This window comes from Medicago sativa, chromosome 5, assembly GCF_051527215.1.
Source record: "Medicago sativa cultivar Bolivia chromosome 5, Bolivia_mono, whole genome shotgun sequence".
NCBI lineage: Eukaryota > Viridiplantae > Streptophyta > Magnoliopsida > Fabales > Fabaceae > Medicago > Medicago sativa.
Window position 1 is genome coordinate 79,876,227 of NC_140753.1, and position 72,089 is coordinate 79,948,315.

Sequence of the window (72,089 nt, forward strand, 5' to 3'; positions counted from 1 at the left end):
ACAACATACAACAAACAGAACAATTCAATGACGGTATCTCAACCGTCAACGACACTACTCGACTCATCTATTTGGCCGGATGGACCGACCTGCTCTGATACCAATTGTAACACCCCGTTTTCCCAACTTAAAAATTTCATTAAAATTATCAGAGTTCATCAACATAACGGAGCATCACATACATCAATACATCATTTAACAACAATATAATAATGGGAAAATACTATTTATTTAAGCAACCTGTCTTTATAAAATTCAATAATCAAATGCAACGGAAATTTAGTTCGCAACGTCACATAAAATCTTGGCATAAAAGGCCACAACTTAACATCTCAAATAGTCTTCATAAAATGTTCAACATTTATTAAACAAAATACGTAACAAGGAAAACAATCATCAGACACCCCCATCCCGTTACGTATCAGAGCATCCTAGACGACACGAAGTGAGGAGTCTACTCACGAACACAGCTAGTCTTTATTACCTGCACATTACCCACGGTCGAGGCAACATATACGCAGAAGGGGTGAGATTTCACATTCATTAAAAACAAATAATAATTCATAAAAGATAACCAACAGCATATATCTAACATTAATATCATCATTTAGCCATCATTTAACGAGGTTAAGTAATCCACAACTTCATAGTTATTCGAAGGTAACATATTCATCTTAATTCACTCCATTTACATCATTATAAATAATGGGACAGCAACAACAGCATCAAAATGGCAACATCATCACAATATTCATCATTCATTTTTAGTTATGATGACTCTACAATGCAACAACAACATCAACAACAACTTAGACAACAACAACATGCATGTGGTACCACCAGGGCATTAAGCCCCCATCGCTAAGGTCATATTTGGACCGTCGGGCATTAAGCCCCCATCGCTAAGGTCATAAAAACCTGTCAGGCATTAAGCCCCCATCGCCGACTATGCAACAACTCGACTCTAAATGCAACAATCTCATTTTTAATGTTAATTTAATTAGCAATTGATCCACATCAGTTCATTACATCAAAACAGCATCACTGGAACATCGTGTTTAGCAACATCATCTATAATATAAACATCAGGAACTAATTCATCAAAGATACGGGCGAAAGGACACAATTTCGCACAACATCAGGTCTGTACTGCACTAACTCGCAGTCGCGAGCTAAACAACTCGCAGTGGCGAGTTCAACGGGGCAACTCGCAGTTGCGTACAACATTGCTCGCAGTGGCGAGCTAAAAGGGTTACTCGCAGGTGCGAGTAGGAACGCTCGCAGTTGCGAGCGATGACAGAACAGGGTTCTGTCGGAGCTCTGCAACACATCTCAGCACTCGAATTCTCACTACCCAGCCCTCTAATTCATCACCAATCAGCATCTAAACGTGTTCTATGACTAATTAACATCTGTCTACACAAAATTCACCTAATTCTTCCACTTTTAATGATTTTTGACCTAATCCCAATCCCTTAAACCTACAACAATTGATCACTTCTATGAATTAAAACTTGTTAATAATGAGAGTTAGTCTCACCCTTACCTTAGATTATGATTCTGAAATCCAACAGCCGCGTTCTTCGTTCTTTAGGGTTCTCTCTGGTTTTCTCTTCTTTCTCTCTTCTTTCCTCTGTTGTACGCGTTCTAATTTTCTCTCCCAATTACAGACTTTTATTCTTTCCCTAATTGCTCTTCTCACCACAACTTACTCTTTCCCCTAGTAATTTAATTATTTCTACTAATAACAATATTTCTCCCCCACTTAAGAAAATACTTATATTATTAACATATCTTCTACCAATATATATATATACATATATATAATAATTCACATAATATTCTAATAAAAAAAGCCATAAATCGCTTAAATATTAATTATGAAAAAGTGGGCGTTACAATATACACTTCCCAATTATTTAAACCACTCTCCTACATTTTTTAAATATCCATACCACTCATCTAAAACTTTAAAGCGGGTCCTACAAAACCCCACAATATACCTCACAATTGTATTTTATATTAATATATAACACCTTTTCAAATGATAAGTTAATTTTATAATGGTTTATAATCCAACAATCTGTAAAACCACGGTAGCAATGCATTGCCACATTGTTGAGTTTTGCTACTCTCTTACCTTGCCAAATATCCATCCCTTTCTGACACATTGCCTTTTGGTTCAGTAAAGACACGGTAAAATTGTATCGATAATCATGCTCTAAGTTCTAATTTTATTTTTCCTCAAAAAGAAAAGTTCTAATTTTATTTATAGGGGTTTGCTACAATAGACCCACTCATTTTCATGAAGGTCTATTTTAGCATTGTGCACCTTTTACTTTAGACATAAATACCCATGTTTTTGTTTTTTGAGAAAGACAAAAGGAAGGGAGAAAGTTGTAATTCCGTTTTAATCATTAATGGTTTTTCTTTCTTTTCTTCTCTCTCTTTCATCAATGGTTTTTCTTTGGGGAAATAGTCACTTTGGTCCTTGAATGAGTGACGAGTAGTCACAATAGTCCTTCAATGTATCGAAATAGCAAAATAGTCCCTGATTGTGCACTTTGTTAGTCAAAATAGTCCTTGATATTAAAATATTTCGTTAATATTGTCATATTAGTCCATCAATAAACTTACTTATTGTCATATTAGTCCTTATACGTACTTACTTATTGTCATTTTAGTCCATATATCAAAAGAGTTATTGTGAGTATTAAGGGGCTATTTAAGCTTTAGGGACTATTTTGACTAACAAAGTGGACAATCAGGGACTATTTTGGAATTTTGATACATTGAAGGACTATTGTGACTACTTGCTACACATTCAGAGAACAAAGTGACTATTACCCCGTTTTTCTTTCCTTGCTTCTCTCTCTCTTTCGGATCCCTTTTGTTATTGGCTTAAATCAACTTTTCACCCCCTATGTTTCAAAAAGTTGCGATTTTGACCCCCTATAAAAAAAAATGGATATTTTGACCCCCTAACTTTTGCTCATCTTTTGAATGGCTGATTTTGACCAAGTCAAAGCCCAGGTGGCATGCCAACTGTGTAATTTTCATTTAAAAATAAAAAGAAAAGCCACGTGTGTATTTTTCATAATTAAAAAAATAAAAAAATAAAAAAATTGGAAGGATTAAAGAGAGGAGCACGTGAGCTGCTTCTTCTTTTTTTTTTTTCACCACCAATTTTCATCTACAACTCCAATTTTTTCAAGAATCTCCCATTTCTATTATTTCTAAGAAAACCCAGAATCACTTTCAATGATAAACAAATTCAAGGTAGATAGCAAACAACTCAGATCTCATGAAAAAGTTACCATCTCCTCCAAAGCGTGTTCAAAGCCTTCCCTGGAGCTTCCAAAGCGTGTTCAAAGTTGCAACATACTCATCCATATCTGTTTTGGTGGTGTTTATGTGACTAACTTGATTAAAGATGAAATGGATCTTGAAGAAACTAAGGTTATTTGATTTTCTCTATCTAAATGTTTGTTTTGTTCTCTCTGTAAAACTAAACAATTGTTTTGTTTGGATTATTCCCAAATTTCATGTCCTTGAATGCTCGCCTTGACAATAAAGGTGCAGGTGGATAAAGGCTCGCCTTGAATTTGGGATTCTACCCCTGCAGACTTCTATTACCTCGGCACGTACACAATCTTGCCAATTTTTGTTTGAGGCCAACAACATTAGACACCATAAAGCTGAAGGTGAGAAAAACACAAGAAGGGGGGGGGGGGGTTGAATTGTGTTTTGAAAAATTCTTCGTTTCTCCTAAACAACTGAATACACTGATCAGAAGCTAAGTGAGACAGCTTCTGAAGTGATGATCAGAATCTAAATGCAGCGGAAAAAACAGAGAGAGAGAAGAAGAACGACACAAAGCAATTATACTGGTTCCTTCCACAATCCGGAAGTAGTCCAGTCCCCCTTGCACTTCCAAGGAGATTTCACTAATAGTAATATCTGATTACAATTGCTCAAGCACACAAGCAAGAGACTTCCTTTGCTCAAGCACACAAGCAAGAGACTTCCTTTGCTCAAGCACACAAGCAAGAGACTTCCTAACTAAACAAAATTACGCAGAAAATTGTTTAAGGTTGAACACTTGATATACAATCAGAGGTGCTCACAATACAAATCAGATACAGACTCAATGGACTTAAGAATTTCTAAGATATGACTATAAGACAAAGAAATTCTAAGTGAATGCAGAACAATTTCAGCAGAGGTTTGGTACTTGTAAAAATTATATGAGTCTTTCGTTCAGCGTTCATGCATTACCAAATCTCTAGGTCTTCACTCCTTTATATAGAGGTGTGAAAGAGACGTTGTGAAATTGCCAGCACACCAAAGAGTCGTTGTTGAAGCTTGATCTTTCACCAATGATCTTTTGCCTGATTTGGTTGTTGTCCTATGAAGAACAAATTTGAAAACCATTCCTTATCCAAAGGAACATCTATGCAGGCGTAACCGTATTCTGGAGCTGTTTTCTTGTCTTGTAGCGTGGACACAAAACAGAGTGGTGGAGAACGTGGTTGTACAATTCGTACAAAGTACAATGTCAACGCTTTCGTCCAAATTGCAAGCACAAGCCTTCAAACACCTTTGAAATGACCGTTGCAAAATTCCACTAATCCTTTGTTTGTGTTTTCGAATCCAATAGACAGCTTTTGCATTGATAATTCTTCAATTCTTGAATCTTTTGCAAATCCAGTTGAGATTCAGCTTCTGGTGAAATAGCTTCTGATGAGGCAGCTTCTGATGATGCAGTTTCTGATGATATGACTTCTGGACTTCTTGTCTTCAGGAGCACTATCCTTACTTCAGAAGCGACTTAACTTCAGGAGCGCTTTTTCTCTTCAGTAACAAGTTGCCTTCAGGAGCGTCCAAGCTTCAAATTTTTGTTGTTTCCTTTGCTCTTTATTTGCTCATTCAGAACCAATGATGATGTAACTTTATAATTATGGTCCTGTACACTTGAACAAATATTAGCTAGTCCAATTTACAATTTTTAATACCTTGTTATCATCAAAACTCTTTAAGGTTCATTGTTAAACACATTTTGTTCCAACAATATCCCCCTTTTTGATGATGACAAACAAAAGTATTTAAAATTGATCAATTGTTGTTAATCTAATTAACAAGTTGACTTTGGGGTTCTGAGGTTTGTAAGCTCAGAGTCTGAGGTTTGTAAGCTCAAACTCCCCCTGAGTCTGATAGTCTTTAAGGTGAGGTTTGTAAGCTCCCCCTAAGTTCTATCCAGGTTAATTAAATTCATTTTTCGCACAAAAAAAAATTATCAGAGCTTTTAAAAAAAAATGAATCATTGAAAGAATTAACTTATAGATAAGAAGAATGGTTCAATTAATTTTACTTGAATTTTGATACTTCTTCGTTCGTTCATAGCTTATACCAATAAGGTAAAAAAAATGATAGAAGTTTTTCAAAAATTTCAAATGCCATTAATGGGGCTCAGAGCCTTTAAATACTTGTCACATATACTCCCCCTTTTGTCATTATCAAAAAAAGATAAAAAAAAACATAAAAGACAAAAAGATTTGAGAAAAACTCAAACAAAAGAGAGTATACAAGAAATTAATTAAATAAAACAGACCAAAATATATGAACATGAATATCCAATTATCAGAAGCAGCTAAGCAGTCAGAAGCAGTAAGCATTCAGAAGCATAAAAATAAAACAAGATGGTTTCAGAAGCAAGGACTAAGAATTTGAAAACAAAAAACAAACAAAAATAACACAAAGGTGTGCAACTAAGGGTTGGTTTGTTGTTGTTTCTTCATCTCCTCCATTTCTTCAATTTTCTTTTGCAACAGTTCTTCAAGCTGTTGTTGCCTCTGGAGAAGAGCTTGTTCCCTTTCTCTAGCTTCTTGCTGCTGCTGTGCCATCTGTTTCTTCAGAAGCTTACACAACCTTGCTTCTCTGGTTAAGTAATCCGTTTCTAAGAAGAAAGGCTGGTTTGCCAGGAGCAGTGTAGAACTTCTTACTCTGAGACTCTGATTCAAATGCTCCATTAGCCTTCTGACTGAAGCCTGCTTGACTCTGATGCATTTAGCCTTGATATCTTCAATAAGCTCAGCTGCCCGGTTCTGAAGAGATGCCCAGGAGTCTTCATATGCACTTGCGAGATCAATTGACCTTCTTTGATCCACCAGATTATGCAATTGACTAAGGATTGTCAGAAGCTCAGAATTAATATATCCAGATTCCAGGATGTTTGTGGGTGGTTGTTCAAGGGTTTCAAGATCAGAATCACTGATTTCCAAATCTTGAACAGGGTTAGGAACTGGAATGGTAAAGTGTGTTTGTATGTTTGAAGATGAAGGCTGGTCAGAAGCAATGTGTGTGGTAGAGGTTGAGGCTTGAACATTGACTTGAGAGATGTCAACATCCATAGGAGTTGGTTCTGGGGAGTGTTTAATTTCAGTTGGTGGTTGTTGTGGTGAAGTTGATGTTTGAGTGTTGAGTTGGGGGTCAATGGTAGCTATTGGTGATTGTGGGGGTGTTGTGGGTTTATGTGGTTCAGGTGTGTGTTGATGGGGGTTTTCTGAAATAACATTTTCAGAAGCAGCTGCTTCTGGAGTTGTTTCAGAGGCTTTTTCTGAGGTAGATTTGTCTATAGGTAACTCACCTGAGTAGTGGAGAGCAAGATTGTCTAAGACAGAAGTGTCTTCTTCTTGCTCAGTTGCTTGTGGTGAAAGGGGTGAAATGGGGGTAGAGGTGACTGGAATCTGGATTACCTCAACTGCAGGGCCAGCTTCAGAAGTGATCTTCTGTGGACCAGCAGCTTGAGGAACTACTTCTGAAGTTCCATCTTCTGGAGCATCCTCCATCATAATCATCATTTCTTCTTCCTCGTTGTCTTCAGTAGACTTACTAGCAATGGCTCTTACTTCAGCCAATTTCTCTTTGAAGTACCTATCACAATCTTCCATACCCAGAGCCTTGAGCTTTTCATCTCTTTGATGAATGTATTGTGCTTTTAGTTCCTTTTTATCTCATATAAGATCAGAAGCACATTCATCTGCCATCCTTTTCCTTATTGGAGTCATCTCAACCATAGGACTCACAAGTTGAAGGGGAGCCTTCTTCTTCTTTAGCTTGGGATCAGCCTCTTCTTTCTCTATTTCTTCAAGAGCTTCCTGCAGCTGCTCTTCAGTGATTACTAAATCTGCCTTACCTTTTCTTCTTTTATGAGGAATAGAAGCAGCACCAACCTTCTGCATCTTTCCTTTATCCTTGATAGAAACAGGTTTAGCTTCAGACTTAGCAACTTTTTGCTTTTCAGATTTAGCAATAGCAGCTTCTGACTCAGTACTAGTTCTGGCCCTCTTTCCTTTAGTAGGAGCAGCATCAGATTCTGAACTAGTTCTGGCCCTCTTCCCTTTAGGTGCATCAGAAACAGCAGCTTCTGACACAGCAACTGCCTTGGCCTTCTTGCCTTTCCCTTTAGCAAGAGCAGCTTCCTCCTGAGAACTTGCATCATCCTCCAAGACGTACTCAGCTACTAATCTAGCTAAGTGTTCAGGATTACTTTCCTTAACTAAGGAAGGAAAGTCCCTGATAATCTCAGATTCTTCTGTGGTCATCTCCAACCACTTCTCATCTTTAGGAGCTGTCTTGAAAAAGTGCATTGAATGCAAAGTCTTGCTACTGATAGTCTTTTCTGCAGTAGAAACATCGAAGCATTTATCAGAAGCATCCCTTGTTCTTCTCAATAAATCCAGCACTCTCCCTTGATAAAAGATCTCAGAGAGCAATCTTCCATAGGGCACTTGTTTCCTTTCTTTGACTGTGCCTTCATTAATAGCCCAGCAGAGATGATCCAGTACATATCTTGGGAAGTTTATCTTTTCCAGATTGGTCATGAAATAGATTGCTAGCTTCTGTTGGTTGTTGGGTTGATCAGACCCACCTGCTCTTTGAAAGAAGCAATCGTTACTGAATTTCACCAACATTCTGTTGTGAATCTCCATTTCAGAAGACTTAGCATCTTTGTTACCACCCAGAAGAGTGTTGTAGTAGTTTTGCAGCAGGACATCATCCTTTTTAACTATTTCTTGAAATCTTCCTTCTGCATCCATTCTACAAGCTTTAGCAATTATCTCCTCTGTGATGATTACGGGAATACCCATCACTTCAGACCTTATCTCAAGGCTACTGAAGGAAGTGGGATTCAACTCAATCTCCTTCTTTCCTTTCTTCGACCCAGCTGGTTTATCTGCTGCCTTCACAGGCTTTTTATTGACGATTTTAGCCCTTAACCAGAAATCTTTGACCAAGTTCACATACGTTGGCCCATTTAGCATGTTGAAGTATCCAGACAGTTTCTGAGTTTCTACAAAGCCTTCCATGTCCACTTCGTACTTCTTGAGTGAAGTGAAGTCCACTGGCGATTCTACTTGGACGATTAAGGATTTCCATGGAATATCCATAGTCTTTTCTTTGTAGATGGACCCAGATTCTGATACACTTTGCTTGTTTGATGTAGATTCTGAAACTTTTGAGCTTGATGATGCCATTTGATAATTGACGAAGATTTGAAGAAGATGAAGATTTTAGGGTTCTAAGGTTGAGAGAATGCGCTTACTTCGCAAGAGGTTTGAGAGCAAATGTGTTTGTTGTGAGTGAGTAGTGTGTGAATTGTCAAAGTGTTAAAAGTAAAACGATTGCAATTCAAAAGAGACAAACAAACATAACATTAATGACAAAATTGGGGGCGCGTGAAAAGTACTTTCAAAGCTATTAAATCATCATTGCCCTTTTAGTTATACACCAACACATACAGGCCACGTAAGAAGTTCATAGAGTAACTACCAAGTTAGTGGGCCAGAAGTTACTTTTTAAAAGGTAACTTCCAACGTTTCCACTAATTCAACTATTCAGAAGCAACAAATCCAGCTTCTGGACTTCAGATGCTGACGTCATCATCAGAAGCGAGTTTTCCTCAGAACCTCAATAAAGAGCTTCTGATGGACTACCGCTTCTGAACTAACTTCAGAACCTAAAACCCTATTCAGGAGCAAGCAAGCATTTAATCAGATACAAAGTGCATGTTCAAATTTTTCTTTATAAAATCAAATCTTTCAACAGTTAAAGGCTTAGTAAATATATCAGCCCATTGATTTTCAGTATCAATGAATTGTATATCTAAAATTCCTTTTTGAACATAATCTCTGATAAAATGGTGTTTGATTTCAATGTGCTTAGCTCTTGAATGCAAAATTGGATTTTTAGACAAACAAATAGCAGCAGTATTATCACAATAAATGGGAATACTGTTAGCAGTTATCTGATAATCTTCCAACTGATGTTTCATCCAAAGTAGTTGTGTACAACAACTTGCAGCTGAAATGTATTCTGCTTCTGCTGTAGACATAGCAATAGTTGTTTGTCTTTTGCTAGCCCAGGATATAAGATTATCACCCAGAAATTGACAGTTGCCACTGGTTGACTTTCTTTCAATCCTATCACCAGCATAATCAGCATCACAGAATCCAATTAGCTTATAATCTAAGGATTTCCTATAAAGGAGTCCAAGATTAGTTGTTCCCTTCAAATACCTGAAGATTCTCTTGACACCAGTCATATGAGATTCTCTAGGATCTGATTGGAATCTTGCACACAAGAATACACTGAATAAAATATCTGGCCTAGATGCAGTGAGGTATAACAAAGAACCAATCATACCTCTATACAGCTTCTGATCTACTTTAGCTCCTTCATCTTCTTTGCTTAAGTTGCACGTAGGGTGCATTGGAGTGTTCATCACTTTACAATCTTCAAGTTTGAACTTCTTCAGAAGCTCCTTTGTGTACTTTGATTGATGAACATAGACTCCATCTTTGCATTGATTGATTTGAATGCCCAGGAAGAACTTCAGCTCTCCCATCATGCTCATTTCAAATTCATCCTGCATTAACTCAGAAAATTCCTTGCAAAGAGATGCATTAGTAGAACCAAATATTATATCATCAACATATATTTGCACAACAAGAATATCTTTCTCAAGGGTCCTTCTGAAGAGTGTAGTATCAACCCGTCCTCTTTTAAAATCATTTTTGATTAAGAAATTACTTAGTCTATCATACCAAGCTCTGGGAGCTTGTTTCAAGCCATATAGTGATTTCTTCAGTTTAAAAACATGGTCAGGATATTTAATATCCTCAAATCCAGGAGGTTGTTTGACATACACTTCTTCTTCTATGACACCATTTAGAAATGCACTCTTGACATCCATTTGATATAATATTATGCCATGATTAACTGCATAGGAAAGAAGTAACCTGATTGCTTCCAATCTTGCAACTGGAGCAAACGTTTCAGTGTAATCAATGCCTTCATGTTGACTATACCCTTGTGCAACAAGCCTGGCTTTGTTTCTTGTTACTTCACCTTGCTCATTCAGCTTGTTTCTGAATACCCATTTTGTTCCAATAATGTTCTTGTGCTGAGGTTTGGGTACCAGATCGCACACATCATTTCTTTGAAATTGATTCAACTCTTCTTGCATAGCTAGGATCCATCCATCATCTGAAAGTGCTTCATCAACTGTTGTAGGTTCAATCATTGAGATTAGTCCAATCATTGACTCTTCTTGTCTGAAATGTGATCTTGTTCTTCTTGGACTATCTTTGTTTCCAATGATTAGCTCCTCAGGATGTGAAGACTTGTGTTTGAAAGTGTTTCTGGGAGGATCTTCTTGATGTGAGCCATCTTGTGCTTCATCAGAAGCTGTTTCATCTTGCGCTTCTGATGTGGGTTCAGCTTCTGGACTATCTTCAGATTCAGCTATCTGATCAGGTTCTGGAGTAGCTTCAGGAACCTGTATCTCTGCAGAACTTTCACCTTGCTTTGAAGTTTTAACTTCAAGCTCCTTGTCATCAAATTTAACGTGCATAGATTCTTTAACACAAAGTGTTTCTGAATTATACACTCTGTATGCCTTTGACCTTTCAGAGTAACCTAAAAAGATTCCTCTTTGGGCCTTGGCATCAAATTTCTTTAGGTAGAGCTTGTTGTTCAGAATGTAACATGTACATCCAAATTGATGAAAGTAAGAGATATTGGGTTTTCTTCCTTTAAAGAGTTCATATGCTGTTTTCTCCAAAATAGGTCTAATATAGATCCTGTTTTGAACATAGCATGCTGTATTCACTGCTTCTGCCCAAAAATGTTTTGGTAAATTGTTTTCATGAATCATGGTTCTGGCCATTTCTTGTAAAGTTCTATTCTTTCTCTCTACAACCCCATTTTGTTGTGGTGTTCTAGGAGAAGAGAATTCATGGAAAATTCCATGTTTTTCACAAAAAGCTTCAAATGGCTCATTTTCAAATTCTCCACCATGATCACTTCTGATTTTCAAAATTTTTGATTCTTTTTCAGATTGAATTTGAGTGCAGAAGCTACTGAATACATCACACGAAACATCTTTACTCTTTATGAATTTCACCCAAGTCCATCTGCTGTAATCATCAACAATGACTAATCCATATCTACTTCCATATAAGGATGCAGTACTCACTGGTCCAAATAAATCAATATGGAGTAATTCTAAAGGTCTTGAGGTTGAAACAATGTCTTTGGTTTTAAAAGATGATTTCACAATTTTCCCTCTCTGACATGCACCACAGAGTGCATCTGAATGATAGTCAATGTCTGGTAGCCCTTTCACAAGTTGTAACTTACTAAGCTTAGAGATTAACCTCCAGTTAGCATGTCCCAACCTTCTGTGCCACATCCATTTCTTATCATTCACTGATAGTAGGCAAATCACCTTCTGATCAGCCAGTTCAGAAAAATTAATTTTATAGACATTGTCAACTCTCTTTCCCTTGAACACAATGGATTTGTCTTCCTTGTTGATTACTGTACAGTTGGGTTTTTCAAAAAGCACATCATAACCATTATCACAAAATTGACTAATGCTCAAAAGGTTATGTTCAAGACCATCTACCAACCATACATTATTAATTGAGGTAGAGGAATTACCAATAGTTCCTGTACCTATGATCTTGCCTGACTGGTTGCCTCCAAATTTCACATTTCCTCCCTCTTTCATTGTTAGGCTGAGGAACATGGACTTGTCTCCTGTCATGTGTCTTGAGCAACCGCTGTCTAGGTACCATGATCTTTTCTTTGGCACTGCTCTTAGACATACCTGCATCATTGACATTTTTAGTTTTAGGTACCCATTGTTCTATGGGTCCTGGAAGGTTAGTACTTAAGGCTTTACTCTTCACTTCTTGTACCTTGTGCTGTGAGTTAGGTTGCTTCTGATTAACCATCACCTTAGGTTTTGGTACTTCAGAAGCAGTAACTGTCTTCTTCTGAAACTTAGACTTCAGAACCCCAGATTTTGGTTTCACCAGACTCTGAGGAATAGGTTCTGATCTTTTGAGGATCCTAACCTTTGAAGTCTTGGAATCAGATTTGACCATAGCCTTTGACTTAGAGTTCTTTGGCTTTGAAATAGCCTTAGCCTTAGAACTAGAAGCTTCAGGTTCTGATTGAACAACAGTTTCCAACTCAGCCCCTTCTGGTACAAAGAATGTTTTCAGACCTTCCTTGATGCATTCACAACAAGACTTTAGATTGGTTTTCTCAAGTTTCACCTCTGGAAAACCAATTCCTCTGCCATTGTTCTTGTAAATGCTATAAATCATAGAAGCTACTCTGCTTCTGTCAATGCCAGATATAATGAAATCTTCAAGAGCAATTTCATGATTACTTAAAGGTTTTTCATTACACTTTTCTTGTAGCTTCTGACATAAGAACCTGAGCTGATCTTCATATGTTTTACACATGAAGTCAAAACCCCTAAGTCCTTGTTCAGAAGCTTTCAGATCCAATAGAGTTGATTTTTGCTGTTGTACCAAATCAGCATATTTTTCTTTTAAATCCTTCAACTCATTGGTTCTTACTTCAAAATGTGTAAGAAATTCTTTAAGTGACTCAACAAGTTCATCTCTGGGAATTTTGGAATATACCTCGTTTTCATCTTCTGAGTCTGAATCTGATCCAGCTTCTGAAGTTGCTGTTGCTACCAACCCAACAGCTACCTTTGCATCTTCATCAGCTTCCTCTTTATCAGATCCAGATTCACTACCCAAATCATCCCAGGTTGCCATTAAACTCTGCTTAATCTGCTTCTTGAATTTGCTTGGTTTGAATGTAGACCTCTTTGATTTGTCCTTTGACTTTTCTCTTTGAAGATCAGGGCATTCAGCAATGAAGTGTCCAGGCTTCTTACAGTTGAAGCATCCCTTCTGATCTTCTTTCCTTGAGCTTCTGGAGTTACCCCTTTTCGCGAGAAACTTTCTGTTCTTCTTGGCCAGATATTGAAGTCTGTTTGAGAGCATGGCCATTTCAGCAGCATCTGGTTCAGAATCTGAACTTGACTGTTCTTACTCTTCAGATTCAACCACTCTGAGAGCTTTTGATGACTTGCCTTTGGATGGAAGAGCTATTGATTTACTCTTCTTAGTAGACTCATGTTCATTAAGACTTAACTCATGAACTTTGAGAGAACTAACAAGATCTTCGACACTTAAAGTGTTTAAATCTTTAGCTTCCTCAATGGCAGTCACCTTCGGTCTCCATCTGGCAGGTAAGCTTCTGAGAATCTTGCTTACATGATCAGAAGCAACATAGCTCTTCTTTAGAATCTGTAGCCCAGAAACTAAGGTTTGAAACCTTGAGTACATCTCCTCAATAGTTTCATCATCCTTCATCTTGAATAACTCATACTGATGTACAAGCAGAAGAGCCTTTGCTTCTTTGACCTTCTTGCTCCCTTCATAATTTGAACAGAGAGAAGCAAACATAGCTTTAGCAGTGGATTTGTCACTCATTTTCATGTACTCCGCTTTGGGTATGGCAGTGACAAGAGCTCCTCTGATAATATGATGCTTCTTGTAGAGTTTCCTCAGTTCTGGAGTATGTTTCTTTCTATCCACAACAGCTCCTTCTTCATCAAGGACTAAATCACCAACACCATCTTCCAGAATATCCCATAATTCTTCATCTAGGCTCATGATGTAACTGTAAAAATTGGTCTTCCACCAAGAGAACTCTTCAGCATCTCCATTGAACTTTGGAACTTTTCCAACACTGGTTTTCTTACTATCACTATAATCATGTGAGACATTTTTATAGCTAGTATCACTAGAACCAGAACCATTAGGAGGAGGAGTAGTCATGTTTTTCTCAGATCTTTGACTGTTGCACGGTTAAGTGTTACACAACAGACCAAGGCTCTAGATACCAATTGAAGGTGAGAAAAACACAAGAAGGGGGGGGGGGGGGGGTTGAATTGTGTTTTGAAAAATTCTTCGTTTCTCCTAAACAACTGAATACACTGATCAGAAGCTAAGTGAGACAGCTTCTGAAGTGATGATCAGAATCTAAATGCAGCGGAAAAAACAGAGAGAGAGAAGAAGAACGACACAAAGCAATTATACTGGTTCCTTCCACAATCCGGAAGTAGTCCAGTCCCCCTTGCACTTCCAAGGAGATTTCACTAAGAGTAATATCTGATTACAATTGCTCAAGCACACAAGCAAGAGACTTCCTTTGCTCAAGCACACAAGCAAGAAACTTCCTTTGCTCAAGCACACAAGCAAGAGACTTCCTAACTAAACAAAATTACACAGAAAATTGTTTAAGGTTGAACACTTGATATACAATCAGAGGTGCTCACAATACAAATCAGATACAGACTCAATGGACTTAAGAATTTCTAAGATATGACTATAAGACAAAGAAATTCTAAGTGAATGCAGAACAATTTCAGCAGAGGTTTGGTACTTGTAAAAATGTTATGAGTCTTTCGTTCAGCGTTCATGCATTACCAAATCTCTAGGTCTTCACTCCTTTATATAGAGGTGTGAAAGAGACGTTGTGAAATTGCCAGCACACCAAAGAGTCGTTGTTGAAGCTTGATCTTTCACCAATGATCTTTTGCCTGATTTGGTTGTTGTCCTATGAAGAACAAATTTGAAAACCATTCCTTATCCAAAGGAACATCTATGCAGGCGTAACCGTATTCTGGAGCTGTTTTCTTGTCTTGTAGCGTGGACACAAAACAGAGTGGTGGAGAACGTGGTTGTACAATTCGTACAAAGTACAATGTCAACGCTTTCGTCCAAATTGCAAGCACAAGCCTTCAAACACCTTTGAAATGACCGTTGCAAAATTCCACTAATCCTTTGTTTGTGTTTTCGAATCCAATAGACAGCTTTTGCATTGATAATTCTTCAATTCTTGAATCTTTTGCAAATCCAGTTGAGATTCAGCTTCTGGTGAAATAGCTTCTGATGAGGCAGCTTCTGATGATATGACTTCTGCAGCTTCTGATGATGCAGCTTCTGATGATATGACTTCTGGACTTCTTGTCTTCAGGAGCACTATCCTTACTTCAGAAGCGACTTAACTTCAGGAGCGCTTTTTCTCTTCAGTAACAAGTTGCCTTCAGGAGCGTCCAAGCTTCAAATTTTTGTTGTTTCCTTTGCTCTTTATTTGCTCATTCAGAACCAATGATGATGTAACTTTATAATTATGGTCCTGTACACTTGAACAAATATTAGCTAGTCCAATTTACAATTTTTAATACCTTGTTATCATCAAAACTCTTTAAGGTTCATTGTTAAACACATTTTGTTCCAACAAAAGCAACAACTGCAGTTGTTTCAAAGCCTACCAAGTATATATTCTTGCAATTATCAATAATAAAACGGTCGCTAGCTTCTTCTGTGAGATTACTTTTCTTGGCACTTTCAATAACCATTTGCAGCAGGTTTTTTTTAAATAATAATATAGGTTTCAATTAAGGATTGAGATTTGGATGTGAGGGTTTTGATTGTGATTATGGGTTTCTCTGTAAAACTAAATGTTGAATTCAGATTCAGATTGAGGTGGATTGAGATTATGTTAGCTTTATAGGTTTTTTTCTTTTTCTTTTTCTGGGTTGTTTGTTGAAGGTTTATGGAGACGAATGATGAAGATGGAGATGAAGATGGGAAAGAAGGAAGAAGATGAAGAAAGAGAACAAAAAAATAAAAGAAAGAAAAAGCCGCTCACGTGCTCCTCTCTTTAATCCTTCCAATTTTTTTATTTTTTTAATTATGAAAATACACACGTGGCTTTTCTTTTTATTTTTAAATGAAAATTACACAGTTGGCATGCCACCTGGGCTTTGACTTGCTCAAAATCAGCCATTCAAAAGATGAGCAAAAGTTAGGGGGTCAAAATATCCATTTTTTTTATAGGGGGCCAAAATCGCAACTTTTTGAAACATAGGGGGTGAAAAGTGCATTTAAGCCTTTGTTATTCAACAATTCAACCCTTTTTCCATTCTTTCACTAATGATAACAAATCAAGCATAGAAAAAAAATGAAGAACCTTACACTATCTATGTTTCATAGCTTCTTTGTTAAAGGCATTGATCTTTGTTTAGCTCCAAAAAATTGGTAAAACGAAGAAGCTATTCATTCATTCTTCAATCACCATTATACACTTAGATCCATTGATAATGCTCTCCCAACAATAATCCGAAATCGCCGTCAACCCCAATAATCCGAAATCTGGAATTGTATCTCTTCTCTTCAGTTATTGGTTATTCTTTTCTATATATTTTGTTAATGTTTTGAAAATCTTGTTATGGATTCAATTGGTTTCAATGAATTTTGTCTCTGGTGTGAACGTTGTGGCAAGGAATGTTGTTATGAAAAGTACAGTCCATGGAACTTGTACGAAGAACGGAAAAAGGTTGGCTAGAGAGAGAGGGAGAATGAAAGAGGAAGAAGAAAAGAAAGAAAAACCATTAATGATTAAAACGGAATTACAACTTTGGAATTTTTTTTCTTCTGCCCCTATCACTAAAAAAATTGATATGTTTGCCCCTAGTTGAAAATTATTGATACAATTGCCCCTGTTCTTCTTTTTAGTTGGCGAGCATATGACCTTTTTTTCAACAATTCTCTGCCAACTTGCAGGTTCTCTCTGAATTAAATTGGCGAGCATGTTCTTTTTTATGTTTTCTTCCTGTTCCTTATTTGAATTGGCGAGCAATCCATTTTTTACTTTTTTTTATTTGTGTTCTATTTACAAAATGGCGAGCATGACATTATTTTTTTTTTGAAACATGCCATTTCTAATTTAAAATGGCGAACATATGTTTGATGTTTCCAAAAAAAAATTCAATTTTTTTTTTGTCTAACTTTTGTTTTTTTTTTGTTTTACAATTTATTAAAAAAACCACTTTTCTTGAATTTAAAAAAACAACCTAAAATAATTTTTTTTATTAAGCATTTAAGAAAAATACATTAAAATGAAACATTGTTAATGTTATGGACCACTCACACGGCTACATGTGTACAATATTACGCTGCCTCAAGGCTTCGCATTCTAAGGAGCACGCCAACTCGCCTGTGTCGTGCCACACTGGAGCACGTCTCCCTGCATGCACCTTTCGTTCCACCGTAAAAGACGCTTTGTCGCTGCACCGGAAGCCGTTAGCAATCATCGAAGCATTCTCCACAATTGTTGCGACTCAACCGTTATGCCAGCTGTGTTTACAAATGAGAGTGCATACGCAATCTACAACACGACAAGAGTTATTGGCCCTCGCATGAAGGTCCACGATCCAACCACGCGAAGATTAAAGAAAGGTCGTCCAAACAGTACTCGCATCTTGACTGAAATGGATGTTGTGGAAAAAGCACCAAGTAAATGTGGAATGTGTTTCAATACTGGTCATATTCGCAGAAATTGTCGAACTGTTAATCATCGGTAGTTAATTTCCTTCGTAACGTATTTTATTTTCAATTTAATTACCTTAATATAATTATTATTATTATCATTTCGGTTGTCTATTTATTAATAATTTTATTTTTAATTAAAAATATTTACGGTAGGATAAATGATGAGATTGCAATTTCATTAAAAAATAATAATACAACGTTTACATTTAAACCTAAAAACATAGAAACAAAAAAAAAAGTAAAAAAAAATAAAAACCTAAAATTGTAGAACAATGGCATGCTCGTCATCGTAAACATAGAACACAAAAAAAATATATAAACAAAATAAAAAATAAAATGGCTTGCTCGCCATTTCAAACCAAGAACAGGATAAAAAAATTAAAAGAAATTTGCTTGCCATTCCATATCTGACAAAGCCTGCAAGTATGCAGAGATTGTTGAAAAAATGGGTTATGCTCGCCAACTTAAATGTAAAACAGGGGCATTTCTATCATTAATTTTGGACTAGGGGCAGACATATCAATTTTTTTGGTGATAGGGGCAGAAAAAATAAATTCTCTACAACTTTGTCCCTTCCTTTTGTCTTTCTCAAAAAACAAAAACATGGGTATTTATGTCTAAAGTAAAAGGTGTACAATGCTAAAATAGACCTTCATGAAAATGAGTGAGTCTATTATAGCAAACCCCTTATTTATATATATCAGTGTTATTTATCCTGATCAAAACTTCATCAATTTTCTGTCGCTGTCCTGTCGTGAATTTTGTTTCGCTATATATATTTGTAAGACACATATATATTTGTTTCGCTATATATATTCGCTATATAAATTTTTTCTTGATATATAGCATTGCTCGACTTAAAAATAGATACGCGTGTATATGAATGATAAACAAATTTGCTCATTGAAGTTAATCTGGGTGCAATTAAAATACAATAAATATCTAATTTATCAGTTTGATTTCATCAAACAACAGACAAACATACATAAAAGCACACCTCAACAAAAACATTCATAAAATTCCCAAAAAAAAACCCTAAAACAATTATTCATAAAATCAAACAACAAAAACAAAATATACTAAATATGATATCAAACAGCCTTTTCCTGGTTCTTTTTACCTTCAGGTTTTTCAAGGCAAATATACATTGACGTGCTTACTAGAAACGTAAGCATCGTACAAAGACTCAATATATTAAAAAAGTGTTCCTTTCTAGGATCTGTAGCTTCAGGGTAATATTTAACGAAAACACTCCTTAGAAGATTTAGCGTTGCTATGACGAGAAGAGACAAGATAATCTTCCTCCTCAATTTGTTGATTTCCATTATTAGCTGCAACCTAAAATCAACAAATGTAGTAACATCATTTATACACAAGGTAGAGCGATTAACAAAATTCAATTAAGTTGTTATAGATTAACAAACCCACCCACATACAATATTCAACCAAAAATTATACTAACACAACATCATAAAACAATATATGATCTATGATGTTATCTTAAAATATTAATTAGCATACCCTTTTGTAACAAAGAAAATCAAGAATACTAACATATATATATATATATATATATATATATATATATATATATATATATATAAGTTGTTACTAGAAATATAATCTGTTATTAAGGAATATTTATATTCAACAAAGGTTGGCATAATATGTTCCAATTAATATGCTATTATTAAAGAATATTAATAAGATTCTTACTTATGATTAATCTATCAAGGTTACTTTTCTTCTTCTTGACTTCTCCCTTTCTTTCCAGGTCCTCTCTATTCTTATTTTTTCATATGTATAAAATTATTGTGAGAGGGATAAAATGAGATTGCATGGTTACTTATAATCCCATCAACAAAGTGGGTCTAAAAATAGTGGAGAACAATACGGAAAGAATTGAGAATTTGGGTTGTTGCAAACGTGGATGCCAATTTAGTATTTGACAGATTGGTAGAAAATGAATTTGACTCCCTAAAACCCCCTAATAACCAAAGATTGATGTGTTTGTACATTCTTGTGAATAAAATGATAAAAATATATATTCCTTTATTTCTAATAAATATGTTTCTTGCTATAAAATGATTTTCGGGAATGTATAAATATCCACCGAACATGTTTATGCATGCAAAGAAACCACACATTTTCCGTGCATTTGAACGTTAAACTCATAGTCTTGTGTTGTCTTTCACTTATATTTATATCTATATATAAAGGGAATACATATATAGCCAATAACACTTTCATGAAATGCTAAAAGATTCCCTAAAAAAAATGAATTGATAAAGGATAATCCAACACTAATGTAGCAATTAAATCTAAATCTGTTGAGGAAGAATTTTGCCATTAATTATGGTTCTACCCTACTCGACACTACTACAGAAATCAGTTTTCACATCAGTTGGAAACTACTTTTCACATCAGGTGGCAACTGATGTAAAGTGATATGATGTAGAATGTGCACGTCATTTTACATCAGGTACGGACTGATGTAATAGCAATATTTCCACATCAGGCTTTTTTCCCACTGATGTGATACGTTCTTTTTAAAATTTAAGATAAGGGTTTTCACATCAGTTTTATGATAGACACTGAAGTAAAATAATTATATTTATCATCAGTCTTCTATCCCACCGATGTGAAATCTACACTTTTTTAAAAAAAAATTATGCTTTATTAATACTGCTTACAAAATCAGCTTGAGACCATGTTCTTTTCTTTTATTTATATTAGAAATATGAAAAAAAAATGATATTTTAATGCCAAAAAGGAAGCTAAAAAGCTAAGAGATACAAAATTTAATTTATAACCCTCACAAGTATTCATTTCAAAGACATACAATTATCACTTCAAAATTGAAAAACTCCTATAAGCTAGAAGATCATCCCAACCAGGCCATAGTCTGCCACTTCAAAATCATCACTCAATAACAAAGAGGATGGAGGTGAATGTTAGATTTGTCTTGGCTTGTTCAAATATATAAAATGAGAAACTTACAGTAGGATGATAATAAGCATATATCATTCCAATTATCCATATGTATCGATCAAGCCCTGAGCGAAAATGCCATTCATGCAAGCGGGTAAAATGTGATTTAGATGGATCAGGATCAGTATAACCTGCAAGTTCAAAGAAATATTCATGTCAGCATGATCTATTGTAAATGGAGTTATTGCTGAAACTATGATGAGGAGAAAATAGAGGAAGAGGAATAGATCCCTATTGTAACTCTACAAAAACAGATGAATAACAATAGGAATAGATCCCTATTGTAACTTTGTGACATCTTGCATGTAAGGCGTATTATATCTACAAGAATAACAATTGAATTTTGATAGCGAGAATTGCTCCATAATATCCATATCCATATATAAGATAAACAAAAACACATACGGCAAGAAACAACTAAAGTTTTTAAAACAAATCAAGTGTTCTCATCCACTTTACCGTCGTATCAAAGATTTATCTCTTGTAGGCGTATCAAGTATGGGATTGGCATAGAAAGATCCTTTTAATAAATCTGCACTTAGAAGAAAAAAAGTCGATAAATGAAACTGGCCTCACTTAAAAATGTAAATAACTAACTGATTTAGCAAAATGCATCCATGCAGCAAAGTATTAGAATTTACAAAATAACATATACAAATTAAATGTAATATATACTCTGTCAGAAAGTCATTTCGAGAACACCACTTGAGCATCTCAGATTACACTTCTTTTTTCTCCTATACCAATGATAAGCATAATATACTTGTGGAATAATCAAATAATCTTCAATGACCCAATGTACTCAATACAGAAAGTTATTATAAAATGTTTCTCTTTCCCATGACTCCAACCAATATTATATCTACAAATTCATCGTGAATAGAAGAATCAGAAGTTATTTGTTGTTATAATATGAAACAAGTGAGGTTCCTTAGACTGATGGAAAACAAAAAAATTTAAACTGTATAATTGAATGGCGGAATTAAGTGGAAATGAAAATTTAATAGTAAGAAGTTTTAGAAAAAGATAGATTACCTGCTGTTAGGATCTTCAAGATCATCTTTCACTTCTTTAGGAAGATTTGCCAACCTGACATAAAGAAAGAAAAAATGTTATCATCAATAACAACTTACCTTGATAAGAGAGGCAAAAGATTTCTACTGTTAGGATCATCAATCACTGCCAGGACTAAAAGCAGAAATAGCATATCAAAACACTTACCTTGGTGCGAGCTGCAAAAGATTTCTGCGCAACGAAGAGTATCCTGGGACCTATAATTAATTACAATTAAGTTATCATAAAATACAAATTGTAATACATACAGCGAGAAAATAAACACATGAATTTCTAGTTCTAAAGCTTTATAACATATCTACAATCATCACTTTTAGGGTAAGATAGAGCTAATGACAAGAAATGGGCATCACCTAACTCTGCTGTCATTTTTCAGTGCAGAAACCATTATACAAACTAGCACAAGATGTAAGTTCAAACTGAGAAACTTCCCATAAGTTTGATAGTTCTGAAATTGTTAAAAAAAAAAAAACCTAGCCATATGTTTGACTCTTTTCTTCGTAGTTTAATTTAGGGGTGAACATTGGTTACAGTCGGATTCAGTCCAAAATCATCCACCCATAGCAAACCAAAGAACACAAACATGAACCCATCTCCGTCCGATAAAGCGACAGTTAGAGAATATAACATTTAGGTTATTGATGGGACAATTCGGAGCAGGCATAATACTGAACAATGTAAGGGAACTTAAACTCTCTAAATACTTGGATCGGGCGAGTTTGGGCACTACTGGATTTATTAAGAAGCGATCATCTCTATGAAGCGCCAAAGCATGACCAATGAAATCCACAGTGTTATCATCAAGGCCAAATTTTCTGTCATGGGTCAACAAGAAAGGCAAAAGGATCTTAAACTATTCTTTCTAACCATTCACTCAAAGTTATACTTTCGTTCTTAGTATAGGAACGAAGATACCTACCCTACAAATACATATGGTAATATATAAATATCATGACGTGCAAGATGAATTTGACAAGCAATTACATGTGTCAACAAACATAAATGCCAATTTATCGTAAATCACCACACGCTTGGAATTTGAATTCATGAACGCATATTTACTCTATATATAAAACTGATAGAAGTGTTCGTACAATTACATGTCACTATTGACTCTGACTGAAAAGTTAATGAAGATACCATATTAAGGTCGAAAGACATGGTACTTAGTTCAAAACAAATTTCCAAAGGACTATACAGAGTACTAAGGCAATACAAAGGGTGGATCATTGAATTGAATCTATAAATGGAAATATAATGGAGGAAACATGAAAAAAAAAAGTGTATATTGTATACGTATGCTATCAGCTCCTTAGTAGTGACTCTTGTCAAGTCCATCCCATCATGAGTTTTAGGATCACTCGTTATAATCTTGAACTTATATGAAAAACTTGCATGCACGGCGTTTTTCAAATATTCCCATAAGTGGGGACTTCAAAGCCTCCATGTCATTTGAAGGTACCTTGTGAACCTATAAAAGTGGAATTTCCCATCAATAACGCAATCAATACATTGTCATAAATCTAAAACCCAAAACAGATTTCCCAATGCAATCAATGTGTAAAGCAATAAAAAATTGAAACGTACCTTTGCTTTGTTAAAGACAAAGCTTCCATCCACAACTTTGAAATAGAGATACTTTGTAACATCAGTATGAATGAGAACCCTCACTAATGTGCCATTGGCCATAATGAACTAAACACCCAAAAAAATAAAAAAAATAAAATATTAGATGAATGTCATGAAAATATCATATGTATCATAATAGACTGAGCTTATGTTTGATTCAGCTAACAATTGATTTTGGAGGACTAAGATTGATTTTGAGTTTTGACATGTTTGAAGCTAGGATTTGTAGCTTTTGAGTCCTAACTTGATTTTTAAACTGAAATTTTTTGTTTAACTTTTTTATTCAAACATAAGCCACTTTACATTCAACTCTCACTTTTAAGTAAAATCAATTTTTGTCAATGCATAACTAAAAGATGCACCGAAATAATTAAAAACAAGAAAAGCGGAAAATAAATGAATAACCTTAGGGTTCATATCGATATTATAGTCTTTGCTAGAACCCAAATGAGGAGGAGGCTTGTCATCTCCTCTGACTTCAATTGCGTCCCCCCTAATGGATAGTGAGATTGGTTCTCTAGATTAGCTGGTCTTTAAGTTGAATACCGACTTTTCGAAAGGAAAATAAATCAAAACCAACTCCTCTCGAGTATTATTCTCAGATATACTTACATATTTGTTATGCAATCCCTCCCAAATTTTAGTAACCATAGCTCTTTTTCTAATTGCATATATGTTTTACTTCTAGCCTTCTAGTTATTTGTATCTTAGTTTCTCTCTTAACTTAGCTCACTTGCAATTGCAAACAGGAAATGATAGTATTAAATAAAACAGAAGTGCAATAAAGGTAGGAATTAATAACATCAAGTGTCTGTGTGAGTTCAAACGAGGTTTATAGGATTTCTTTCCACATAAACAAATATCCTATATGTGTTCATTGAAATATTAGACTGGTTTGCATTCTGGTTTCTATTAGCAGGATAGAAAGAAATGTATTCTGTAGCTGCTAGGCCAACAATGCCACTCTCTTCACCTTTGGACAAGGTGATTAATTTGTTGGAATCAAAATCAGTCCTTTAAAATTCATAATCAATCATGCTAAGCACCAACAATACTATGGAAGCATACTAGAATTAATGATGACTAATTAGTTCTGCAATTTGGTCTTCTAGATTAACATGTACTTTTACTATCTCCATGTCTCCTTCTAATAAAACTAGTCCGTTACAAAAATAGAACTACCATTTAGTCTTCACACATTTAAGTACTTTATATCACTTTTTATTAGCTCAACCTTCAGCAACAATCCACAAATATATAATTATTGAACATAATTTGCATGTCATTGACACCCAAAAAAGGTGAATAATATATGCATTGTTGGCCCCTATGTAAGCAATCAGAAAAACATATATGCAATTAGAAACAAGTGCTGTATATAATGTACCTAATTACCAACAACTTATTTCAAGCATCAGAATTCAGAAATATACACAATCATCATCAATAATTTTACAATTGAGAATAGACCAGCAACCATAATAAAACAACTAAGGATGTAAAAATACAAGGAAACAAGGACAAAGCAGAGAAGTGAGCCATCTAATAAAAACAGCTCCTCCACTTACTCGAGACACTTGAAAGTTGATCATTGTATCTTGAAGGACATGACATGAAAATCTATCTGGCATCATCAAGGTTCAACTGAGAGAAAACAGAATGCGTTGACATGAAAATCTATCTTGAAGGACTTAATCGAATGTAAAGCTGAATCATACAAATAAATCAAATATCATTCATTAGTTTCAGATTTCAAAAATAATAAAAATAAAATAAAAAAAATCAGAGAAAGTTTTTTTTACCTGAATAAGATTAAGGGAAGTGGATTCTCCTCCGTAATAATCATTTCTATCCATGTGAAGAACCTAAGCAAAAAATTAATAAAAAATCAAACATGATTTGATTGGATCTATATATGAATCGAAGAATGAAATCAGTGTTGAAGTGTTCGTTACTTTGAGGCCATCGACAGAGAGAAGACCACTGAGATTGCATTCTTTGAGACCAGTTCCCAGAACGATTACATCGTATTCTTCATCCATCTTCGATCGGAGATCGCAAACGAAAGGGGGTTTAGGGTTTCTTCGATCTTGATTTGAATGGTGTGGTGAGTTGTTGATGCTTCGATGCGAACCGATTTGAAGAGGTATTGTGATTGAGCTTGGACGGTGTGGATGGGAGAGACGGTGGTGGGTTGGGATAGGTTTTTGACTGGTTTGATTGAATGAAAAAGTGAGGAAGGTAAAGTGTACGTGTTTCACGATAGAGAAAAGGGGGATAAGGTAAAAGTTTTTACTCAAATTACGAAAATGCCACCGCGTTTTTTTCCCATCATTCCAATTATCCACTGATGTAAATGGTACATGCTATTAAGAATTCCCCTCATGTGCATATGTCAACTGATGTAAAAACTCACAGTCTGTATGTTTCCCTTCAGTTATTTTGCGACTGATGTGAAAACTAAAACCCCCATGATGTAAAATATATATTTTGTAGTAGTGCGAGCTCCAATTGTGCATAGAAGATACCTACATTGTTCACACAAAAATACATACATACATACATACATACATACATATACATATACATATATATATATATATATATAAAGAGGAATACTTAATATATCTTTCATGTATATTATTGTGTTTATACTTCTATCCTTTTTATAATACTATTTAAATATTTAATTAATAAATAAGTTAAATTTCATTGCAATAAGAAAAATATTGAAAGGACTTATTTATCAAAATTATTAAGGACTAATTGCGTGCATGGAACGCAAGAAAAATGCTAATGAAGATTAACTTATTAAGGACTAATTGCGTGCATGGAACACAAGAAATATGAAAAATTAAATTGCTAGAACACACTATAAAGCTGGCAGTTTGCTACCCCATCTATAGATGAACTCCTACATCTAGAGAATGAATTCCGACTTAAATGATCCACTATCAAAGAGAGAATATATTACACACTTGAAAAATCATGCACATTTGCAATGGTATATACTATTATGGTACACAAGTGTCATCCCTATAAAAAGTGCGTCAAAACCAGCACATTGGTCTCTAACAATCGATAAAATCCATACATATTTCAGTTCTAGACAATTTTACTTCCATTTATACCCTTTGCGCAAACCGTAAAATTGGAAAACTTTCATCAAACATTAAAATTTACTTTTTAATTCAAAAATAGAAACCTCTTTCTTTTTTACCATTCCAATGCTTCCCAGAGAACGATTCTTTGAAGGTCGAGCAAAGATGGGTTATATCAGAACAACGAAACTACTTGATTACAATGGATAAATGATGCAGGAAAAAGATAGTGCATTTAACGACACTGATGCCTACACCAGCAAATACTTTATTCTATACGGTTCAGGTTTTGAAAGATGAAGAGTAATCTAGACAATGTCCAATACTCCTCTAACCCTTGACCTAAAGTTCAATTTAGATTCCTATTAACTTCCAGTGTAATGAGATAGGCATTTAGCATTTTCAGTTTTACATATACTCTCTTGGTTACCTTTTCTTCATATTGGAGAATACCACACGGCTCAGCAATTAATAACATGCCCCTTCCTTACATTGCTTCCCATTCTAATCATATAGAAATTTCAGTGTAATGAGATTGGCATCTTGACATTTACATGAGGTGGTGTGAGATGGATGAAGCGAAGAAGTGTTTGTTTCTGAGGTGGGGATGAATGAAGTTTGAAGGTTCTTAAATCTGATTTTCTGCTTTGGTTTCTTTAGCATATGCTTAGTGTCACGGTGGTATGCATGAATCACCGTAATATTTTTGTCCCCTATACTTTTTACATAGATTTATATTTTCCTAAAATTGTAAAAATAATAATAATTATAAAGCCATATTGGTAGCAAAAGGGTATAACCAAATAGAGGATTTGGATTACTTTGATACATATTCACCCGTAGCTAAGCTTACCAGTCAAGAGTTTTATTGCTTTGGCTTCTATGCATCATTGACATTTACATCAACTTGATGTAAATAATTCTTTTTTGCATGGAGAGTTACAGGAAGATGTCTATATGCTCATTCCACCTGGTGTTCCACATTCTCATCCAAATCAAGTATATAAACTATCCAAACCCCTCTATGGAATCATACAAGGCCCCAAAAAATGTTATGAGAAGTTAATTTCTCTATTGCTCCAAAATGGTCACAAACAAGCTGCTTCTGATCATTCCTTATTCATCAAGAGTACTTCTTCATCATTCAATTTGCTTCTAGTGTATGTTGATGATGTTATACTAGCTGGTAATTCATTGGTGGAGTTTCAATCTATCAAGCATATCCTTCATAATGCTTTTAGAATAAAAGATTTAGGCACTCTGAACTAATTTCTAGGTCTTGAGGTTGCTCATTCTACTACTGGCATCTCTCTTTGCCAAATAAAATATTGCTTAGACTTGATAGAAGATTCAGATTCCATAAACTCCAAACCTGTTTCCACACCTTCTGATCCCAACATCAAATTACACCATGATGGTATTGAACCCTATCTAGATGTTCCAGTTTATACCACGACATGGAGAACCTTTGAGATATCTAAGAACTCTTATGGCATCATTTTGACGAGTTTGTTAATTTTTTTTTTTTAGTGGATTTGTTAATTATTATTGGTAACTATTATTAAGCTGCACATATTTTACCCGTGAATTACACGGTGGACGACTAGTTATGTCAAAAAAATGTGTCTCATACGATACCATTCTGAGGAAAGAAATCATTATCGAGAAAATTTTGCATTGGTCTGGATTGCTTTCCAACAGTTATTACATTTCTATACTTAGATTTTACTTTGTAATTGAAGATCTTATATGCTAGCACTACAACATTTTTCGCTTTAGGCAACGAACGAAAATCGAGGCTAGAAGCCTAATAACCGTTGGCTAAACGTTTAGGCCACGATTTTGCAGGCATGGTATATACGGCCGTTGCCTATTCAATATGTCACGGTTTTTTGTACTTGAGGCAACGGCCCGACCAATCCATTGCATAATTCCTGAAAATACAACGGTTTAAGAGCTTCTTTTAGGTCACGGTTTTGACTTAGCAATGAATGAAAAACATGGCAACAACATGAACACGCCACGGTTTAAGAGCTTCTTTTAGGTCACGGTTTTGACTTAGCAATGCATGAAAAGCGTGGCAAAAACATGAAACACCATTGTTTAAAAGCTTCTTTTAAGTCACGGTTTTGGACAGAGGAGACATATATGACTTAGCCTGTAGTTTAAAAAATTGTTGCCTATAGTGTAAAAAACCGTACCATATTGTTTCAATCCACTATAATTATATTTACAACTAGAGTCATACATCTTTGTCCTTTTTTTTTTCATTTATAGAGTGTTATGATATTATACTTTATGCAATATTATTAATTAGATAATTCTCATAAATTTTTCATATACCTTCAAGTACTTAATGATGATATCTCCATACATTTATAAATTCAAAAGGTTATAATCTAAAAGATTAATAACAAGACTTGTACCAAACATTAATGTAGACTTTCAAAATATATCAAAGTTTTATAACTAATTATAGTTAACGCTATTTCATTACAAAAATCAAAACATAATCTTCCATCTTTTCATGCTTGAATCAAGGTTGGTCTTCATCAAATTCTTCAAGTTGGTCAATATCATTAAAATCATCATCTTGGGGCTCATTTTGAGGGTCTTGATCATCTTGAGGATCAACATCTTGATCATTATCTTTGTTTCTAACCTAAAAATATGAAAATAGTAATAACAAAGTAAAATAATCATCAACCACCTATAAAAGAAGCTCCTTTCACAACTACACAACAAAAAAAATGACACTTTAAACTTTCCTTTATAATTTAATAAAAAGGATAAACTAGGTTCATATTTAATCTCACTTTGATCCTTAACTAATGAACAAAATCTAACACATATACTTCAAATATAGTTGAATATTCTAACACCACATTCATGATATAAATATATCATCATTCAATTAAAACTTAAAAAGTTGAAACAATAAAAGCACAATGTTATTAATTTATACCTTTATTTGATGAGTAGGCGCGTAGGTTGATGTCGATGAATGTGGTGTTGGACTATCACCATTGTGTAAAACATATCTCAACATATTATCTACATCTTCTTCACTTAAATGCGGATTCTGTTGCATGTAAATGTTTTTCAAAAGTGATTGTATTGCTCCCATCTTCTGTGATATTTCAGCAATTTGACCATCATATTGTCTTTTCATTAAAGAAATTTCAGCATTTCACTTTAACATTGATGGTGTGGCAGTTCTTCCAAAACACCGCACTCTACCAGGCCTTTCTTTCCCAAGCAATGATTCAAATGTTTGTTCTCCAGCTTCAGTTGAAATTTTAATCGATTCTTGAAGTTTATCCCAATATCAAACATACATAGATTAAATTGTTGGTAGTTGGTGGCTGAACATAACTTTTTTTTTAAACAACAAATATTATTCATGACGAACGACTTTTGAATCGGAAAATAAAAACCAGCACAAACAGTAGCCTAGGTAACAAACCAAGCTTATCCACCTAAACATGGCCTACTCACGCATACACCTGCATAACAGCCAGCATAAAAAAAGACAACTATATGGGACTCACCAGAACCGAAGGGAGCTAAAATAGGAGAGAAGCAACACTGACAGTAAAACAAAAAATGGCACCATGAAACAAGTACTGAAGCTACTGCAGAAAAACATAGCAGCCATCAGCACCCACCCAAACCACCAAACACGCCATCCCCTCATCGAATCTCAACCCAACACGCATATAGAAAAACGATCTAAGAGAACATATCATATGAAATTCTGTAAAACACTTGTAACAATCACAAATTAAAACCCAAAATCTAAAACAACAACAAGCAAAATTAAACTTACAATTGCAACTTGTGTTTCTCCATCCAATTGTTTTCCTTTTCGGCCTTTTCGAGTTTCAATGAACATCTCAGCTTTGGTTACTTCTTCTCCATCTTTCTTTTCCCGCTACATTAGTAATCATATATTGAAAAGAAAAATACTAGTTAATAAGATATAGAAGAAATGATAAAACAAGCAAAATTAATCATACATCTCAACTTTGGTTACTTCTTCTCCATCTTTCTTCTCCCTTCTTCTTCTATCACATTTCTGAATCTGTCATATAGTAAGCCACTGATGTCATCATGTGAATCATCTTGATCATTTGTGTCCTCATCAGTTTCCATAGGCGATGGCATATCCTCTCCATGGTTTACCCAAACATCGTATCCTTTTACAAAACTTGCAGCAATTAAATGATCGCTAACAACGTTCCTTCTTGCCCATCTACCATTTGCACAGTCAACACAAGGACAAGAAATTTCACGCCCTTGAGGTCTTCCTTTGGTATACGCAAAATCCAAGAATGACTTAACACCTTTCCTATACTTCTTCCAATGTCTTGGGAGTTTAGTCCACTCTTTGTCCATTCTTTATCTAATCTAATTCATAAAAATTGAAACAATAATATACTATACGAAAATATATGTCTAAATACATGCACCTTAAAAGTAAAATAAATACTATGAATTATAATTATAATATATTTTTTGAGAGTATATGTTTAGATACATAGTCTCTTATAAAGAAGGCTCTTGAAACATGTCCAATTAATTTGTGGGTTCAAGGAGTAGGATAACAAAAGTAATGCACACATCAGATAACAAATCTAAATCAACTGCAATTTCGGTGTTCTTCATAAAGTATAAGAAAAAAGAAAGATAATCTACAAAAGAGATTCATTTTATATATTTATACGAAAGAGAAATGTTAAAGGATAAGCACATATGGATAACTTTATTCAAGAATAGAATAGTAGTCACCGCTTACCTTAGAAGAAAAGCGGGCGTTGAGAAGAACGAAAAATAGCAGCAGGTAAGAGACGCAAGCACCCGAGAAGAATGGCGTCACCAAAACGAAAATTGCGGACTTGACAGTGAAAACCAACCTGTAAAAATTTAATGTTAGAAGGGGGTATCAATAGATCCATTTTCATCCCTCATTAATAACATATTTATATAGTATTTTTCTTTCCAAAGGAAACTTATATGTATAGTAGTATGCACAGTACTAGTAAAAAATGAATGACCAAGCCACATTAAAGACAAAAAAAAAAATGAATCGTCTCTCTAATTAATTAATCAATGATATAATTAGTTATATGAGTTAATATATTTTTATTAAAATCTCTCTTATCTTTTGTAACAAGAAGATAATGCCTTAATGATTTTGCTCAAATTATGTTTTTCCATATCATGCTATATAATAATGTTGCTTTCTACCAAACAACCATAGCAGCCACATGAATTGAATCTACATAAGCACCTACACTCCCTAAATTGAAACTACATCACTAAGTTGCATCAATTGAGGCTGCTACTGCTGTCATATATACTATAACAGCTATGTCAATGCAGTGAACCCCACACATAAAACTGATCCATTACTAAACACACATCAAAACAAACAAAACTTGACAACAACTCACTAGAATACACGCAACAGAAATGGAAAGGACCCAAACACAAAACAAAGCAAAGGCTCCAAAACTACTAACATTTATTTGTCTATAAAAACGAGTTAAATTGTAATTGTATCTATAGCATGTCTCCCCACCATTGTCTCTACAACACATTGAGGACCAAGTCAACGACAATAGAGAGCACAAAAGTGAATTTTAGACATTAATATACTATAAAACAAATTAATAATTATCAATTGTACATTAGAAAAACAATAAAAAAATTGTTTGTGGAAGCTATAAAACCCACATAAATTTAGAGATACAAAATAAACTAGTGAAGTAGTGTTGTTTGGATACTGGGCTAGATCTTAATGCCCGAAAGTAGAACCAACCCTTAAACTGAAGGCATTATCGTACAAGTATGTAGAGGACAATTTGAGAAACAAAGGAAATCACTTTTTTTTTTTTTTTTGAATCGGGAATATTTATTAAGGAAGCTCACCCTATAAGAAGTAAAGGCTGCTGCAAAGAAAATACAAAATGAAATGGGTTAGACTAAAATATGTCCTCCCCGATAGAACCCTACTGAAAGAACACAGACAGAACCAACACACCATCACAGAGTTAGCAGAAAAGTCCCTGGCCAGCATTAGTGCGTGAACAGTACATAGAACTGCCTCCAGGGACATAACTGCAGCACACCCAATAGAAACAAAAACAACAACAGCATAAGCAACTAGCACTGTAAAACATGTCATGATAAAAATCCACCCATTCCAACTTTACAGCGACATTCCAAAACACCAATCAAAACCATAGGTTCAAATTCAAAGCACTAAAGCCACTACACCACCAAATGAATGGATACCAACTCCACTCTTTAAACTAACATGTAAACCCTTTTAATCAACACACATGTGCTACCAATTTGAGATTCAAAAAATCAATTTTAATTTTTACCAAATTTAACAAATTAGGGTTTATGTCAAAATTGGGAATTTGGAATATATATACATGTAACCATAAAATTGATGCAATAAACATCAAATACAACTAAAAAGTAGTTAGAGTACACATCAATTTCATAGATTGAAAGAAAACACTAGAATCTAAGTGTTGGTACTCTAATGAAGAAGAAGAGGAGATGAGAGGGAACTTACTATTCTGATGAGAGGGGATCTCAAAAAAAGAAGTGAGGATGAAGAAAGCACAGGTGGTCGAAATGAACAAAGCTTCTTCGGCGGAGGGAACTATGTTGGTCGAAATGAAGAAATGACCATGAAATGAAGAGAACTTATGCTTCTGAGTGTTTTAACGTTAAATTCATATTTTTTATTTATTTTAATAATTATTATATTATTATAATTATGTTATAATGAAAATTGAGAGGGAATCTCAAAAAAAGAAGTGGGAGAAATTGGCGGGGTCTAAAATATTTTAGGTCACGGTTTGTAATTATTAAACACAACGGTTATTAATGAATGGCCGAAAATATTTTCAAACTGTGGGAAGAAGCAGTATAGGCCATGCCTTTTACCATGTTGACTATTATTTGAGGAAAGGCTGCAGTTATTAATTAAGGTTTAAATACCAACGATCGTAAACCCTTGCTTATAAGGAATAGGCAACGGCTAGGCAATTTCCACGCATAAAGAACCGTGACATAAGATTGATATACAACGGTTTTCAACAAGGTATATAGAAACTTGTCGACGTATTATAATCTGTGGCTTATAACCCGTTAGGCGACGCTTTTTCACCCGTGGCCTAAATTTTTGTTGCCTAAAGTCAAAAATGTTGTAGTGTAGATTATCAAATACTATTTGATATACTATTTGTATATATTGTATATATACAAATAGTATATGATAATCTAGCATATTAAGTTGTTTTTTTAACTTGTTTAATAAGCTCTCTGTGTGTGGATGAACATATGGAAAATTATGATTCATTGCATTTGATCCATTATATTTCATTCATTGTATAGGGTCTGTGTGGCAAAGAAATTTGCGTTAGTGGTGTTATATTTTTGGTGGAAAATTTTACCTACATGGTTTTATTATTAAGAAAACTGAAACATCCTAATCATTTGGAGTATTGTTTTTTTATTCTTCATGGAATAAGTTTTATGAGAAGATTTCAAAACAATTTTCATTGATTATTTTTTTTTTAACAAGAAGAAACTTATTGCATTTCATTCATAATAATAGTAGAGATACAAGATGGAATTCTAATATGAATATGGAAACTAGCATGACGCAAAGCCACTCTAGCAAAGCTATGAGCGACTTCGTTGGCTTGTCTCCGAATGAACCTAACATCAGAGGTTACTAAATCAGAAGCTAACAGACGTCTACAATCATTAATTACTGCACTAAAATTAGAGACGCCACTTTTACTACTATAAATATTGTCTACCACGGTTTTGGAGTCAAGCTCAAAGTCCACAATACCCAGTTGCAGATCGCGAACCTAGTACATTGCTGATAATAAACCCAAAGCCTCACCCAAATTCACATCAAGGACCGGAGTCATCCATTCAGTCTTGGCTAACACAAAGCAACCTTCATCATCTCGAATGCAAACACCAATACCGACCCGATTCCGAGCTTGAGAGAAGGATGCATCAACATTACAAGTAAACCTGCCGGGACTTGGTTTGATCCACTTCAAATCATTCGGGGTATCAGGATTCTGAGGAGTAGGATGTCGAATATTCTGAGCATTCCTCCAACTAGTAAGAAGATAACTTGCACGAGCACAAATAGCTTCAGCTGTTTCAGTAATGTTGTTCCATACGTTATTGTTTCGATGCTTCCAAATACTCCATAGGGTCACACTGAAAATTTGCTTTTGCTGCTGATCCAGGTGTTGTAGGATAGCAAACACATTGGTTGGAAAACTGACACTAATATCAAAAACAGCCATCAAAGGGCTCCATAAGCCAATACGTTGCCAGCAAAGCATGCTCTTACTACACATAAAGAACAAATGAGTAATATCCTCGCCAAAATCATCACACACTGCACACCTATCAGTACACTGAACTCCTTTAGATTGCAAACGGATTCTCGTGGGCAAGCAATTACGGCAAGCTCGCCAAAGGAAATTCTTAACTTTCGGGGGTAATTTTAAACTCCAGATGCAATTCCAGTTACCCGGCACACGGTGTTGAACAACTGCAACATCATGATTTAGAATATCCTTATAAGCACTTTTAACTGAATAACTACCATCCCTCTCGAACTTCCAAACAGGCACATCATGAGTTACCGAAGGAAGCAACGGAGTGTTAAAAATATTTCTAGCAGTAACATTGTCAAAAAAAGTATTAATTAGCTCCATATTCCACTGTTTCTGGGATGAAATCAACAAGTTAGAAACTGTGATAGATGGCCACTCCAAGTGATGATGAGTTGATGGTAAAATTCGTGCAGCATTACTGATCCAAGGGTGATCCCAAACTGGTATGCGTTCGCCTGTACCTATACTCCACTGAAAACCACGCCGAATCACATCTTTAGCACTCCAAATACTACGCCAAACATAACTAGGATTATGGCCTATACTAGCTCCAAAATAATCACTTCGAGGAAAATATTTAGCTTTGAGTAAACGAGTGATTAGAGACTCTGGAGAAGAAACCAACTTCCAAGCCTGCTTACCAACCATAGCCATATTAAATGCCTTAAGGCCCTTAACTCCCATACCTCCAAACACCTTTGGAACTAAAGACGCTCCCAAGATAACCAGTGCAATCCTCGAGAGTTTGCTGAATTATGACCCCACCAGAAGGAATTTAACATTTTTTCTATCTCATTTATTAGAGTTCCCGGAAGAAGGAAAATACTCATCACATAGGAAGGAATAGATTGCAAAACAGACTTAATGAGAACCTCCCTACCAGCCTGCGAGAGACATCTACCACTCCAGGAGTTTATTTTATTCCAGATACGATCCTTAATAAACTTAAAAGTTGCATGCTTGCTGCGGCCAATCATAGATGGTAGTCCAAGATATTTACCTGTACCCAACAATTGACGAACACGGAGAGTAGTAGCAATGAGATTCTTTAAATCATCTGAAGTATTGCGACTACAAAATAATTCTGACTTCTGGAGATTAATGGCTTGCCCCGAAGCTTCTGGATAAGTGGAGTTATATTTGAATCCAAGAGAGTACACAATCGATCACGAGGAACCATTAGATGATAAGTTATTGAAGTATAATGCCAGCGCAGCTCACTTTATATTTTCAAACCATTATTTACAATTTCTTCAATAAATATCTATTTTCAACATGATTTAGAATTTTTCCAAATTTAAAAATGATCTAAATTAAGTGTGGTCTATTTGATTCGATGATAAAGAGAGGAATTATGTATCCACTCACATAATGATAAGTGTTGTGCCGGTTATTCAAAAATAATTGTATCGAATTACAAAGAAAAGTTTTTTTTTGAGGGAATTACAAAGAAAAAGAAAAGTTGTTTGTTGAAAATAGTTTTCTAATTAGAACAAATTTAATTCAACAAAACATAAGTTTTGAACAACACAAACCAATCTCAATCCCCTAGCTTTGGTTTCTTAGTTTTTATTTCATTTAGAAGAAAATGTTGAAGGAAATTGTTGACTATACATCTCAATCAATCAAAATTTAGTTGGCTAACACCGGGGTCATTTAAGTTTGAGGTTTGTAACAAATTGATCCTTTAAGTTATTTTGGTTACACATAAGTCCTTTAAGTTTGAGGTTTGTAACAGATTGGTCTTTTAAGTTATTTTGGTCACACATAAGTCCTTTAAGTTTGTAAACGTTTTTGATTTAGTCCTTCTGCCACATCATATGTTTGGTTAACATAAGGACTAAATCGAAAACGTTTACAAACTTAAAGAACCTATGTGTGACCAAAATAACTTAAAGGACCAATATGTTACAAACCACAAACTTAAAGGACTTATGTGAGAAGAAAGTAACTTAAAGGACCAATTTGTTACAAACCCCAAACTTAAAGGATCCTTGGTGTAATTTACCCAATTTAGTTCTATTGCGAGTTTAATTAATATTAACTTTCCATTAGCTAGTGTGGGTTTGACGAATCCGCACCTCATCTGTTTCTACATTGCGACATCTTTGGTTCTTTATGGCAGCATATCAGGACTTGAATTGACATTTCAGGAGTTGATCCTTATAATCTTCGTGATCATTTTATTCAGTTTACTCACTCCTTAGGTCATTCGAAGACTTGTCGTTCTTTTATGCAGCTTCTTTGGCTTCTGTGAGTTTGGATTGTTTGAAATGAACGCAATAACAGGCTCTTCAATAACATCCAAACGTCCATAATTCATTTTGGTGGTTGAAAGCTAACAATGTCACTTGTGTTTTTGGCTCTCAGAGATGGTGGCAGACTCTCTACTTTGTTTGGGTATCGACTGACCTTTGTTTTTTGTAAATTCAACTCTGACTGATTGTATCTTGAGGTGGCCTTTTTAGTACACCTTGTGCTAAATAGGATTCACCGCCGTTGTTAATATATTCCATTTTTTATTCTTAAAAAAAAAAACTTTCCATTAGCTATGTCTTTCCTTATTGTTTTTTTATATTAACCAATGTCTTTCTTTTTTGTCAAAAATCAAAAAAAGAAAGTCAATAACTTTTTTCGTTATTCCCTAAAAAAAAATAACTTTTTTCGTTAAAAAAGTTTATCTTTACTTTATTTATTTCTTAAAACATTAGTTATATGGTTTTTTTGACAGGACTCGGTTATAGTTGCAGGCAAGATATCAATTAATTATTGGAAAATGCTACTTCTCAAGAAAAATAGCTTCAAGAATTTTTGAAATTGTTGTTCTAAGTTCTAATTTTATTTATATACAGCAATACAATTTATCGCGATAAAAACATCATGAATTTTCCCTCGCTATCATTTTAAGATACATATATGATAAAGAAAGATACATATATGGTATAAAGATAAATAAATTTACTGATTATTAGATCATGCACTAGTAGGAATTAATTTGGGTGTAATTAAAATACAATAAATAGTTCATTATCATTAAGGAAAAGGAATAAGCTAGATTTTCAATCTCATTTCATCAAAGAATCTACAAACATACATAAATGCAAACCTTAACAAAAACATTCATAAAATTCCCTAAAAAATTATTCTTAAAATCAAACCTTAACAACAACAAAATATAATAAATGTCATCAAACAGTCTAATCCTCCTTGCTCTCTTTAGTTTGTGTAGTTTGTGGAGGAATGGGTCTATCAAGGAAACGGTTGACCAAGAGACTAACAAAGAACATAATGTGTAAAAGAAGCTTCAATTTCTCCAATCTCTGTGCAAGACAGCAATCGATAGGGTAATACATGTTGTAAAAATCCATTACCAAGAATAAAAACGACATGAGAACAAAAAAAATGCTCATGTGCATGCTCCAATCGGCCCATCTGGTCCTAGCCATTGAACCTAAAATGACATTGTAATAAATTAGATATGATATTTACACTGAAGATCAAATAAAAACAGTTAAAGCGATATCAAACCATTCTGGTGCGATGGTGGACGAACAACCATCATTAATACACATGCTGAGAGCGATTAACAAAACTATATTAAATCAATATAGAGCCATTAACATGGCTCGGCTGACTATATGACATAAAAACAATACGGTACTTACTGATTAAATAATGTTACTTTAATATTTCTTTTACATGAAGAGGACTAATAAGCCCACATACAATATTGGACAAAAATTTATAGCTCTCTCTTTGAAAGCTTTCCCAACCGTATTCCTTCCAGGATAAATTTAGCTAGGCAAAAGATTATTGATCCCCGAAGCTCTAAAATTTGTGTTCTTTGTGACTGCTTCGAGGAATCCTCAAATCATATTTTCTGCGTTGCGATGTTGCCCATAATATTTGGTTAAAAGTGTTCTGATAGCTTTGAGTTAATTTCATGATGCCACAAAATATTTATATCCACTCGTTGTGTATCGTTGAAGAAGAAAAAAAATAGGAAATATCGAAAGGGGTTTCTTCTTATTTGGCACACAATGATTTGGGTGCTTTGGAAGGTGAGAAATGATAGGGTTTTCTACAATAGAATTGTGACCATCGATGAGATTTTTGAGGATATCAAGGTTATGTCATGGAAGTAGAGTTTGTGTAGATTGAAATGGTCACCTTGTCTCTTTTATGAGTGATGTTGGGATCCGGCGATTGCTTTAGCCGGTAATAGCTTGTTTGTTTTTTTGCATCCTTAAGGGCTATGGAGAGGGGGCAGCTGGGTGATTTCTGTACAGGTGTTAGATGTGCTTTTTTGGTGCCCTTTTGTTGTTTGGTTCCTTGGGCTGTTTGTGTCTCTGCTAGTTCTTGCAGTCATGATTACATGTTGTTCTCGGCTGTTCTTTCCAGATAATGACTATATTAACAATTTCAAAATAAACCATTACTAGAGACGAGATATAAGAAAGAGTTGTATAATATCACATAGAGCGGGAAAAAAAGAGCACAGTATGAGTGAAAAAAATCTGCACTATAGCATGAATATCCAAACACACATACCTTGAACAAGCTTAATACCTCAAAGCAATGCAGCAACCAATCAACACACAATCGATTTTCTGTAACAATTTATTAAGATGCTAATGTAAGGAAGATGAGTTACCACATGAGTTAAAGAAATATAAGAATGAATATGCAGTTTTTAATTAAGAGAATAGGTAAAGGATTTGGGAGAGTGGAGGAGAATAAAGTGCGGCAACAATGCTATATGTGTCCTATTTTAATGGAAATGAAATCAACTTGTTGACCGGTTAACAAGAACCATTCGTTCGACGTTCATGAAATGACAAATTCTATGGTACACTCAAAAATTTGAGTGTATCGATACACCAAATTGTTAAATTAATTATTAAATAAGTTGTTTTTTGAAGAAAAATAATTGTTTTTCTATCATTGACAATTATAATTATTAAATCTTATTTACCAAAAAACGTCGACGAAATAAAATTTACTTTTTTTGAATTTTTATTACTCATAACAAAGAATATTGATTATTTTTCATGAGAAAATGTTAAAAATTTAATATGATTCTTATAAACAATGAAATGATGTTTTTTCTTATAAAATGATGTTTTCTAAAATATAAGTATTGATAAATAACTCTTTATTTTATAAAATGATCGTTAAATTATGAATTTTTTAAGCAGGAGTACCGATACACCTCAATTTGTGAGGTGTATTGTAGAAGTTTCCGAAATGAAATAGCTTTAACTGTTTATCGTTGCCAAAGTGCGGAAAAACGAAGTGAGGTGTAACATCCAATTTTCATGACCAAATATATATTTTATTAATTATTATTATTACTATTATTATTATTATTATTATTATTATTATTATTTTAGTTATTAATATTGTTTTTTTAGTTTTCTTTTATAGAATTTTATTATTATTCTTTTTTATTAAAATTGTTACTACCGATTATTATGGTTTATAGTATGATTATTTTTGTTTGACAAAGTCATATACGTTTTAAATATTATGAGTTTGTGTTGGGAGATTATTATGTCAAATAGAATATTAACATAAACCAAATTCAACTTCCAATTGGCCTTACAACATAAGAGAGGATACGTAGTTTAGGGAAATCCACACAAATGAAGGAAAAGAAGCAAAAAAATAAATAAATAATAGAGACCAAAATTGGAAATTAATTTCCCCATCACTTGGTCTCATGAAACAAATGACCTAAACTCTAAAACCTCTTTAGGGTGTACTTAGGTCGTTAAATTCATGTGGCTCGGTAGAGGTTTAATATATAAAGTAGCATTTGATTGTCTATTACATTTACCTCAAAAATAATGGTAGCAGATGACCTAATGCTTAGTTTTATTTATTTATTTCAAAAGCATTGACAAATGTTGAGTTGCATACTCACAAATATGATTCATTTTTCAATCAAACTATACACTAAATTTTTGTCAAGAATTCATTTTAATTTTCACTATATTGAAAAGTTGATTAAATTGCAACATAATTTAGGCTTGTTGCAATTTTGAACACAAAAGACTCAAAAGATTAGAAACGGTTAAAGATGCAAGTGTAACCTGAAGTAAAGCAAACACACAAAGATGCCGAATATTTCTAGTTCTTGTACATGTCATTTCTCATACGGCCACGTCATGAAACAAGTTCACAGGATGCTAAGACAAGTTACTGAAGAAAAGGTGGTTAAGTTTTTTTGGTAATACACTTATTCAATGGAACTTGACTGATCAGGATGTTGTTGTTGACAGGGTCAGCCAAATGATCCAAGAGGTTTTTGGTATGGTCCAATTCCTGTATCTCTCGAATCCTAATTTCCAGAATTTATCCCGAGAGCAGTTTAACCAATCAAAAGTCATGCTTTTCCACAATACAAGGAAGCTAGTAATGGAGTGGGTAGTTCCATCTCAATTTCACACAATTCACGGAACCCTCTTTTAATATATAATAATAATACAACAGGGAATATTTGTGAAAAAAAGAAACAAAACAGCATAAAAAGGCAACTAATCCTTCAGAACACTTTTGGGAAATAATTTCTCGGGAGATCTAGCATTTTTCTAGTTAGAATCATAGAGGGCTATAAATAAGCCACTCTATTGTATCTCAAATCATCTTTTATCAATCTATACTTTTTACTATGTTTTATGGACTTTTACCTCATGAATAGAACTATGCGTGTTGATAGATATTTAGCAAGTGTATTAATTCTATCGAAGTAATAAATATAAGTTTGTATCCACGAGGAATGCGTTAATCTCAATTTAGCAATATTATATCATCTCGGATGTATAAATTCTATAGGTTGCCCTAGGCAGTTGGTTTGATTGCATAAACAGTAAATGAGTTGAATATAAAAGTTGTTTAAAAGTATAAGGAGAGATAAGACTAGGTCATTCAAATCCTCTGACTTATTCGGTTTGGTATATTGCACCTATTTCCTGTAAATATTTCTCTAGTTTCACAATGGTTAACTAAAATAGTCATAATCAATCCCTTGACTTAGGACCCTCTTCTCAGATTATAGTCTCTAATTTCTTAGGTGATCTAATAATATTTGAAAGATGTAAGAGTGTTAACATAATATCATAAATAAAAACGATTATCCATTCCTAGACTAACCTTGTTTATTTGAACAAATCAATTAGGTTTAAGTTAAAAGTTAGGGTCAGTAATCATTCATTCTCACGAATTCATGTTATATATTATAAGTATATAAAAACATTAAGAACAATTGAATTAGGTGCATTTTAGTCAATTACTTATCAAGCATGAGTCAAATAAATAAAAGAACTCAACAAAGAAATAATGTTTCTCTTTTCCTAATTCTCTCTCTCGTCTGAGTTCTAAGGAACCCATTATTTTTGCTTGCACCGTAGATGCCACAAATCTTATCATGTTCATTCAAGCTATCCAATACAAAAAATTTACCTTCCTCTTCCCTCTTCTCCAATTTTCGGCCATTTCTTCTTATAATCAATTTTGCATGTGATGGATTCTACAAGTTTCTTTGATTGGGTTAGAAAGGAACAAAGGTCAGGTAAGAAAACTTCCGCTCATCTCTTCCATAATTCCGTTTTAACATTGTTGTGAATTTGAGCTGTTGCATGTAGAAACTTGGTATTCAGAGGTGCTGTTTTGAATTGTTATGGGCCGAATTCTTGATTAGGTATAATGGGTATGTGAATTCTGCAAGAAAGTTAGAATTTTTATGATAACTCTCATGTTAGAGTAGCTTGGTTCATGAAATGAGATAAATTAGATAATGTTAAATATAGTTTTATGCTCTAAATGAGAAATTGTTGTTAATGATCATTGTTGATGTAAGTAAGGTGAGTTGCTAATCAAAATGGATTATTATTGTTAAAAGTGATTGTACTTGAACTTTATGAAATTTGGGTAGAATTTCGTGTGGGTATACATGTGGTATTTGCGTTATAAGTTTCGCATTGTAACCCAGAGTTGAGTTGTTGTTGGACTTTCAAAATCTTGACTCAATTCTTTTGATTTGGATACCAATTTCATATGGTTTCTATTAATAGTGAGTTCAGAAATAACTACCAGGAATAGATAAAGTTGAAATTGATTTTATGAAACTATCATGTATGAGACAAGTTGTCATTAATAAAACCTCAGAAATAATTTCTTCAATAAAAAATATACTTGTCTTTCAAAAAAAAAAAAAAAAAATATACTTGTAATTGATATATATAAAAAAAAAAAAAACATCATTACAACAACATTCCTACTACTTAGACAATTATACTGTTTCAATTATACAATGATATTGAACCCTCATCAATTATCACATTGCATCAATTATATGAGTTGATGTCACAATACACGCCACGGGACAAGTTGTCCTTGAATAAATTTTAAAAATTATTATTACACACCGGAAAAGAGAAGGTAATCTCAACATAAAGCACAGTAAAAAATAGGATGATTTACAATTACTTTATTATTATTATTTGTATCTTATATGCAGCTACCGGTTGATTAATCCAAAGGCTTAGAATTTGGTAGAAGAGGCTGACGCAGCGATTCCTCCAGCTGTTGAGGATCCAAATCCATCTTTTTTTCCTTAATTTCTGAAGGGACGGGTTGAGGGACGCGTTGTCGTGGACCGAAAGTCTCTATTAAAGCACAAACATAAAACAGAAAGAAGAAAATAAGACTAATACCATCAAGTTTCCTTCCAGTTTCAGGAGAGACTTCATAAACCATTGGATAAAAATCCAAAACTGTCTTAATGGCAAAAAAAGAAAGCATTAATGTCCACAGCAGACCCATATGGATAGATCGTCACTACCTGAAATCAATTAGTAGTAAAATTAGACCCAAATACATTAATCGAAAAACACAAAATGAAGATATAATTATAAAGGGCATATTAAATATGTTTATAATATGTTACTGAAATTGTCAATAAAAAATAAAAGGTTACAACACCAAAGAAGCAAGCAGTTAACATATCGAAAATCCAAAAGGGAAAAATTTGCAAAGCAAAATCCAAACAAACATACCTTCAACAAGCCTAAGACCACAAAACAGTACAAGCCTTTAAAAAGCAAGCAACGACACCACAGAATGAATTAAATAAGCAGCTTTTGATTCAGATAAGGTAAAAGATTTGATCAATTGAAACGTGTGTTGAAGAGAATAAAGTGGACTATAATTAGCCAAAAAACAATTCATGATCCTGAGGTGTCTCTTCATTAAGCAGAGAGAATGATTTAGAGCCTCTATTTTAGTGGAAAACAACCCGTTGACCAGCTAGTAAATAGGAAAACACATGTAAGATTATAGATAGATATAAAATAAGGAAAATGCTATATCAAGCGAATTATTTTGCCACGAAACCATACCAAATGATGTGTAAGGCAGTTTTTGTTGCTTCTTTTCTTCTTTCATTTTTCTTCTGTGTCATTATTATTGTGGTTACAAACTGCAGTGTATTGTGTGAAAAGAAAAACAACAGGAACTTTCCACTACTGTTCAAGGTGTTTTATGCAAAACTATGCTTTGATTGGTGGGACTATTTCGTGAAACGCTCGCGATACTGTAATTTGCTCTAAATAGCATTGCTCATAAAAAAACACACCATGACTTGCATTAATTTTTCTAATTCAAATAAAAGACATGCTATGTAAAATGGAGTTTTATAGCTAAATTCATGTGGATCGATGGAGGTTTACTATATAAAGGTTGCATTTGATGATCTATTACCTTTACCTCGAAAAAAAAAGGTAGCAGATAACCAAATTACAAGTTTTATTTATTGATTTCGAAAGCATTGATAAATGTTGAGTTGCATACTCACAAATATGATTCATTTTCCAATCAAACTATACACTAAATATTTTTTAAGAATTCATTTTAATTTTCACTACACTTTGTTTTTTGAAGTATTAATTTTCACTACATTAAAAGTAGATTAAATTGCACAATATTCTAGGCTTGTTGCAATTTTGAAGGCAGAAGACTAAAAAAACGTTTAAAGATGCAAGTGTAACCTAAAACAAAGAAGTTAACACACAAAGATTCAGATTATTTCTAGTTCTAAGAGGTGTGGGTATGGTCCAACTCCTGTAACAAGAGTTTGAACATAGTAACCCAATATTGCTAACATGGCTAATCTTCCATTCTTAACTTCCTTCAGCTTTAAATCCTTCAATGATTTTTCATCTTTACCAAAACCAAGAGGGTTAAATATAGGTCCAACAGGGTATGTTGGTTCACTAGAACATCCAAGACCTTTCACAAGTTCTAAAAAAACTGTTTTCCCATGGATCCTGGATTGTACCCATCTCTAAATCTTCTTTTTTCTGCGAATCCCATGAATGCTATTTCCATCACAAAGAGCATGTAGTTGTCTGCCTAGAATAAGTTGTATGTTCCTTTGTTTCCGCGGGAATTAATCCGGCTTTTCCGAGAATTTCTGATGCTATAGCTCCGGCTGCTCCCAACATTGCGAAGCGGCCATTGATTATCTCATCGTATGCTAACCATCTTGGCTCAATGAATCCACCGGTTCCTTCGGGAATCTGAAAGTCCTACAGGGTCAAATCCAAAGTCACCTGCAAGGCTGCAAGTGATCATGATGCCAAATAAACTGTTTACTTAGACGCACTCTAGGTTCTTAAATGTCCACAATTAAGCTGTCTTTAGATTATTTTGATAGGTTTTGTAGATTAATTTATTAAAGTAAATGGTTTAATAATTTCAGATACAATTATAAAATTAGATTAAGCATAATCATAAACAAAAAATTGTAATAAGTGCTTAACCAAAAAGATTTCTCAAAAGCCCTCTATGGTCTTTGACTCCCAAAACATCGACCTTACAACATTTTACTCAAATTCACAACTATATGCCCCAATCCTTTCAAAGTTACCACACAAGTAATATAAAAAAAAAAATGGTACTCAAAAACAATAGTGTTATCAAACAAAGTTGCATATCTACATGGTGTAATGTTGTGTTTAGGGTACTTAGTCATATCTTATTTGACATTAAATAAAAAACTATAAGTTTAAAGTCACATTATGAGAGGAGAGGAATGTGAAATATTGCTTATATGAAAAATAAGAGGTAAGTCGGCTGACATGTTTTGCTAACATTTTACACTAAATCTTTTCTATCAACCTATTTCCTCATTCCCACATTCATTCTATAGTAAAAGATGAGTTATTTGATACCCAAAAAATGAGTTATTTTGGTGCGAAAAGAAAGTCTAATCAACTAATTCTCTCAAAACTTTCAAGATGCAAATGTATAATTAAAAATTAGCAAATTTATTTATGTTGACTTCTGTAATGAAGAATCATTCTATCTTTTGTGATAAAGTAAAAGGAAAATGCTTAAGTGTGCGAAACACAACTCGCGTGTAACGCACGAATAACTTTAGGCACAATACACTCCTATATTCCATTCTCTCTTGTCTTTTTTAAGTTTGTTTTATCCAAGAGTGCTTAATACTAGACTCTGAAAGATAATCTCAAAAAAAAAAGTGACAGTAGCACCTGCTGAAGCGGTGTGGTGATGTAGCAACCCAAAGTGCAGTCTTAAAAAAAGATAAGATGTCGAGTGGAAATCTTGGATGTGGGATATTATATTTTTGTTTGATATTTTGATTTTAATATAAGAAATACACAGGCTAAACACAATTCATAAACCTGCACCAATTCTTTTTTTAGAAACCACATGTTTTAACTGTTCGTGCTCACTTCGTGCATATATATGTCGCACCATTTAGCATAACTCAAAGTAAAATAGTATATTTACAAATAACAAAAAATAATTCTAAGAGAAGAATGTTACCTAATTGGATAAGAACACAAAATAATGTCCTAATTAACAACTAATCTATAAAGGAAAAGAGATATAAGATCCAAAAGATATGCGGTATATTGAATACAAATGGTAGGGGCGATATTATAACATATAAAATGAGTGTAATTACCAAAATTTTAGTGTAACATGATTGTAAGAGATGGCACTTAACTTCAACTTGTTCAAGTTGTCATTGATGCACACCGCAAAAAAAAAAAATATAACGAAGAAAGTGAAACCCTCTTACCAAAAAATGGTGCAGTGTTGATCTCCCATTCTACTATTGGAAGAATGTTATGGTGGTAAAGCATTGAGAAGTGAATAATAAGTGGGGAATAATGGAATGTGTGCTTGCAAAAAATTGTCAATGTGTTGTCAAAAATAAAAAAGAGCGACATATTAACAAAATAAAAATGGATGACTATTCATTAAAAGGAAACATGAAAATTGGTTAGGCAACATTTATGATGGTCAAGTATAATACATATAACGTATGTATTGTAATAACATATTCATCAATAGAGTAATAATGCATCCAAACAGAACCGGGGAAGTTTGGTGTTGGTTGATTAAATTAAAATTAAAATTATTGATTAAGAGAAAATGGATGGATGAGTAAGTGCTTAAAACGGATGATGTGTCGAAGTCGAAGTATTGTTTTGAAGGTCTAATCTAATAAATTAAATAGATGATAGATTTAACATGTACCAATAATACAAACACATTATTTCAGTGTTAAATTGGTACAAATACAAACACAGTTTGACTATAGTGCTGCAATTTAACATGTACTAATTTCCCCAGCAATTTAAGAAGAAATAGTTACATGTTAAATCACCACGTTATGCTGCAATTTAACATGAGATGACTATAGTGTTTAAAATGGATAATGTTAAATTGGTACAAAACACAAACCACTATAGTTAGCTGGTTCTGAAGGTCTAAGAATGTTAAATTGCAAAACTCAAGACAAGAAATTGAGTTGATTAATCATAAAAGAATCATCATATCATATATCTACACAAAAATCTATAAGAAACAAATAAAGGAAATTAATAACGGTTAAAATTTATATGACAAAATAAATTGAAGTTAATCATATTTTTACATATCAATACCTTAAATTGATTGTGTAGATTAGAGAAAATCCTGAGAAGTAGCGAAGATTGGAGAAAATACGGCGAAGTAGCAAAATCGAGCGCAAATATGAGAACCGGTGAGTTAGTGATTCACATTTGAGAGCAAGAGTTAGCAATTAGAGAGGGACAGTGTGAACCTGAATAGACACTAGGGAACAAGAATGAAGAATCAAAGATAGTATGATTTAGCAAATTTTGACAATGCAAATCGGAGAATCAATGAGTTGCGATTTTGAGTTGGTGCAATTTAGCTATGAAGAACACTGATTTAGTGATTCAATGTTAGGGAATTGCAATGAGGAATGAAGAGCACTCATATTTGATTGAATATGATTCAGTTATTAAATATTTGACGAAGAAATGAAGAATTTTTTATTTCGTGTTGGGGCCGGTTTAAAAATGAGATTTTGAGATTGTGATGAAGAAATTATATTTTGCATTGTGATTGAGATTCTGAGAGTATTGGAGCTTGTTTGAAAATAAAGCATTTGTTAATGAGTAATTTATAATAAGCAATATTGATTTACTGTTTCGATATTAGGGATTTGCAATGAGGAATGAAGAACACTGATATTAGAGACTGAGCTCCTAGACACCGATTTTGAGACCGTTTTCTATGCTGATATCAGCCAACTTAATTGAGTTATTTTGTGCTTGGGTTTGATGCTGAATTAGCCACCAAATTTAGAGACCGAATTTGTAACAGGAACTTTTTTGTGTTGTTAATTTTGGTCTCTTTCTGAATTTTTTTGTAACACCCAAGGCTGACGAGGGCGGGGAATGGTCGCCGGTGCACAAGGCACGACAATGAGTGGCTCCTGACATCTTCTAGAAGAACTGAATCACACCGAAATGAGAGGGATCTTGAGGTCGTGCAAGTATGGGACTGCATGGTTGAAGGAAGGCTTATAAGAATTGTTTGATACTACCTATATCAACAAGATGCATCTTCATTTCGGTAGCTCATTCCATAAGAACTCCACTGTTAAGCGTGCTTGACTTGGAGCAATTTTGGGATGGGTGACCTACTGGGAAGTTTCTCGGTAAGTGTGCGAGTTAGGACAAAACACGCTGAAAAGACTCGTGTTGGTTTGTGGGGTCAGTCGGCAATCCTGAAAGCAGTATGTGATGTTACATTTTTCTACATAATTTGTTAAATACTGTACTTGATCATTGTTTTGGACTTGGAGCAATTTTGGGATGGGTGACCTACTGGGAAGTTTCTCGGTAAGCGTGCGAGTGAGGACAAAACACGCTGAAAAGACTCGTGTTGGTTTGTGGGGTCAGTCGGTAATCCTGAAAGCAATATGTGATGTTACATTTTTCTACATAATTTGTTAAATACTGTACTTGATCACTGTTTTGTGAATAAAAGAAATACAATATTTTTTAAAATATTGTAATTTTTTAAATCACATTTTTATCAAATTCAAAATATCAAAATAATCCAATGTAACATGACGAAAGGAATAACATTTACCGTTCACTCTACCTATATAAACTAGTCAAAATATTGGCCAAAAGAGAGTTGCACTTGGTAGTCTTTAACAAAATACATCATACTAAACCAAAAGAAAGACGCAAGTGGAAGCATTAACAAAATACTAATCCACAGTTTGTGTCTTAATAAAACATATCAAATTATCTATTGATGAACATTTTGTGTTTCCAAATCTAGCTCCTCATCAACCTCATCATCATTAACTTGGTCTTCTTCTATTGAATGTTGCGTGGGTAGGAATTCAAGGTTTCCAATATTTGGTTTATCAATTGATATTGGTGTTCAATGGCCTTATTTGATTTAGCAAACTCTTCCCAAAGTTGGTCTCTTTCATTTTTCATTTCTTCAAGCTTGTGCATAAGCACCCACACGGTTCCAAGACCGTATATTTGTCCTTTCTCAACATCTGACCACACCTCTGACTGATTTGGTGGAGGGATTCCTTGCAAAGATTCTTCTTGTGGCAAAGCATCCCACTTGCTTGTGAATTCTTCCTATGAAGAAAAAGACAAGACTAATTGATATGTCAAACTAACTAGAAACATAATGAAACCAACATAATAAGCACTATAGAAATTAGAGTTGAGAAAGTTGTTTCCGTCTCCGACTGTGATTGATTTATCTCTTCTTTTGTTTAACAATCAGCGACGGATATTAAAAATAGGCGACGAATTTCAAAAATAGGAATTATGTCTCTGAAGGCTTTAGTGACAATGGAAATAACTACGCACCTAGTTCCGTCTCTGATTCCATCCCATGCAATTTTAGAGACGGATTTTGGTTTTTTAGAGACGGGTTTTGCCCATCACAATTCCCAATTTTGTTAGTTGGTGCCTATAATCTTTCAAAAATGAAAGATCTTTGTGAGAATGTAATGGACTATTGCAAGAGTATCTCATATAAAAAAAACTTCAAATTTCTAAAACTAAATTTATATTTTACTGCAACTATAGGTGTCAACAGAATATGAAGAAATATTCTTTCATAAAAAAAATATTAAGAAATATCATTACCAGTAATATTATATATTAATTACATTGATACACTAATAAAATTCTCTTTTCATCATTATAATTCATTCTAATCTGAAATTTATTTTAAATTAACCGGTTACTATCATTGACTTCTCAGTTTAAACTACTCTTTTAAACCTTCGGCTGTCAAATTTCATTCAAGTAATTAAAGTAGAGTCACACTATCACCGGGAGTGTTTGATGAAGCACCATGTCAGTTGATATAATTTTTTGTTCTATTCTATTCAAACCATGAATTTTATAACTTTTTTTATAAAAAAAAAAAAAAAAAAACCATGAATTTTATATGCTATGTAAACACAATAATATATTTATAACACAAAAGTTTTATTCTATATTTATCACTAAAACAGTGATCTATCATATAGGCTTCCAAGCATTATATAACTATTAAATATGTCACAAAGACTTTGAAGTTGGAGTTCATATGTTACAAGATTTTTTATTTTAACACTCAATGGAATCATCTAAGAAATTGTTAGAAGCATATATATAACTATTAAATATGTTAATACCAAATATTTTCTAAAACTGAGCAATTATTGTGTTAATTAGAATTATAGTTATATTATCCCCGTGAGCTTAGCTCAGTTGGTAGGGATATCGCATTTTATATGCAGGCGTCGGGGTTCGAACCCCGAAAACTCCATTTCTCCACAATTAAATTGTGTGAGCTCTAACCACTAGGCTAGTTAACCAAAAAAAAAAAGAATTATAGTTATATTATTCATAGAGTAATTATCAAATAAAATATTATAAACCAATTATAATCAAACTGATAAACCAATTATAATCAAACTGATGGAACGGGTAAAACGGTAGTTATGTACAATTACATCAAATCAAACCTTAACAAAATATACTAAATGCCAACATAAATCCAGACCTTTTTCTCCTTAATTTGGAAATGAACGGGTTCTTCGAAGACAAAAATTGCGAGGTGGAAACAAACTAAACACAGAAAGAAGAAAAAAAGACCAATTAAATCAAATTTCCGTTTAATTTCCGGAGCGTCAGGGTATAACATCGGAGAGAAATCCGCTATCATCTTCAATCCAAAAAAGAAAAAACCTAAGTTCTTCAGCCGTTGTTCGTTATTGGCCATTGATAGCCACAAAGCCCACAACCTAAAATGGAGAAAATGTAGTAAAATTAGAATCCATGTATTTAAACTAAAAAACACAAAATGCAAATTTAGTTCTCAAGAGAGAACTAATGTTTTTAATATATTGTTAATGATATTGTTAATTAAAAAAACATGCTTATTAGGAGTTTAATTATATTAAATGGGCAAAAAAAATTATTCATACACTTCTAATTGCTAATTATTAAAATGAAATTATGATTCATATGTTTGGTGTACACGTTTGTAGAATAGAATAAAGAGAAAAAAAACAAAATAATAATTAAAAGAAAACCATAGTAGGAGGGGAAAAATCTGCACTAGCATGGAACAAAATCCAAATGCTTCAGGTAAAAAGCCAAACAAACATACCTTAAACAAGCCGAATACCACAAACCAATACAAAAGTATTTAAAGAAGCAACAACACCACAGAAACAACCAGCCAACACATCGATTCAGCAAACAAACAAAATTGACTTCTTGTAACAATTTATTAAAATGTTAATGTAAAGGATAATGTAACAATTTATTAAGATGTTAATGTAAAGGATGAAGAGTTAAGAATGGGATTCAAGTAAATATACGAGGAGGTAAAGGATTTTGTTAATGAAAAAAAAGGAGAGAAGGAGAATAAAGCGAGGCAACAGTGCTATACTTGGCAAAAAAAGTCCTATTCTAGTGGAAATTATAAGGTTGACCAACCAGTAAGAACCATTTATTGGACATTCGTGAAATAACTTTTGGTTTTATTTATCATTTCCCAAGTGAGTATAGCTTGGTAGGTGCTCTTGCCGTTTCAAAAAATAATTTGTATGTTTCTCTTGGGCGTAATCAAGATGGTCCATTGAAAAAAGGGATATTTGCATCAACCCAAATTAAAAGATGTCGACAAACAATTGGAAACTGCCCTGTGCACCTTTTAATTACTCACAACCCTCCAAAATGCCAAAAAAATAGTTTTGGGAATCATCTATATTATGCTAAGAGCAACAATAAGTAATTTGAACATCACATTTTAACAATGATTGATATTGTGTTAAATGATAGATATCATCTATATGAGTTAAAATTTACTAAATGATTGATATTGAGTTAAAATTCGTTCTGAGAATCAATCTTTGGTTTGGTTACTTTTATTTATCTAATTTTTGGGTAAATCAAACATATCATGATATTTTTATATATATTGGACAACTTTGTATTTTGATATCATGTGGTGTGTTTTGTTGTATGACTGTACTTTCATGTCACTTTTGCAAAATTTGATGTTTAGCAAAATATTATGGACAAATTACACTCACCTCCCATAAGGTTTGTTTAAACAATGCATATGCCCCCTCTAGTTTAAAAATGAACACTAACCTCCCCTATTCATTTCATTAATTAACATATATACCTCCGTTGTATGATAACTCCGTTAATAGTCTGTTAACTTCTTTGATGCAGTGGAAGCTTGTTTGTCTGTCGCAAGACAACTCCACTAGGAATTGGCACCTTACCTACATACACTACAAATTAAACCCTCATATTCATCAGCCTAGAGAAATAGTAAAAATAAACTACTGAATGAAATGTATGATTCATACAATAGCGATGATTAAAACAAAATTAATCTCTGGTTGGAACACAAAAGCAAAACTACAATTTCCTTTTATACATTACAAGAGATTGATTAATTTCTTTCAAAAAAAACGAGACTGGTTAATGTTCGGGGATTGATTAATGTACAGGGAAAACAATTGCATAAAAACAAACAAAATAAAAGAAATTATAATGGAAAATGTAAAACGAAATTAACCCGTTGTTTTTTTGTGTGTGTGCTAAAAATTTATTCACCAGCCTCAAATACACCATTACTCCAAATCCTTTCTCCATAGAAACTCATAATTTTTTCACCACTTACCTAATTTCTCTTCATTTTCAATTTCAAGTTCAATGAAATCAACAAAATTACTCCATTCATTAGCATCATTAACTAGATCAGTATTACTACTATTCTCCGTCATAGATTCCAAGACTCGTCAAAAAAGATGATGGTGAAATTGATTTGGAGTTGACCATGGCGACACATATCCTTTAGCGGTGGGATGTATAAATACCGGTGATGAACTTGTAAATTACACGGTAGATAAATATTTCATTGTAGTGGAGAGTTGTTAAGAATCAACATTTTAGGCTAACCGAGTTAGTTTAGAGAGGATGTGACTGTTTTTATGTAAACTAGAGGGGGTATATGTGTTGTTTAAAGAAACCTCAAGCGAGGTAAGTGTAATTTGCCCAAATATAATTGTGAAATTCTTGAGAGTTAGATAAACATAATGAATATTTTAAATATTATTTTAGCACTAAATTTTTTTTGTTTTGAGAGAAGCACTAAATATTTGTGACCGAAAGAAATACAATATTTTTTTTTAATATTGTAATTTTTTAACTCACATTGTTATCAAATTCCATACAAAAAATCTAAATAATCCAATGTAACATGATGAAAGGAATAACTTTTTCCATTCAATATATATATATATATATATATATATATATATATATATATATATATATATATAGTTGGGTTATGCCTCACGTTGCTTAATTTATTTATTTTTGGAAGTTTTTTTTTGTGAAACAAGTTAATTTTTTTAAGAGGAAAAGTTAGCTATTTTTGTTTGGTGATGTTTAAATTCTGTAGCTTAATTAAACGTGAAGCAACACTTTTTTTTTATAGCTTAAAAAGAATACTTTTTATATAAAATCTAAGAATGCAGACAGAATTCATAAAACAAAAAAAAAACAAGAAGAAGAAAATGAATCAGTGCAAATTTATTAAACAAAATCATTAACGAACCAAGGAAAGACGTCACCGAAAAACAATAACATTTTGAGGGGTGTAATAATGTTTTTGGGGTGGACGAGGTTGTCATGTTCCAATTAGAAACTTGTCTACTAAACTAGATAGGAAAATACATGTCCGTGCAAATTACCATTTTGCCCTTATTGGGGGCATTTTGGTAAATCAATTAATGGGAGCTGCCTACCTATATATATTTGTTTTTTTGTTGATGAAGAAAAGAAAAAAAAAGAAGAAGAAGGAAAACAGAACGGGACAGAGAAGAAGAGGGGTGAGAAGAACGGGAAAAGAAGTGAGGTCGTGGGAGAGGAGAAGAAGAGAAAACGGGTACGGGAGAAAGAAGGGGGGACGAGAAAAAGAAGAAGAAAAACATATCCTCCTTCTTCTTCCTCAACTTGCATACTCCCTCTCACCCATAACTCACAAAACCTCCATTGTTGAGTAATTGAAGCTTTGCATGTATCATTTTCTTCTCAAATCTATCAACAGAAGTTACAGAGAATCAAGGTGAGTTGGGATTATTCAATTTTCGTTTTTGATTTGGCTGAACCACAAATACCCTTTTTTTTGTTTGATTGGGTTTTTGTGTTTTTGTTATTGTTAATGAAATTGTTAATTATGTTGTTAATGTTGTTGATTTAATTGATGTTTTTTTCCTAGATTTTTTTTAATCAATGGTTATTTTTTTTTGGGTTTCTGGAAATTTTTCTAAGAAAGAAGATTGATGCAGATGAGGAAAGAATTGATGCAGATGGAAAGAAGAAGGAAGAAGGGAATGCATTGTTCAAAGCTGGTAATTGTTCTGTTCTCAATCATGTGATTTTATTTAAACAAATTATTTATTTCAGATTTTTGCTTTATAAGTTATCAGTTATGACTTTTGTTTGATGTAAAAAGTGAATTGATGTAAAAAATAAATGGGTTGGGAGTGGCACTCACCAAGTGTTTGAGGTAATGTCTCAATAACAATACTAATTACTTGGTCAAAAAATCCAAAAATGTTTTTCCAAATTTTTTTTTTTTTGGTTTCGATGGTGATTAGGGTTGGATGCTATGAAGCCCCGATACCTGACACGATACCGATACGATACGATACCGATACGGCGATACGGGAAAATTTTCAAAATTCCCGATACGATACGGCCTCGATACGTTATTAAAAAATTAAATTTAAAATTAATAGTATAAGTGCACAATGTATAAACATAACTAAAAATGATAATAAACAAACATTCACATTAATGAAAATGATCAAAACAAGTGACAATTACATATTTTTTCCGCACAAATTAGATAGAATATAGCTAAACATCATTAGTACCATCCAAAGAGAACATCATAAGTACTATAAAAAAAAAAGAACATCTTTGTCTAATGTTGACTACTTAACAGTTAACACTAATTTATATCGAAAACAAACAGCAGAAGAAACGTAACATTAGAGAGAAGAGAAACAGAGTAGAATTCAATCAGTGGTAATGGTTAGAAGAGAGAATAGCTATTGCTATGTGGTGACGAGAAACCCTATTTTTTTAGGTTAGAATAGACAATATGATTTTGATAGCGCTGCCAGACTTGTAGTTTTATTTCTTATTATTTTATTTTTCTTTTTTTTTTAAAGGAAATATGTAAGACAGAAGTATAGGTGTCGGAGTATAAGTAAGTTGTGTCGGAGTACAAATTAGTCGTATCCGCACGTATCGGTCATTTTTTTCCTTCAAAAAATAAATATTAACTGCCCGATACTTCTCCGATACGCGTATCGGGACGTATCCGACAAGTATCGGTCATTGTTTTTCAAAAAAATAAATATTAATTGCCCGATACTTTTCTGATACGCGTATCGGGACGTATCGGGGCGTATCGGTATCGGATACGTGTCGGATACGATACTTCACCATTTTTGGAGTATCGGGGCTTCAGAGGTTGGATGTCTCCAGAAAATTGTTTTATTGATTTTAAGGGTTTGATTTTTTTATTAGGGTTTTGTTTTGATTTTAAGAGAAAGGTGTTTTGATTTGTTGGTTTGATTTTTTCGGTTGTGTCTTTATTTTAGAAGGTGTTTTCACTTTTGATGATAACCTCTAATTTCTTTAATCAGGTAAACAACATATATGATAATGAACTTAATTCTGGTAAATACCTCACGACAGGTAATGAGGACTGAGGACTTATGAGTCGCCTATGGAATCCAGGTATCATAAACTCCTCTGCTTCTGTTCATTTTTATTTCAAATATAGATGACTGATTTTCTATTTTCATTTTCATGTAGTAGCTTTGGATTGATTTGAATTCGTTTTTGTTTCAGATTTTTTCAAATATTTTGATTCCCATAAAACGTGTGGATCAGGATTCTACTGTTTATGAGCTTGGTTTCCATGTTGAATTTTAGTACAGAAATTTAATCTATGCAATATCTGTTGTTTTTGCATCGACACTTTGGTTTTGTAGCTTGCTTGGATTCTGTAGACGCATGTCTCCTTGTACTAACATACTCTTTCTTGCACCAGGTGGTAGATACCCATGGACATTTGTTGGTTGCCTTGGGGTATGGTTTATGGCCGTTGATGGTTCTTATCTCATAAATTGTCCAGACATTCATCTTAGCAGATTTCTGTTGCTATTATGTCAAGAGGTTAGCATAGTTCGTACAACCCTGCATTTAATCAGGTCTACTTCACTATTTTTTAAACAAATGAATTGCTATATAAATTATTGTTGAAGAGTTTTTAATAATTAAATTTCTATTCCACAGTTAATGACACATTAATGTTTATGACTCTAATTCGACGGCGGATGAGGCTGCATCAATACTCATAATTTCGCCATATCTTTCTAAAAAAAAAAAATCATTACATTTTTCAGGTGGAGAACATCCTGGTTATTGGACATAGTCGCTGTGGCGGAATATCAAGGCTTATGAGTCATCCAGAGGATGGGTCTGCTCCATAGTAAGACATGAATTATAGCATTCCAATGTATTGTATACTGTTAGAGTTGCCAAGCACAAACTCTGAGTTCCTGTTCACGTTTGGAGTACCTTGTCGTAGCTGTTACAGTTTCTATTCTGCTCTTTTTCTGAAAGCCATTGTTGTGGCTCTGTGCTGAAAAGAACCTTGCAGAGTTTCCTCTGTTTCTGCAAGTATTTAAGAAGCGCAAGTCTCTTGGTGCCTTAACGATGGTAAGTTTTTTTTTAGTTAAGATTTTCATTTGAAACTGAATGATTGTTTGAGTTGATTTGTATAGTTCGTAGTTCTGATTATTGTGATTTGGACTGTGTTGAAAGATATTTTAATTTGTTGATTAAGATGATGTGAGTTGTGTAGCTAAATCTGATGCATTATGATCATATTTTTTAGAAAAATCAATCAATTTTAACTTCAATGTGAATGGCAGTGTAATTATGAAGAGAAAAAAATAGTGTATGCATGTCAAATTTTGTGATGTTCAACTCAAGTTTCAGTATTTTCGCATGGAGTATAAGAAAATTGGATCTATAGCAATAGCACTTTTCGCCGGAAGCTAATGAGGAATCAAATGCTGTTACAAAAGCATCTGCCATGAAAGGTATTGTTACAAGGCAATGTCTGTAATTCTTTTGGTTGATACTTCAAATTGTTTAATGCTCATAAGTTTTTACTGGTACTGGTTACTGAATCATAACAATTGTCTTGGATGGAAAAGGATATTGATGAGGTTGGAAAGATTGCACATGTGGTCAAAGCAAAAATTGAAGCTATCAACATAGAAGTAATGTGATGCTAGCTGAATATTGTTTTAGCATATTTCAGTTTGTAATATAGATTTCAAATATGGATAAAAAATAGTTAACCGGGATATGTTTTATGCAGAATCTAAACAATAGACAAAAGCCTGGCTGTGAGAAGGGAACCTGGACTTGGGGGATGGTACAACACTGTCAGACGCGCACAAGGATGAAGTGGTGGCCACCAAGCTGTTTCAATCTCAACAAACGCTGCTGCCAGCAAGTAGCGAACAGAAGGTCTGTCTTGACAGCAATTTTCCCACTTCGCAGATGTTATGTAAAAGTTGACAATAAAATAGAGAACTGATAGGTGAAACTATTGTTGGTTATTCCTTTTTTATAGGAGGTAAAGATATTTGATGGAATCTAATGTGAGAAATTTGAAGATAGTATATTGATTTGGTTCATTCATGTATGCATTTGTTTCAGTGTTTGCCACCTAAGTTGGATAATTGTTACTGAAGTTTTGACATTCCATGAGGTTTCTATTTTTTTATTCAACCTAAAATATTGGAGTCTTCTTATAAAACTTGGATGCTTTGTTACCAGGAAAATAATTCAAAGGAAAATAGGCAAGTATCCAGGAATATAGAACATCAATGCAAAATAATTGAAGAAATTGTTGGTTATCTTTTTTATGTTGGACTTGCATTTTATAGAGTTAACTATTTGGTGTATATGTTTATTAGCATACTTGATAAAAACAATTTAAGAAGCTAAATATTTACTTTTCCTTGAAATTGCAGTTCCTTGACTACAAAGTTCGGGGATCTTGACAGAGTTTCTCATCAATGTGTATGTTATGTTGCAGAGACAAAGAATACAAGATGAATATCGTGTGGTTGTGGAGAGAAGAGTTATTACAAGTATGAGCATTTTAGCCCTTTGATAAAGTTAACTATGTTGCACTACGGTAGTACTATAGAAATTTGCTGGCTTTCTCATGTGATGTCACCAAAATTCATGATATACAAAGTTTTTTGATCATACGAAATTTCATTATATATGAAATTCATGATATGCACAAGGTATAGAAATTGCTAATTGATTGCCTGTATTTTGAAATGTAAACTTTGAGAAAGGAGAATGAAAGTTGAGATCCTTTTGGTCACACTTATTCTGCAGCAAGTTCATTTACTTTGGTATGACTCATGGAATGAGATAGCTTTTTGGCCACAAAGGTTTGAACATGTAATTTTGGTCTTAGATTTATTTCTTTACATTGATTGATTTTATTGGGACATTTATAATCCCTTTTGTTGTTACTAAGTGCAGGTGAAGAACAAAGATTTGAAATTGAAAGTTAAATTCAAAATTTGAGTAGAAGTTCGATAGTGGTTCAAAGTATATTGATGATGAGTGGTGAAGAGGTAAATTCTAAACACCCAAACAAATAGGATCCCTTCTCTATGTATTAAATTCTAAACACACAATGTATATAATTTTTATCTAAACTCATTGTGTGCTTTTCTTTGCTCATATGAATAGTTTGTTTAAATTACTTGCATAATAAGTTATTTAATGTTGTGCATGTTTGTTTGCTTTTTTCTTTTCCAAGCTGAGATGAAGGGAATAATATCAGCTTCTGTTTTATAATTTCAAGGGATGTGGGTGTTGTGACTTGCTAGGAATAATAGAGTGTTTAATAGCCACAACCCGGATCTCGACTAAATTGTGGATGATATCAACGTTTTGTCGTGGCGATGGTCTTTGGATATAATCTTTATGCCTCTGTGTCTGTTTTACGAATGGTGTTGGTGCCCTAGGGAATGTCTTTTGCTGCTGGTTTAACTGTTTGGAGGTTGTCTGGCGTAAGGGAGAGGGGGGCTGCTTTTGGTTTCCAATTAGCAGCAGCTGTTTTTCTCTGCTGCTGTGACCGTGGACCTGTTGTGTTGTTGTGTCCGTATAGCTGCTGAGGGGCAGCAGCTGTGTCTGTTGTTTCTTTTTCATTTTCTGTTATGGACTCTGGGTGTATTTGCGGGTGATTTATGGAGGTCTTAGGGTCTTTCGGTTGTTTGGGTTAGTTTGTGATTAGTTTGAGCTATGGTTGTGTATTTTGGTACTCATTTGACTGAATTACATGCACATAACTTGCTTCTGTCGGATTTTGGGGGTTTGGAGGTTTAGCTTTTGCTTCTGTTATGGGTTGGGTGTACCGTCTATATGCGGCACCTATTGTACTTTTCTTTCGTCCATTCCTTGCATCTTGCGAGGGTGGCGTTAATAATATTTCTCCCTTTAAAAAAAAATGCAAATGGGGTATATGCTTATGCATCAAGGACACTATACTCTTCCTGTTGATCTATATTAAATAGTGGAGATTGACTGAACAAGGACTTCTTGCTGATCTTATCAAAACGTATTTTAGAAGCTTTATAGCTAGCTGCCTTTATTTACAATATTTTAAAATTTTCATACCATGATATGGTCTTGATAAAAAAAAAATACCATTAGGATTTATATGGTCATTCTTTTTCCCTATCTCCCACTTCTACCATATACACTCAAATCTTTTAATCCAACAATGGTTATAAAATCTGAGTCAAAAAAACAATGGTTATACATTAAAGTATATGGTCAATTATAATTAACAGAAACTGCAATAACCCAGAAAAGCAACACAAGTGTCCTTGCGCCAAGATGGGTAGACTTGGCAGAGGAATTATAATAAGAATGATGCAGAGCCTGAAATGAAACCCTTGGTCTGCGAACTCTACTTATAGTTGTGAATGCATACAAACATAATCATCTTGGCGACATAAGTGGATGGCAAAAACCTATCACAATAAAGTATCAAAAGATCAACTTGGGTATAATTTCATATACCCACACAGTCCAGATGACATTATGTTTTCCTTTAAAGAACCAAAGTAAATCAAAGAGTCTGATTTACTTTACTGTGAATATAAGGCTATCTTTATTTACACCCAAAATTTCATCATATACTTTTTGGTAGTTATCAGCTGAATATCACTTATTGTGATTTTGTTCCAATCACAATACACAGGCCATAGACCCAGTCATTAAGGAACCAAAGTAAAGTATATGTTTTCCTTTTTTATGCTTTCAATTTATGATGTACCGGAGTTTGTGTTGTATGCTGTCTCTGTTCTTCAGTACAATACCCTCTGTTTGCCTTTATTTACTTTATAATGAAAAAATATTTGAAAATATTGATGATGAGTAAGAACAATATGTGAATTTCTACTATGTATGTATCATAAGTGAAGATTGTATATGTCTATTAGCATAACAAGTTCTCATTTTGAAAAAATTATTATGCCTTTTTTTTTGACTTATTTTGGTTATGACTCTATACCGTGAATCGAATTTTATAGTGAATTGTAACACTGCCAATAAAAGTGGTTGGTTATTCAAAGTTGAAAAAAAAATGTAATCAGCCATTTAGGTAGTAATTCATTATAATGAATCGTGAATCATGATGAGATTGTGTCCGAATAGATACACATTAGAGATTCATGTCGATTGGGTTCAATTTAGTATCGAATTTAGATATGACTAGCATGTCGGTTGGTTTATGATGTTGACTTGGGACAAGACAGTGGATTAATACTTAAAAGAGTTGTTAATAATAGTAAATTAGTAAATTGAACCTTAAATCTTGGCATGTTTCATTTCAGCACTTCGCCGTTTTGAGCTACTCTCTCTGACTCTAATGGCTGCACTCTTTCAATCTACAAATGTAAATTAAGTTATGTTTGTTTGAGTTGTAACTTGAAATAATAATCTATTGTTGCTTATTTATGAAGTAATTGTTCTTCTGTTTCTGCATTATTAGCATTAACATTAGCATTATCCACTCTTGAAACTATTCTTGCCTTGAAAGTGAAGCTAATTACAGTTGAGATAAACATGTTTCTCTCGTACTCTTTTACTGATGTGAATGTTGATGGTTCCAGAGGTCACTTGCTTATGTGAAGAGAAATATTCAATTTGTATATGGACAAGCAATATTAGTTGCAAATTTTGGTTTTACCTTTGATCAATTGTAATGCAATAATTTTGTATTGCTAGATATAAGCAGATGGATTGAGGCAAAAGGTCTCTTCTTTTCATTGAAATGAAATGAACTTACTTTTTTTTTTTGATGTGATTTCATTGTTACTTTTCAATCTCATATTATATAATAACTACAAGTCTTCATTCTTTGATTCTTAAAAGTTGGATCATTTTCATACATGTGCTCACAATTTTCTAACATATTAAATTTTCAAATTCAATCAAAATAATTGTTTTCGTTAATCTATCAAAAAGGGTTTTCCTTAATATTGTTCGCTATGTTCCATCACATTTATGAAGGACAACAACTTTCCGTAATTTGCACATTTCTCCTTCAGGACATTCTGATCAAGAAGCCGACGACCTCTTCTTTTGGTTAACTGTATTATCCTAAGTTTATAATTACCTGTCATTTCGCAATCTATCCGTCCAATATAATATTTTGTCAAAAAAGTAGCTAACCCCCGTGCGAAGCACGGGTTTGTAACTAGTTTCTATTTAAAAAAAAGAAGATAAAATTCAATTTACAAATTTATCCTTATACTTAACATTGTTATAAATAGATAATAGTTGGGTTTTTGGTAAAATGCTAGTGGGAGTAGGGTTGCTAACTTACTCCTTCATGTTTTTGAGTGGGAGTAAGTTAGCAGCCCCCTAATATTTATCTTAACAAATTATCAACGATAACTTATCCGACATGTGATAAGTTTTTCTTTAAAAATTTTACAACGAGAAAATTGTCTTGTGTTAAATAATTATTTTAAAAATTTAATCCGTCACAATTTCTCGTGTATATTTGTAAAAAAATACTTCTTTTGTGTATAATTTTTATTTTAAAATATTATAAAACTTACAACAAGTCCAATATATAATATTTATTTGTAAAACTGTATCAATGACAACTTATTCCGTGTATAATAATTTTAATTTTTTTGCAACGACAACTTTTCTAGTTTCTAATTACCTCAAAAAATAAAAAACTTTTGTAGTGTATAATAATAACTTTTAAAATTTAATCAAGGACAACATATTTTGTGGCATGTATTATGACGTCAATTCATATAATTGGAGCAATGTGATAATAAAAGAGGGTTCAATATTATTGTATAATTAAAGTAGTATGATAGTCTAAATAGTAGGAATGTTGTTGTAATGATGTTTTGTTTTTTATATATATCAATTGCAAATGCATTTTTTATCGAAGACAATCTGTCTTCTGTATTAGAGTTAACTTTTTCATTGAAAACTTCCTTAACAAAAGCTTTTTTAGTGAAAACTTTTCCCGTGCACTTGAGTTATTATTGAAGTTTTATTAATGATAACTTGTCTCGTGCAGGATAGTTCTATTTAATCACCCATTCCTTTTAGTTATTTTTGAAATTTGAGTCAATATTCACTTATCCCATGTATTTTAGTTGATGAGGATTCAATATTATTGTAGAACTAAAGTGGGGTGATATTCTAAATAGTATCGAAATGTTTTAGCATTAACATTTTTTTTATCAAAGACAACTTTGCTCGTGTATCAAAGTTAGTTTAATAAGAGAAAACTTATCCCGTAAATTCGAGTTAGTTATGAAATTTTATTAGTGAAAACTTGTCAAGTGCATGATCATTTAATTTAATCAATGTCAACTTCTCTTTTGTATTTTGTTAATGAAACTTGCCTCCTTCACAATAGTTCTATTTTATTTAGGGGGCAAGATAGTTCTATTTAATCTGTGTCAACTTTTCCCATTTTTAGTTATTTCTAAAACTTTAGTCAATACCAACTTATCCCGTTCATTTTAGTTGATGAAGGTTCAATATCATTGTAGAATTGAAGTGATGTGATATTCTAAATAGTAGAAACGTTTTAGCAGGAACAATTTTCGATAAATGACAACTTGTCCCGCGCGTAGCAAAGTTAGTTTAATCATGACAACTTATCTTGTACATTTGAGTTAATTTTTATTTTTTATTAATGAAAATTTGTCAAGTGCATGGTAGTTTAATTTAACCAATGTCAACTTCTGTTGTGCATTTTAGTTATTTTTAAAATTTTAGTCGATGTCATCCTCTCCAAATCGTTTTAGGTGAAGAGGGTTCAATATTTTGTAGAACTGAAACAATGTGATAGTTTAATAGTAGAAAACATCTTAACATGAACAATTTCCCCATGTATAATAGTTTTTTGGATAAGTTGTTGTGAGAAACCTATGAAATTATAGACACGACTTTGTATGTTTAGCTTCGCCATGAAATTATAGGTTTGGACCGAAAGAGAAGGTGTTAGGAATCTTCTGAATATGGTGGGAAAGCAGGTGAGGATGGTGGGTTTTATGCTAGAATCATATTGGCATCGTTTTGGGGGTTATGTTTTCTTTTCAATAGTAAATAAAAATGTAGAAGTGGGAGGAAGAGAAGGGATTCGAACCGTGAATAGGATGTGTTCAGATTATACAATTGAAACACAAATACAAGGGAAAGAACGAGGGTTGGGACTGATAGAGCCAAACCGCAAGTGCACGGCCTATCGAAGTAATAGTAGTAAGAAAGAGTATCGTTCCGCTAGGGAGTTGTGAATTGAATTAACTTTTAGAGAATGATTAGAAGAGAAGAAAGCTTATAAAAAGGGGGGTTAATTGCTGAAAGTAAATAACAATAATAATAAAAGAGCCTTGGGATTATTGGTTTGTCATAACAACAAACCCTTCACTAGACAAGACTTAAACATCTAATTTTATGGTTTACACACTAATTTCTAAAGACCGGTTTCCCTTAGCCCCTCACCTTTCCGATGAAAGTCCGATGAGAGTTTACTTCTAGTAACCAAGCCTATTTCACTGACATGATTGCTAGAAGATGTATAGAGGATTGAAACTACTCTTTGTCTCAATAATTGCAAAGACTATTTCACTGTTTTGCAATTATTGTCTAGATTCACTTGTTCCAACATCAAGACTCCGCTCTCGCTTTATGAATTGACGTTTGGGATGATGGATTAACGATTATCAAACCCTCCGCTTTCGCTTCCACAGTTTGATAATTGTTAATCCATGTTAAGACGGTGAATCTAGATTAGAAATTAGGGTTACATAGAAATTAGGGTTTAGGCTTGTTTTGTTTAGGATTGAGTCATTAGACTCCCCAATAATCCTAAGACGAAGAAGTCTGCTCACTAACGTTCATTGTAGACATGGGGGAAGAAGAGAGAAAACAGTAATATAAAAGAGCAATAATATAAAAGTGAACTTTTATTCCAAGAACAAAAGATGAATGTTTATGGTGGAGTGCTACTCTATTTATAGCTTTACAATTGACTTAAAATCTAAGCAACTACAAGGGCAAAGCAGTAAAGCTGCAACTGAGTAACTTGGGCTCGAAGAAAAGCAGCAAAAGAGGCTTCTGGGGGTGGCACGGCCGTGCCACATGTTGGCACGGGCCGTGCCAAGCTTCTGACTTGGTAGAGACATATATTTGTCTCGTATCTTCGTATTTTTGTATTGTATTTGCTCCAGTCCTCTTTCTTTCGCTCCAAGGCACCTTCCACCATATATTCATTCCTAAAATAAAATAAAAGACAATTTAAAGTAAAATATTCTAAAAGAAAATAAAATGCAATAAAATAAAACTAAATTTTAAATAAAACTAAACTAAATAAGGCAATAAATTAGACTATCTATGACTCATCAAACTCCCCCACACTTGAATCTTTGCTTGTCCTCAAGCAAAAGGCAATGGACATAGCAGCAACTAAAAGATTATTATGGCAATATTAAAAACATAAGTCTCAAAGAAAGGTTTTGTCCCAAGTACACTAATTACAATCTCAAATATTCCTCATGAACCTATTCTACCCAACATCAAGTCTTAAGTGAGTGTGTGTGTGCAGTCCAACCCTTTTCTTGCTCCTGTATAAGACAGATATTATGAGGAACAGGTTCTATCCTTAATGCTAAAGTAACCGAGAAAAGTCCTTTCTTCATTTCATATAAGAGTGATGGGAATTTGAGTTAAGATTAAATTAATTTAGCAATTAAGCACAAGGGGCTGCAGATGCTTAGGGGCTATCTATCCTCATAGGATGTCTTCTCGGATGTAATTGTCCTTTCCCCCTAGATTCAAAATCACCCTAAGCAGTGCTGCAAAATTTTATTTTATTTCATCTCCGCGTAGGAAGTCTTCTCGGATGTAATTGTCCTTTCCCCCTAGCATTGATGAATTTGTTTCACTTTAAGTTCAAATTAGGGAGTCACCACCACAATTAGGAAGTTAGGGATTGTCCTTTCCCCCACATGTTGGTGCCATTCTCCCGCCCCATTTATCATTAAAGGGTCTAAGTTAATATAGAATAGAAACGTATACTTAAATACCTATTCATACACTTGCTCAAAATTCTTGTAGGTGCTTTTCTCATTGGAGATTTCACAATAAAACAAGATGTAGACATAGCGAACATAAGAAACACAAGAAACCACTTTCCATGTACAAAAACAACCTTTAAAGAAAACCAAAACAAAAAATTTTATGTGTACATTAAAAACAAGCCTAATCATGCACTCTTTGTTCACAAAACAAAACAAAAGAATAAAGTTCAAGGAGTTTAAGAACAACTACGACTACAGGCAAAACATATTAGCCCCCCCCCGCACACACTTAGGGAAACATTGTCCTCAATTCAGAAGAAGAAGAAGAAGAAGAAGAAGAAGAAGAAGAAGAAGAAGAAGAAGAAGAAGAAGAAGAAGAAGAAGAAGAAGAAGAAGAAGAAGAGTAGACCTTTGGAGGTGAAGGTGTTGTATCATGTTGTGGAGCATTTGATTGTTTTCTTCATTTATTCGATTGCTCATTTGGACATTGTTCCTTTCAACACCTTATCTTTGTTGCTCGGTGCTTATTCTTTGAACTTTGGTTTGCATCCATGCCTGCCGTTCATCATTAATAGCTTCCACCGGTTTCTTGTTCATGGTGCAAGTTTGCACCTACCTCCTCTTCATTACCATCATCATCACCATCATTATGTACTTGTGGGTTAGTACCAACATAAAGCAAATTTTCCACCACCTCCGGATTAGTTATGTCCGGATTAGGTAGAATAATCAAACTATAAGCTCTAATAATTCTCCATTCATATTGGTAATTGTGAGTATGGGTTCTAAGGACAAAGTAGTGGTAGTATGTAAGTCTAGACAAAAGTTTCCCTCTATCCTCTTGATCCCTTGATTCACACTCACCCCAAAATTTCTAACAAGCAAAGTGATGATTCCACCTACCATTATATCACCCTTATCATTCGGTTTCTTTTTAACAATTGAAACGAGATAATCAAGCAAATAATAGTAAATGTTAATATGATGGTTAAAAAAGCATATTCCACAATATAAACAACTCATTAATCCTCATCATTCCTACCTCTTTCCTACTCTATTATGCATCCATGCCCATCTTTGATTTTCATCGAGCTTACCGATTTCATAGTCATGGTGCTCTTCCTCTTGGTGCAATTAGCACCTTCTCCTACATCATGGTGCAAGTTAGCATCGTCTCCCTCATCATCATCTTGCTCACTAAGAACCTGCACATCATCAACATACAACAAATTTGCTTCCACCTCGGTGCTAGTCCGAGATGGGTTAGGAAGTAAAAACATGATAGGCACATTAAACTTGAGTTGGTGATGGAGTGGTGGACGAGGTTTGATGAAATTTATAGCAATGAGGGTGTCTATTATTTCCCTCAATTTTTTTTGATCCCCTCATCCTCACCAATGCAAAATGCCTACCTATGTATGTAATGATGCCACCCACCACTATGTCTCCCTTACCGCTGATCTAGTACCTACAAAGTCTAGGTAATCAATCAAATAGAAACAAGTGTTGACGGGGTGGTTTGTAGAGCATTGCCCACAACATGAATAGCTCATCGGCTCTAGTGTTTCCTAGCTCGGTTCTACCCCAAATAGTGTAAGCCTTTACCCTTTGAAGGTACCTAAGTACAGGGTTGTGAATGTTGCTCAGCTTTAGTTGGCTCTAGTGACAAAGGGAGCTAAGGTCGGTGATACATGTTTTATCTTGGTTTTCGGGTGTCAAACATTGATTACGTTTGAACCTTTCTAACCGGTGATATCTTATTTTTTCTTGGGAAGGGAAAAAGTAAGCAAAACCCTTGAGAATCGAGGTCCGGGAGTTGTTTTCGCTACGGGAAGGTGTTAGGCACCCATAACGACTATAGTAACCTATAGGAACCGTCTTTAATTTCTACGCGCGCGCTTTATTTTTAAATGCTATTTTGAAATGTTATTTACACCTAAAGTTTGCTAAGTGAAGGATTGGAGGGAGAAGAATGTGTTTGAATTTTTATTTTATTTGAATTGAAGGAATTTTGTTCCTTGCCTACGTACCCGTTTAAGGGATCAAATCCACCGTAGTTCTCTCCCAAAAAATGTTTTTGTTTTTGTTGGTTGATTTTAAGTTTGAAAATGGATTTTGAAGAATAGAAGGAGGCCTCAAGGGCATGAGATTAGGAAATTGTGAGGTTTGATTAGTGATTTGCAAAATGTGGTCTAAGTTTGATTATTTTCATTGAAATTTGATTAAGAAAATGGAAAAGAAAATGCAATGGGATGTTGGATCCCAAGGTTTATTTGGAAAAGCTTTGAGTGAAGTTGTTCACATTTGTTTGGAAAATTAGTTTTTTCTAAGTATAAACCCTAGGCATTCATCTAAGCATACAATCCTAAACATACATCTAAACATGCATATTCTAGCTACTTATCTAAAGTGGTGTGTGTGCATGTGTCGGTGCTTGTGTCGGTGTACATTATTAGAGTCCATTGTCCTTTACATCATACCCTAGATACATTCTATGGCCTCTTTGCCAAGAAAATTAAAAGCATGAAAGTAAAATATTACAAGAATTCCTAAGTGTTTACATTCTAATTTTTGTACAAATTAAGTTGCAAGAAAGAAATAGAGATGAATATGGTATGAAATGATGATGCTTATGAAATGATGAGGCATGAAATGAAAGGAGTTAGTAGCACATGACAATATCAAAGGAAATGAAGCAAGAGAAACACTAGAATATAAAGGATAGAAAATGAGTGCAAATATAGCTAAAATTTGTTCATAAAATGCAAGAACCAAATGACCTATAATTCTCACATTCCAATATATTCTTAAAGGTTTAGAATCAAGCCTTGGAATGGGAATTAAGGCCACATGATTTACTTGGCATTTTAAAACCAACTTCAAGCATATTTACATTATTTAACTACACAATGACTTGTAAGCTAAGTAACCTACCAAGACTCACAATTATGCAACAATATTAAACACAAACAGTAGCTAAAATCCTATGAACTCAAGTAGTATAGGTCACCAACATTCATCAAGCTATTTGGATTAAAATCAAGCCAAGTCTCATTCATTTTTAGCACAAAATATGACAAAGATAGCAAGAAAATCAACACCTTATTTTTTTTAACCAATTTTAATATATGAAAATTATCACAAAATGCTACAAAAATATAAAGAAACCTACATGAATTTTTTGGAAATTTTTTAGAGGTTTTTTGGACTAAAAAGTGCAAGAAAAATTATTAATTCTAAAAAAATAAGAAAAAAACTTCAAATATTTTTCACAGGCTTTAGCACAAAAAATATCACAAAAATGTTAAGGAGAATATCAAGAACACATAGAAACAAGATTCAGGAATTTTTTTAACAAAGTTTTGGACAAGCAGGGGTGTACATAGCAATTTTCAGCAAAAACGTAGGAAACAGGGGGGGTTTGAACAGCAAGCAGTCAACAGGCATGAACAACGGGCCCAAATCCAAGTGGTATGGGTCGGGTAGGGTCAGGAAACGGTTTGAACCGGTTCATTGGCCTATATAAGGCCTTGAACCGGTCCAAGGCATCACTTTAACCCATTCTTTCTCTCTCTAGGTCAAATTGGTACTCTCTCTTCTCTCTACATCGCCGGCGGGATTCACCGCCGTCGGCGAAGGTTCCGTCGTCCTCTTTCTTAGTTCTAAGACCTATTTCACTCCTTTTCTCGCCACAAACATGGATCCAACACTTAAAACGTAAACATATCCATGAATCTTTGTAGATCGAGCATGAGATCTTTGATTTTCGAAACATTTTCAGTTTTTCTTTAATCTTTTTGATGAAAAAAAAAACGAGTTAAAACTCGTAGATCTATGTTGATTCATGGATACATGTTATTCATGCACTTTTGGCTGAGGTTTTGGAAAGAAAACGAGAGAGGACGAAGAGCTTACCTGCGAGAACGATTTGGAGGAAGCTTCAATTCGTTCTTTGATCTTCTGGCAAAAACTGAGTTGTTGAATCTTTGTGATGTTTGATTCGAAACCCTAGGGTTTTGGATTGACTTTAACCGAGTCTTTATCTGGTTCCATTGAGCATCTTGATTCAGTTTTGGTGCTGGCTTTCTCTTCGTACTCTCTGATCAGATTCTTCTTCGATTTCTCTCTTTTTCTCTTCTCCACCTTCTTTCTCTGTGATCGTACGGAAAATCCGTGCTGGAATTGCAGAGAGAAGCAATTCAATGATGATTGAATCTCTGAGAATTGCGAAGAAATTCACTCAATTCCTCTTTGATTTCAATTCTGGAGAAACTAGGGTTTATGATTGTTGTTGTTGATTTTCTTGCTGGGGAATTTGTGTGATTGTAGATGAAGGTAGTGATTACGGTGGCAATGTGGTGGTTCTGTGTTTGTTACGGTGGTTGTGAGTTAGTTACAGGGAAAGGAACCCTGTGATGAGGGTGGCGCGTGGCGCGTGGGGCAGAGGAGAGTGAGAGAAGAAGTTTCTGGATTCTTCTCTCTTTGGAAACGTGTCAAAAAGAAAATGATTGGCTTCTGAACCTTTGTGATGTGGCAGATATTTATAGGTGGTGACTGTAACATCTGGACCAATAGGACGATGACACCTGGACCTAGACTTGTAACTGATTTTTGGACTAAACTGCAAATGATTAATAAAAAAGGACTGAAATGCAAAAAATGACAAAGAGACTAAAAAAATAACTAATAATAAAATTGGTAAAAAACGTAATTTGGAAATAAACGTAAAGTGGAACGAATAAAATTGACAAAACGGACTAAAACGAACCAATGGCCTAAATGAGGTACTTTAAAGTAACCTCTCTCTGCCGGAATTTCGTGTGAAATGACCAAAATGCCCCTAGGGCTAAAACGACTAAAAATGACTCAGATGCGAATTAAAATGGATTTTTAACAAGGAATTGAAACAAAAATTTATTTAAACCAAACTTGAAAGACTCAGAGACAATCTTTAAGATTTGAACAGAGACTTGACACTTGAAATGACCAAAATGCCCCTAGGGTCAAAACTGACTCAAAATGACTTCAAATGCAATTTTAAAATGGATTTTGACATAGAATGAAACAAAAATTTATTCAAACTTATTTAAAAGGACCTCAAACAAAATTTTGAAAGATTGAGAGACACTTGACATAGGAAATGACTAAAATACCCTTGCATGTAAATTTTGCAAATATCATTGAAATAAAATGCAGAGAAAGATGCAATTGATCAGAGCCAGTTCAAATGGCTTATGATGCAAGAAAAGAAAAATTGGCTAGTATTTTTAGGTCCAAAATTAGGGTATAACAGCTGCCCCTATTTAAGTTTCTTTGTCCGGAGAGTCAAGAGACGAAGTCTTAGAGTTGACGGGACGAAGATACTTAAATATTAACATTTGCACTGTTTTTGGACGTAAAAATACGCTTTCAG

The 72,089-nt window shown here is 33.8% G+C and overlaps 6 long non-coding RNA genes, 1 other non-coding gene and 2 pseudogenes across 61 annotated transcripts; 1 reads left to right on the forward strand and 8 right to left on the reverse strand.

Annotated features, from left to right (window-relative positions):
* Positions 1-207: 207 nt before the first annotated feature.
* Positions 208-1,777, reverse strand: LOC146925517 (uncharacterized). Its single transcript, XR_015011052.1, has 2 exons — positions 1,547-1,777; positions 208-484 (listed from the first exon to the last, which is right to left on the reverse strand). It is a non-coding gene; the product is annotated as an uncharacterized LOC146925517 (long non-coding RNA).
* Positions 1,778-18,701: 16,924 nt separating this feature from the next.
* On the reverse strand, positions 18,702-19,714 carry LOC146925518 (uncharacterized). Its single transcript, XR_015011054.1, has 2 exons — positions 19,494-19,714; positions 18,702-19,115 (listed from the first exon to the last, which is right to left on the reverse strand). It is a non-coding gene; the product is annotated as an uncharacterized LOC146925518 (long non-coding RNA).
* An 849-nt stretch (positions 19,715-20,563) lies between these two features.
* Positions 20,564-25,721, reverse strand: LOC146925519 (guanosine nucleotide diphosphate dissociation inhibitor 1-like; annotated as a pseudogene). The gene is made up of 10 exons (XR_015011212.1): positions 25,427-25,721; positions 25,274-25,336; positions 24,680-24,705; positions 23,877-23,964; positions 23,430-23,537; positions 23,143-23,313; positions 21,990-22,039; positions 21,804-21,857; positions 21,228-21,300; positions 20,564-20,899 (listed from the first exon to the last, which is right to left on the reverse strand). The product of XR_015011212.1 is annotated as a guanosine nucleotide diphosphate dissociation inhibitor 1-like (transcript).
* A 4,020-nt stretch (positions 25,722-29,741) lies between these two features.
* Positions 29,742-33,309, reverse strand: LOC146925520 (uncharacterized). 5 transcript variants are annotated; one of them, XR_015010548.1, is made up of 5 exons: positions 33,165-33,309; positions 31,371-31,488; positions 30,592-30,982; positions 30,402-30,506; positions 29,742-30,207 (listed from the first exon to the last, which is right to left on the reverse strand). It is a non-coding gene; the product is annotated as an uncharacterized LOC146925520 (long non-coding RNA). The 5 variants fall into 5 exon arrangements; XR_015010545.1 differs by having other exon boundaries at positions 29,742-30,506; XR_015010547.1 differs by having other exon boundaries at positions 30,402-30,982.
* Positions 33,310-38,075: 4,766 nt separating this feature from the next.
* Positions 38,076-39,792, reverse strand: LOC146925521 (uncharacterized). Its single transcript, XR_015010549.1, has 2 exons — positions 39,580-39,792; positions 38,076-38,479 (listed from the first exon to the last, which is right to left on the reverse strand). It is a non-coding gene; the product is annotated as an uncharacterized LOC146925521 (long non-coding RNA).
* A 3,543-nt stretch (positions 39,793-43,335) lies between these two features.
* Positions 43,336-44,442, reverse strand: LOC146925522 (uncharacterized). The gene is made up of 2 exons (XR_015010553.1): positions 44,088-44,442; positions 43,336-43,873 (listed from the first exon to the last, which is right to left on the reverse strand). It is a non-coding gene; the product is annotated as an uncharacterized LOC146925522 (long non-coding RNA).
* Positions 44,443-45,106: 664 nt separating this feature from the next.
* Positions 45,107-45,663, reverse strand: LOC146925523 (photosystem I chlorophyll a/b-binding protein 3-1, chloroplastic pseudogene; annotated as a pseudogene).
* Positions 45,664-49,548: 3,885 nt separating this feature from the next.
* On the reverse strand, positions 49,549-52,251 carry LOC146925524 (uncharacterized). Its single transcript, XR_015010550.1, has 3 exons — positions 52,066-52,251; positions 51,457-51,697; positions 49,549-50,030 (listed from the first exon to the last, which is right to left on the reverse strand). It is a non-coding gene; the product is annotated as an uncharacterized LOC146925524 (long non-coding RNA).
* A 2,506-nt stretch (positions 52,252-54,757) lies between these two features.
* On the forward strand, positions 54,758-60,637 carry LOC146925525 (uncharacterized). Of its 50 annotated transcripts, none has more exons than XR_015010575.1 (12): positions 54,758-55,047; positions 55,254-55,333; positions 56,642-56,735; positions 57,052-57,211; positions 57,407-57,722; positions 57,938-58,108; positions 58,226-58,291; positions 58,393-58,544; positions 59,119-59,173; positions 59,433-59,488; positions 59,583-59,677; positions 59,866-60,637. It is a non-coding gene; the product is annotated as an uncharacterized LOC146925525 (transcript). The 50 variants fall into 50 exon arrangements; XR_015010565.1 differs by having other exon boundaries at positions 57,999-58,108; positions 59,390-59,488; XR_015010572.1 differs by having other exon boundaries at positions 58,005-58,108; positions 59,386-59,488.
* Positions 60,638-72,089: the final 11,452 nt, after the last annotated feature.